The 62140-nt window shown below is 39.4% G+C and overlaps 1 protein-coding gene across 1 annotated transcript; it reads right to left on the bottom strand.

Moving 5' to 3' along the window:
* Window positions 1-8062: 8062 nt before the first annotated feature.
* MMP2 (matrix metallopeptidase 2) lies at window positions 8063-39499 on the bottom strand. Its single transcript, XM_027889861.1, has 13 exons — window positions 39166-39499; window positions 35550-35776; window positions 33988-34136; window positions 31666-31794; window positions 29923-30096; window positions 24712-24885; window positions 22792-22965; window positions 21570-21725; window positions 19727-19880; window positions 14583-14719; window positions 12648-12807; window positions 9786-9895; window positions 8063-9072 (listed from the first exon to the last, which is right to left on the bottom strand). The coding sequence occupies exons 1-13, from the start codon at window positions 39307-39309 to the stop codon at window positions 8969-8971; spliced, it is 1992 nt and encodes a 663-aa protein (XP_027745662.1). The 5' UTR covers window positions 39310-39499; the 3' UTR covers window positions 8063-8968.
* Window positions 39500-62140: the final 22641 nt, after the last annotated feature.

Raw genomic sequence — 62140 nt, 5'->3', positions numbered from 1 at the left:
GGAGCTCCGAGCACTGAGTCCCCTTCGCCCGCAGGGGCCGCTGCCGGCCCGGCCACGGCTCCGCTCCGGGGGAAACGCACCGAGGGGGAGGAACTCCAAAATAACTCCTCTTCTCAGGTGTTTGCCCGTGACAGCCTGTCTGCTGGCTCTGGAGCTAAAATCAACCTGCAAGCAATGCTGTGTCAACTGCAGTAACTCTGCCTTGGTTTGCTTTAAAACCCATCAATTACTGTAAAGCCACTTCTTGGCTCTGCAGAGGCTTTTCTCTCCTTGAACTTCAGGAACACTTCTGGTTCACACCCACAATTCATAAATGCCCTTCTGAATAAGCTGCCTGCCTTGGGGTTGTAGGTAGGGGTCTAGGGAGAATGCAGCCTAGTTCCAGACTTGAGGAGAAAGTAGGACTGTGTAAGGCTGAATTTTGGTTTTATTATTTCCACCATAATTTTTGCAGAGACTCCTTTGGCCTGTTCACAGTGTGCTGTGTGGTATCTCAGTTCATGACATAGTTATTCAGGTCATATTCCATTATTTAAGTATAATTATTAAGAATTTTAGCATTGTCAAGCAAGGAACCACATCTTATATGGAGATACAGGTATTAAAACAATAAAACAGTTTCTAGGAGCTTTCTCTGCAGCACTTAATTTTACTCATGTGTTTCCTCAACAAGAAAATGGAATAGAAATTCTGAATAGTTTGCTAATCATGACATTCCAGATACACCTGAAAACAACAGTACATTTCCCCTTGGTCCTTTTTGTGTGATTTTTCACTTTTGAAAAACTTGAACGAATTTCCACAAAGAGTATGGAATCCAAGAGGGCCTATTTTCTCATAAAATTTTCATTAGGAAATGTGGGAAGGTGCGTTCTCCTATGGGGCTGTATTATGTCAGTGAAGGCATGTGGAGTTGTGAGTCTGGATTTTTTCATGGTTTTGAGAGATCTTTGCACTTATGTAGCAAAATATAGTTAGGATTCATGGTAGACTTGCAGACAGTCATTATCTTTAATTTTTTTAAATAGAGAAACCAGGGCCAGTTCAACATATGAAGAAAGGCTGAAGTTAATTTCAAAAATGAGCAACTAAATGGATGTTATGTGTGTCTTTAAGCTCTTCAGGTTCCATAGAGCAGAGCCTTTGCCAGCAGTGATTAAAATACTAATGAGGAGGAATGAAATATTCTCAAGAGAGATGAGGAAGGTGAATTAGGCTTGTATGTTTACCTATAAAGTTTAAAAATGTGAGAAGGGATGTGTTCCCTTGACTCTAGGCCACTTCAACTTCATTAAAGAAAAATTACCCATAAATTCAGGGCCATCTGTGTATAATAACCTCTGAATAGACAGTTTTCTCATGAATACTTAAAGCTGTAGAAGTGTGCTGTAGAAGTAGAATATATGTTAGCAATATGTATTATGATGTTAGTCTTATTTTTAGAGACCACATTCAATTTTGCACAGCCAGAATTTCTGGAGCAGGACTCGTTGAGGACTAGAATTATTAAAAAAATTTTTCAATTTTCACACCCAGAGGCCCTGTGAGGTTTCAGAATCCACACAGCTTTCAATTTTAGTAGTACTCTTTCCCATGTTTTCAGGTACTTTTCACATTTGTGAATCAAGTTATGGGATTTTCCCCTGATTGAATCCAGGCTTAAGTTCAGGAGTCACGTGTTCCATCCATTAGTGTAGATAAGTTCTCTGAACTCAGTGGGTGCAAATAATTTTATTGTGTACTGTCTGTAGCACTGTATCTCCAGTGCATTTTGTCACACTTGGGTAAAGCATGTTGGGACACTTGTATTTTAAGCTTTCCAAGAAGATCACAGGAGAAAAGCTCTCCATTGGGAAAGATGATTGGGCAGTATCAGTCAGTTGTCTCACTTGGTGTTCCAGGTGCTTTCCTGAGGGTAGTCAAGCACAGAACTGATTATACTTTTTTTTTTTCTTTCAGTTGCCCATTGTGTGGTTCTTTCTCATCACTGTAGCTCTGTCCATAGTACAGAATTTGCATGCAAAAATGATGAATGTATATTGCAAAAATACTTAGAATGTTCTTGTTTCCTGGAGTAGTTTTGACCTGATCCTTTACAAGATGATTAACTCCTCTCTGCTGATTTCTATTGTTTTGGTCGAAGTGACTAGTTCTTTATATGTGAAATAAAGCTGAAAGAATGAGAGTAAAGAGGTGATGAAAATGGAGTGAAACCAAGACAAAATCTGTAAAGTCTACGAGTGCTTTCATAAGTTCTGCATTTCCTCAAGGCACTTGCCTGAAGAAAAAACCAAAGCAAAATCTGAAAACTGCAGATCTGTTAGGCAGGTGCTCTACCTTTTGGGTTGGATACTTACTCCCTTTTGGCTTCAGGATGCTCGTAGATTCAAAATTACTGCTGGAAAGTGTGAGGAACTGGAAGGTACCTATTTGAGCATAGAATCAAGCTGTGATTGTGCACATAACCAGTCATAAAATACAAGAAATTGAGGACTGAGACAGTGCTGTGCAGTGCTGCGTAGGAAGGCATCTAAATGTAAGAATGGATGAAAGGTATTATTCACAAAGTCCTACAGATGAGGGTTTTTGAAGCCTTTGACAAGATCAGAGAGAACAGAAAAAGGATTTCCATTGTAGGAAATCCTTCATACTTTTGAGCTGTTGAATGACAGAGTTTTCAGTGGCCTTGAAAAGTACATTTTCTTAATGGAAAACCATGAAAATGTAAGAATTTAATGAGCCTTGCCAAGTCTTCAACTAGTGAGAAACCACTCCCTCTCCTTAGAGGGCTGGGTTCAACAGTTAATACATTGACCAGAGAGAAAGCAGAGCACTTGTCTTCCTTTTGCATGCAAGACTTGCCTCTTGGTAAATTGCTTTGACTTGGTTTGCCTTATTCAGCAGACTGCTGCTGTCCTGGGGCAGTGAACTCTGCTGCCGTGGGGATCCCCTGAGTCAGAGAAAGGGAGTTGAAAGGGAGAGCAATGGGGGAGAGGCCGTGGCCAGAATTGCCTGTTGTAAGTGCAAGCAGAGAAGAAATAATGTCTCAAGGGCTTAACTAGCTGAATGATGTGACACTGGATGGGAAGACCTATGGTTGGATTTCCTAATTCCTTGGCTGGTGGTGATTAGTAACTTTGTGCAGTGGAGTTGCTGGGTCTGCGTCATTGCCTGGCATCCAATTGCAGAGTGTGAAGCTGCTTTCTAGTTTGAGCCCTTCTGGCAGGTGTATTATGCTGTAATAGGCATAGAGAAGGCAGAGTAAAGCTATGAAACATCCCAAGGTTGAAGCAGTGGTAAGGGCCCACTTGGAGGGCTTATAACTTAATATTGTGAATTCCTGCCTTTTAGAAAGGGGAGACCACCTCAAAATAATTCCAGGGACAGACTGCCAAGCTCCAGAGTAATCTAAATTAAAGCAATTATCCTCTTAGAATTTTAGTTTATTTTGGCAATGCTAGCAAATTCTTAACAGCAAAGCAAGTTATTCTAAGGAGCCCCAGAGGAAAGGACTGGGCTGTAACAGACAGCTGAAAGCTCAGCAGATTGTGTTTTGTCACCCTCTGGCTCATTTCATGGAGCATCTGCACCAGGGTTAGCAAGGGGAACGCAGACCTGTAGTGACATGAGAGCTTTTATTCTTGTGTCCTTTTTTCAGACTGGCTTGTTGGTTGTCTGGTAGAGTCTGAACATCTGCATGGTGAATCGGGCTGAAGTTGAACTTTAGAAGTGTATCAGGAGTTTGGGAGTCTGCAAAATGAGGTGAAAGAATGATCTATGGTATATAGATGGTATAGGATGGCAGTGTGGATACAGCTCTCCCAGCCTTGGTTAGGCTGACCTGACAACGTGGTAGTGGTGGCAGCAGCTTCTGTGACCTGTTGAATGGCCTCTTATTCAGCTATTGCAGCTGTGGAGAAATTGTTTAAGCAATAAACCAAATTAACTAGTCATTATTTTGAAATTCCTGACTGTTATCTCCAGTAGTGCTGCCAAGGAAGAACACACAGACTGAATAGTTATACCTTTATCTCACTGTGTTGTCCTTTGCTCAGACTGTGGAATATTTTATGGAGAAGGGGAAAAACTGGTGTGATGTGTTGATATCAGTTAGCATTCAGACAGCTGGACTAGATGATTGTTGTAGGTCACTTCAAACCCAAATATTCTATTTTAACGTCTTTATTAAATTCTTAATATCAGATAAGATATTGTAATATAGCCATGAGCTACTTCTTTGTGTGCATATTTGCATGTACACTTGCATGTACACATTTAATACATAATTAAAAAAAGCTATTATGTGTACTTGAAATGATATAAATTATTTTCATAGCTGAATGCAGGCCAAGACTGGAAGAGACCATTGGTCCACTTAATCCTTTCCCTACTTGGTCCAGGCCAGGAAGTTTTTTTTTCAAAGATGTTGTATTAACACCAGAAATAAAATGTCTGATGAAGGATATTCTACAAAAAGGCTTGGGTGTGAAGACATAGAAAAACCCCCAAACAGACAAACAAGCAAAACAAATGCCCTTCACTTCTTTTGGTAACCTGATACACAGGTTTATTGTTTTTACCACTGATAAACTGTGAATTTTTTCAGATTCTGTTATCTTCTAGGCTATGGCTCTTGCCTAGTCTTTCTCCCTTAGATTAAGTTCTGAGATACTAACAGGGTTTCTTAATACTTATCTTGATTTAAAAAAAAAACTAATTGGACATCTTATTAAAAAACACATTTAAACTATGAGAATGAATGAATGTAGTTGAATTATCTTTTTCACACTGAATATCATATCCCTGAAAGAGCTGACCTCATATTTTCTGCAGGTAAACACTTGCTGTTGCAGTTAGGATGGGGGAAGTCATGTTCCCACCTTCCTGGCAAGCTGTGTGTGGAATCACGGCTGTTTGTGTGCAAGTGTAAGTCTTGGAACCAGACAGGTTACCCTAAGATGTGATTCTTTGTTAAAAGACAATGCCAGAAGGAGTTGTATTTGAAGCAGCAGGACGTGCCTCTGACAGGCTGGGTATGCAGAAACCTTGCTGGCAGATTTTGAGATGCCTTTAGTTATGCTTGACTGTGCTATTTCTCAGACAAAGTCTCAGAATTGTCGGTTTTGTTGTTTTGGGGAGTTGTTTGGATTTTGTTTTTGTTCTTACTAGAGTTTCCAACCTGGAAATACCTTAATACTTTTGATTGTTTAACATAACCAGTCTGTAAAAAGTCAGTTTCCCCTTGCACGTACAAATGTCCGTGTATGCAGTGATCCCACAGACCCAGTGCCTGCTCTTTTGCTGGCTTCAGCTCTTTCAAAAGCAGAAGAATGTTTGTTCACCTAGCCTTTGCTGTTACAAACATGCATGTCTGACTCTATAAATAAAAATAATTTCTCCAAAATGGGCCCAAAGGACCTACTTCCTCCTGATTTAAAGAACAGCACAGTTACAGTCAAGAGCTTAAATTTATGGGCAAGTGCTGCTTAGTAAAATCATGGCAGAGTAGCAGGAAGAAAATGTATTTTTAACAAATACACAGTGTTATTGAGACACAAACTGTTAAGCATGATCCACAGTTCAGGCTGCTCTGTCTATGAAGTGTTTAAGCTGTGGCATTTCATTATAGCCTTGGCTGCTTTTTATGTATTGTGACAGAGGGGTTACTAAACCACTGCCCTTTGCTCTGTTGGCTGGAGCTGCCCTGCTGTGTGCCTACAGCCTGTCCTGCTCAGAACTGGTGGGAAATTTCCTTCAGCTCAAGGAGCAAGTGTAGCTGAGCTCTCTCCTTGTTGCCACAAGCCCCTGTGCAGCATCTGAGCGAACCTACTCTGACACCAAAAAGTCCTAAGTGAACCTGACTTCAATTTAACAAAACTCTAGAAGTAGAACAAGTTATATAAAGGTTTGATAGAGTTTCATGCTGGGTTTTATATGGCTTTGAGATAAACAGTTACAGTTTTGGCCTTTGTTTCTTCCTATGTAAAGGAGGTAGGTAAAAACCTTGCCTTAGTTCTAAAAATGTCTTGGGACAAGCAGGAGGGCAGGGAAGGCAAGGGCAGTGGCCTCAGTGACAAGGGCACAGTCTCAAAGTGCCCAAGAGAGGTGAAAAGAGAGGTCTGGAGAGGGTAATGAGGTTTAGCCAAGAGTCTAGGGATCAGAAAAGTCACAGTATTGGGGCAGATCCAAAGTTAAACAGGGAAGCAAGCCATGGGCATGGACAGGTACAGGCAGAGCTGCAGTGCTGCTCAGGCAAGGACTTTCCATCTCATGGTTAACTTATTACAAACAGAAAAGGGAGGGAGGTTTCAGAAGGGGCTATAAGTAAGTGAAATTAGACCCAAAGTGTTTTTCAGGACACATTTTGTGACTTAGTGTTTTAGAGGTCAGATGTGAAAGGTTAATGAGCAGGGTCAGTATACTCCTCTGGCTTGTTTGACATACGTAGGTGATAACCTGGCAAATGTTACAGCTGATGAACAGAAACAGATGTATTTACAAATGACTTGTGTTAATCTTAAAGTTGCCAGTCTGAAACTGAACCCAAAGAAATGTGCGTCAGTTTAAGGATAGGGAATTTATTTCTGGTTCTGTGCCAGTGATTTAGTCATTGGAGAATGGGTTTACATAAGCAAGAACAAAAGGAGAAGCTGAGCAGAATTCCTTAAACCCACCAGATGTGCAGAGTTTCGTAGGATTATGGTGTTACTGTTACAGAACGTAAGATGGTAGATTTGCCAATGTTGCAAAACGTGTAAGCTGTAGAGGAAAAGGAAACTATTTCAGTCATCAGTAGAAATGTGATTTAGCAAGTTTGGAACTGAAAGGCCCATTGCAAATGTTCCTCCACTATGTCTATGTTTCAAAACCCTTGCATATTAAATGCAGATGCTAGAGCATGCACTTTGGGGCAGTATGGACACAAGAACATCAAAATCTTTAAGGGATGGCTATTGAGGATTCTTAAGACAGAACTTAAATTATTGCAACACTCAAAAGGAACGTCTGGCAGTCATTAAAGCTCAAGAATATTTTCAACACTAGTGCAGGAAGATGTTTGTGGTCAGGACAGACCATACGTCCCTGAAATGTCTCAATAGATCCTGCAATCCTGAGAAGGCTGCCAGGTGTTTGTAAAAACTGCAACACTAACATTTTGCAATTTGTTTTGCGCCTTATTTTGTTGGCTCTGTTGCAGGACTAATTGGGAAGGTGATTAATGATATCTGAAGAGAATGAGGATTCTGAGAAGGAGATAAGTCATCTTTTCTTTTGGTGTAAGTAAAAATAGTCCTGGTTCATCCAGGTGAGGATTGTCTGTAGTAACCAACAGATTCCCAAAGGGGGAGTTATATCTGAAGGGAGTGCAATGGAAAGATTATTTGGCAAATGCAGCAACTTTAGAGATGTTACCTTTTCAGAGTGTCATAGTAAAAAAAGTCTGCTTAGAACAGGAAAGCACTGAGTGTAAACATGAAGTTGTAGAGGACATGAGAAGAAACAAATGGATCACTGGCTCAAGTGTTGTTGGTTATTAGGCACTTCTGTGAATTATGGACTCTATGGGAGAAGTGTTGAGAGGGGCCTGGGTTGACCACTTGCATGGTGCGGCCCATGGAGGCTCATGAAGTGTTTCACCTGCATGGAACTGGATAAGATCCTTGGCCAGATGGTGTCTGATCTCATGGGCAGGATTAAGGGTTTACATCTCTGTTTCCCAAGCTTACATCCCTCTAGGATACGTGTACCGCTGTGTCTGTGCTGTCTCCTCCTGCCTGGGCTGTGCTGAGGTAACCTGCTGATAAGGAAAAAGAGCATGGATACCAGACAGGCATCTGAACTGTTCGGAGAAGTCAGTGGCTTTGTGGAGACATGGGGCCATTTCATCTCCTTGGTGTAAATTGCTGCAGTTGCATCTTAGAAAACAGCCTAGGTTTCCAATAAACCCAGGAAACAGTTTTATACCGGGGTACACTTTCTTTCCTTTGACAGGTATTTCACTGTAATATGCTACTAAATTTCTAATTTCAAATGATACAAGGAAGCCTGGCCATGAGAAGTGTTGACAGTGTAATTTGATTTTATTTGTATTATTGGCACTTCATGTGTGGGACATTCTTTCCTGGTTTATTTTTTAAATGAGAAACATTCCATCAGATTGTGAAAAGAACATTTTGTTGCCCAATGCATAAGCAAAAAAGGTAACTGACCAAACCCCCAATATTATGAAGAACAGAAAAATAAAACAAGTTAAACAATAATACTTGACTTTTATGTATAACACATTGTCTTCAAAAATCTGAGTCGTTTCCATCCATATAAACAAGTTATATAGTAGTAACAAAGTGCATGAAGCAAATTGCTAAATTTAACTAAGGTATTAAAATAAAAAGTACTTTAAAACAATACTTTAACACAGTTTCTTGCCATGATTCCATCATGCATCAACACAAAGCAGATCCTGAGGCAACCTGTGCCTTTGACAGTCTTTCTGTATTATTATGTAAATAAATGGAAGTAATGATCAAACTCGCAAGAGGGTGAAAAACATCAAGACAAACCATCTATTTATAACAGAGTTGTATTTAAAAAAAAAAAAAATCAAAGTGCACTGCTGGTACATCTCATTTGGGCCTATCTGGTGTGTGTATAGCAGAGGGGTGTGATCCAGTCTCCAGAGGTTTCAACGCTTTGTTTAAGCACCAAGGGAACACAGAACGATGGCTGTTCTGTTACTAGCACTACTATGACTAGCATGACAAAAATTGTACCAGAATATATACGTAAACATCTTTTGTATACTGAGGAGGCAAACACTCTTAAATTATCTGATGTGTACAGTACTGGTACTTCATGTTTTGGTGCCAGTACCAGACTGGTCCAGTAATTAGCATTCAGATCTATTTCTAATTACAGATAAGGCATATAACAAAAAAGTAAATATTTGGTTATTAGTATCTCATACACCTCAGCAACCCAACCAGTCAGAACTTATCTTGCCAATTTTAACAATCTTCAAACTCTTGTCTTCCATTTGTAGATAGTACTGATCTTTGAAAAAGTAGGTGTATCCTGTGAAGATAAATAAAAAAGCATGATCAGATTATGGAGCACTTAATTCTTGATCAAAGCTTTTTTTGTCTATGTGATTTCATGAATCTCAATGAACTGGAAGACTTATTTCTGAAAATATTTTCATGTAGTTATATTTGTATGATTAAAAAAGAAATATTTTTAATCTACAATGAAGTTCCCATTCTGTAGAAGAGAGAGGTCTTGTTAAGTGGAGCTTCAGTCAAGTTACTATTTTGAGAGCCAGAATGTTCTTGGAGAAAATGTTTGCTGGCAAAATAAATGTTCAAAATGTGATTTAGTCAAGACTCATGTGATACCAGTGGTGCTTTCAGACGTTTATGCATATCTGTGCAAAATATAAGGCCCCTTAGAACCATGGGCCAGGCTCTCAGCTGCAGTTGATAGGAAGTTAAAAAAATGACAAAATAAAACCCAGTCATGCCTGTGACCAGGGAGATTATCATCCTGAGTTCTGGCTATGCTAGAGCAGGATGCTGCTGTGACTCTGTGCCGGTATGGAACTATCAAGGAATTGGGAAATTTCCAAGCCATAGGGAATGGCTTGGTTGTGCTTTCTGGTGTGAGGACATCCTGTGCATCAGGTTCAATCTGGCTTCTACTCATGGACCACAAGAAATTAATGTCTTCAGTAAGTTTCACAGCAGACGAATAAGAGATCTTCAGTGACTTAAATCCAAATTACAGCTTACCACTGTCACCAAGACCCAGGACAGCATCGAGGTTATCTGGAACACCATTCCATGAGTCAGCAATGAACTTAGGGGATGCAAGCTCCATTTTCTTCTTTTCTTCATTGTACCTGAGGGAAAGAATATCTCTACATTACAAATCTGTGTTTAATGTTAAAATGTAATAAAGTTTTTCAGGGAGTCCTCAGCAAATATGGCCCTATAAAACAATCAAACAGAAATATAACAACTGAGATTGTAACATTACTTCTTTTTATTTGTAATTATTCCTGGCTCCTTTAAAACCCTGTGAAATTTTACATCTTTGCTTTGAAAATACAGTTCTTGCATTTTCAAATGTAAAAAGCAATCCAGGATTTTCGTTTTCATACATAGGGAGTAAACGTCCCAGGTGTGCAAGGTCCTTGACAGGGAGGGTGGAAGGAGCAAGGCTGTCCCCTGGTTTCCCCATGGTTCTGGTTCTTAGGTGGGAGTCAGTGCTAAGCAGGAGTGGAGTTGTCCTGAGGAGCAGTGGCATGGGATGTAGTTTGGACCAGGCTTCCAGTGCATGTGAGGCCTCAGTCACTCCAGCAACACCTCTTGAGGAGCAGTGGACTTTAGAGAGCTCTTCTTTGACTAGTACTGGAGGGAGGGAAGCACTTATGTTCCCAATTTCTATTTATCCACGCCTGTGGGTATCTCAGGTTACCTTTCCCTCGTTGCTGTATGGAACTACTCGGATTATATCCAAAGTTACACCAGTATAACAGAGCAGTAGATGGCCAAAATCAATTTAAATTATTAATTTACATTCCTCACTATTTTATGCCTTGGATATTTAAAGAAAATCTAGTACCTTAATGGGTAGCTTTAAAACTTCAGCTGTGGAATCCGAGCCAGCTCCTCTTCCCCCCCTTCACAAAACTTTGCTATGCTTAACAGTCTTGTTATAATAACACTAAAACAGCTTGTGGCTGGAATGAGGGAGAGAGAAGGCTTCCAAAAAATCCATTTAAAGTAAGTGTGATAATGGCACAGGAAGGACTATGGTATGTAACTATTTTGATTCCATGTGACAGAGTCCTTGTATAAAATGTAACAGCCACATACTTAAGGGTTATAGCGTCTGTTGAACAGAGATGTGGATTTTTTCCTGAAATATTTGTCAACTGTTTGCTTTCTTCTTTACACAGATAGAAAGCTCACTTAAGCTTATTTTCATTCCTTTACAATAAATTATGCATTCTGCAACGACTGCAATGGATAAGGTACCAAGACAGAAATACTGTCTGTGATTAGAGTGATGAATTACTTGGAGTTCTTGCAGTACAGTTAATCAAAACAATAGCTGGTCCAGAGGAGACCAGCAGCTTTGCTAACTCATTAGTCCATAGGTTTTAGCAGGAACCTGAAGTGTTGCAAATGGCTGTATTAGAACTACTTGCAAGTGTTTAAATGATCTCTACAATACGACAATAAAAAATAAGTAATATTCTTTAGCTTTTAAGTTGGTTTTTTTCTCTTTAGATAATGGAGAAGATTACTGTCCTCAAAGTAATTGAAAGTTATGATCAAGTGGCAGTTGTGAAAGGGTATTTTATTTACTTACAGGAATCCACAGCCATTAGGATATAATAAAGACAGTAATTCAGTTTGATCATAACATGAAATTATTGTTCACATTAAGTGGACTCAATTATACTGAAACCTCCTCTGATATTTTAGATAGAGCATCTCTCAGAAGGAACTCTTATAGCTCGGAGAATCTTTTAGGTTTCTGGTTGTTGTTTCTGATGTTTAACTTGCTTCTCAAGTGTCAGTTAATGAGTGGGTCCACTTTCAGATTGTTGTGTAATGTCTGCATTCCTGAAGTGAAGTCCTGTTCCTGGAACAGGCCCCTGACAGTGACCGCAGGGTTAGTGTCTCTGTTTTGTTCTCATGCCATTTTGATAGTCAGCATAGAGGAAACTCACAGAGTTCCTCAGAGCACCAAAGTACCTCTGCTTTTTAAGATGATGTTTTGTGCCAGATCTCTCTGCCAGTTGTGATAATGAGATTCTATTAAATACAATTATACAATTAGTAGAGTCTCCAAGTGTAATGTGGGATATTTTTCTACCACAGTAATAGCCCCGAGACATTTTAAGAACATTCTTTCTTAATCTAATAAGATAAGATAAGAGTGTGGTAGCAGATCACCTGAGTTTCACAGGAAACATGACAAGGATTTAGAGACTGTCAAAATAAATTTAAGCTAAGATTTTTCTCAAAGTACTAACAGATACACTTGTGGTTTGTTCAGATTCCCCTTGTGCCAAATATATTAGTAGAGCAAAGGTGTGAGTGACTGGTAGATCAGCTGCTGAAAGGATTTACAGCCAGCCCCAGCATGCTTTGCTAGTCACATTGCTGTTTCTTTTCAATACAGTGCCTCCAAGCCTGCTGGCTTACTGAAAGAATTTCAAAGTCAGTCTGGTCAGTCTTTGGATTCAAGTGATTGGAGATCAGTGCATTTTTAAGAAATTCCTTTTAGTCTTCTCCCAGCATTTGTGAGCTGACAGGAAGGACAGTTTGCCCCTCTTGAGAGCCTGAGACCAGCATGGGGCAGTTCCTGATATGTGGGGGCAGAGGGATGGCTTGGTAGGGGTGAACAGCCTGACAGGCACTCCCAGATACCCTCTTCCATTGCAAGCTGTTTTCTCAGTTTCCTGCTGTGGTACTGAAACTCTTTCCTGCTGTCAGCACTGTTCTGGCAGCCCTCACTTTGTATTCTCAGAGGATGAACCCCTGTGTTTGGTCCCTGCCTCCTGACCCTCAGCATGCATTCAGCCCTGGAGACACAACTCTGCCACCAGCATCCCATCACCCCTCCCTGCATCTTACTTCCAGTATCTGTCTCCAGCGAAGATGTATGTCCTCTTGTTTCTGCCCCAGTTAAAAGCTGCATCGACACGTGTCACGTCAGGGGGCAGTCCCAGGCTGGTGAGTTTCTTTGGATAGCCCCTGTCCAGGTTGCTGGCTGAATAAACCCAGTACTCATTTCCTAAGTAGGGGAGAAAACAAAGCAAACAAACACTGTTTATTAGTCAGTAACAGAGGTGCAGTTGTTTTTTACTTTGCTCTGTGACTTTTTATTGCACTCACTGTCTTACTAGTCTTTCTAGTACTTTGCCATCTGTGAAGCTCTCGATCACAATGCAGGTGTACTGTGATTACAACTGGTTCTGCTACTAAAGTGTTGCTTGCCTGTCAGGAAAGGCATCACCTCAGTGTGCTCGTGCTTCCTCCCTTCTTAGCTGACTCATCTTCAAGGCAGACTCTGTCTTGGTACGTGGGGGTTATGCTAAAACAAATAGTTTCTACTGGTAACCTTTTGTATGATGAAGATGGACTGAAACCAGTTGGGGGCATCTGAGTTTCAGGTGCAGCACCTCATGTTCACCCTCTATTTGTTTTGTTGAGCAGTTCTATTGAGTGAATAACAGGAAGTTTTTGCTCAGAGTTCCTGTTGTCCTTTGTCATGCAACATTTTCTAATGTCTCTCCAAATATGTACTAGTGGAAGATGTGGTAGTGTTCTGTGTTCTTTACCTTGATTTACAATTTACTTGGTAAATACCCTCTCTGGATTCACTGAAAGCCACAGAAAGATTGATTCATGAAAGGACACTTCTTTGATTCAGTGCTAGTGGGAAATAATGTAAGTGAAGTATGAGAAGTGTAAAGAGTAGCATTTGAGATCCTCAGAAGTTATTATTTTACCATTCAGGAGCAAAGTGTACGTTTCCCTAGCATGTATTTTAGGATAGCTGCATTATTTTCAAACCCATCTTTGTTTTTTGATAGTTCTTATTTATTTTTTAAAGAACAGTTTAGTTATGTTTGCCTGGAATTCATAAAGAAAGGGAGAGGTTTAGATGGAATAAGGTTATACATAGTATATGCAATATTTAAAGTGTTTTGACTTGCCTGAAATAAGATTTTTTTAAGCTTTTGTTTTTTGTTTTTTTCTCCTACATGTAAACTAAAGCAAATGGTTTCTGAGACATGTGGAATAGATTATCATTAGTTTTTTTCTCTCCTGTACAGAAAATGTACAGCAGCTTTGGCCATATGGTTTTTACATGGTTGGAGATGTTTAGTCATGTTTTTAGTAGATACTGGAGCCCATTTTTTTGCTGGCTCAGTTTTTCATGTTGAAAACAGGCTCACAGCTCTGCTCATTTGGCCACTGCAGCTGAACCATATGTGTGACATGGAACAGAGCTGTGCTTCCTGTTCTCCTTCTCTCCCATGGAGGCAGCTCACAGGGCCACCTGTATCCTCTGCCTAATGAGCCACCAAGGAAGATGCTTGGAAGCCAGAGTGGAAGTCAGTCTTTGGCAAAAGAGATTGAGACAATAAAAGGCATGAGGGGAAAAAAAAGTGTAGTCTTCTCAAGCAACGTGTGTAGAGACAATAGATTAAAATGGAAGGAAAGGGCAGAAAAACAGAGCAGTGACTGATGAAACAGATCTCCTGTTATTGTTGTTGTTTTTCCTTTTAAATAATGACTCTTGTTTAGTCTTGCTTACTGTTGAGTGTCTCTTTCTAGGTGTTCCCCTTCTGTTGTACTGAAGGCTGAGTGTTCAGTCTTTCAGATTGAACCTTTTGTCCTAAATCCTCAGCATGAGAATATGGAGCTCTGTCGCCCATGCCTGATGGCTCTAATGGCTCTTTAACAGGCTGTTCCCTGGCCCAGTTACAACTCCGAGACAACTGAGCTCGGATGCAACAGTATGCAAATGGCTACTTACATTCTGAAACTTAAAGCCAGTACCTGAAAAAAATACAGCCTTCTCATCCTGAGGGGCCTCGTAGACAGCATCAATTTTCTCTGGCAAATCAGGCCAGAATGTAGCAACAAGAAGAGGACCTGTGGGTTTTCCTCGGGGGTTTACAGTCCTCCACATGAATCTGAGTAGAACAGAAAACTGTATGAGATTTACAATGAAGTAATTCACCAGCACATCTGTTTCTCATCACTTCTGGCAAAGGCCAATAAGCCTGTGTAGACACACGTGCACACACACGTTAACAGCAACACACACTTGTGACTTTTTTCCTACAGTGACTGAAAAGTCAACATGTTTATTTAGGAGGATGTTGCTTGAAGAGCTGCACCATAAGCTGTATGCTGGACTGCAGGGGAAATTGCTGCACTGATTGCCCTGATTTGCCTTGGGCTTCTTGTTGCTTTTTTGCATCAGGGCAAAATTTATCCTGCGCTTTGAGTATACAAATAAACTCATTTAACATGGCATTTAAACTGCTGGAGCTCTCCTGCTGCTGTGTTTGGAGCAGAGGGATTAATGTCTGACAAAAGCAGAGTTTTGTATTCCATGAATTGCTCTTGCATTTACTATTGTAGTGATTAAAAGTTCAAATCTAATAGCAGTATATCATACTGCTGGGAAGTGAGTTTGGCTGTAAAAGAAACTGCTGGCACTAAAAACGTTCATTAGAGAAATGCAAAGGGTAATTTATTGGCTATTTTATGTATAAGTAGGATCATCATTTGATTTAAGCATTAAAAAGCTCTAATTATCTCTAAATGGCAGAGCTTTTGTGCTGAGGACTTCTGGTATTAAAATGGCACTGCTATTTCCTCCTCCATGGAATGAACAGCATTTTCCCCCAAGAGAACAAAAGTTTTGACATGGTCATAAAATGAAAACTCAGCAGGCTGGTGGAATGGCTCTTGCACCAAGCTGTTAAATTCTGAGGTTAAACAGCTTTTTCCAGCAGTACATTTCTAAGCTCCAGGTGCTACTGGCATCTTATTTTTTGCAGTTTAAATTGTCATTACCCCTTCCTGCCTAGAATAATGGTACCTTTGAGAAACCCAAGATCTGAAACTGGATTTTAGTTTTACCTAGAATTTGGAGGAGCAGTCCTAAATTCATTTAATAAATTGCTGTATTTTTATCAACAAAAGTTTGATTGCAAACATAGCTAGCTAGGACAAATAAAACATTTTAAAATGCATTTGTAAGTGTGATCAGTTGCTGCACACTGAATTATAGCGTTTGATATGAGGAAGAGTACAACTGGCAAGTGCATGTTTTTTTTCTCCTAATTAAAATTATGTATTAATTTAACCTGAGGTATGGTACTAATAATTAAGATAGTAATATGTTAATGTACTCCCATTTTTGCATGCAGAGATGTATTTTTAACATGTGCAAAAATATCTCTGAGCATGACTCATTATAGTTTTCATTTACAAAAAAGAGGCAAAGAATAAGGCATTTGCTAATTACTCTTTCTCTTGATAGTGTTTAAAGACATGAAATGCTGTAAAATGTAATACCATTTGTGTCATGAATCTCTTTTTAGACAGAAAAGCAGATCCAATATGATATGGAATGGAAATTCATATAGAAAATCTTTCTAACATTGTATTTGTGAAAGTAGCTCCTTTAAAAATCCAGGTTACAGAATTCTCAGTCAAATTTGGCCCTGATTTATGGCTGAATCAGCTCTAATAATGGCTATCTGTATGAATTCCAAACTTTCCAGAGCCAATGGAGACTTGAACACCAGGTTTATAATAAACCACACATTTCAAGGGACTTGTTAAAATAGTGAGGTTTTCTTGTGGAAAGGGAAACTTCGTCAAAGCTAAATTTTATTTTGTTTTTGAATGAAGTAGGAGATATTTTTATTTCTACTCATCTTATTGAGGAAATGGTAAAATGAATTATTTGGCTTTCTCATTTTAATTTGAACATGATAAAATGTTTTAACTCCTCTTTATTAAATTTTAATACTACATTTATAGACAGATTTAATAATTTTGTCACATTAGGTGTTTTTCATCATACTTTTACATGACCAACTTCTGCCATTATTATTATTGCTGCATGCAGTTATCAAAAGGGCCCAAATCACTACATCTTTTTCAATGTCTTGGTAAACCTAAGAAGTTTTGGGTTTTTGTTCACTCTCAGAACAAAACCATTTGTGTAAATGCTGTTCTCCAGCACTTTGTGCCCAGTGGAAAAGCTCAACTCTTCTCCATGGCCAACAGCACCTTCAGTAATTCAGTAATTTTATTTCCTTCGTTTGAGGAGGGAGAGGAAATACTTTTTTTAAAAAAATTAATCATATCTGACCTCCTTTTTGCTGTTTGCTCTCTTTGCCTGTACCATGTGACAGTTGGATTCTATGCTTATTTTCATGAATCATAAAAGTCACACGACACATGATAGATATTTGTTTCTTGAATTCCAAAAGTGAGTCATAATGCAGTTTGCCTGATACTTGGAAAGCTGCAAGACTGACAGGCAAAGCCTTCCAGAGCAAAACAATTCAATAATTGTCTGCTTTCGCTGCATGTTAGATAAAGCCTGAGCCAGCCTGAACAGATTGTTTTGGTGTTTGCATAGTTCTTAGACCAACTGTATCTAAATGCAAAATACTTCTATTTTGTTGGGATTATTTAGAATGCTGGATCACTTTGCTGATTTAGGAATAGGTTTTACATTGTTCCTCTGCGTGACTACCCGTCTACAAAAGCAGGAGCAAGGTGGAGGTCTGGCAGAAAACCAAGGCCCACAAGTGAGGAGAAGAGTAGCAGTTCGCTGGGAATACTGTGGAACTTAAAAGGGGTTTTACTGCTGTGAGAATGTCTGTTCTTTGAAGGCACTGAGCTGAGGTGGTCTTGGATGGCTGTGTTGGCAAACAAGGGCACCAGTTTTGACAAACTTGTTGGGCTGAGGTCGTGGGGCTCTTGGTGGAAGGACCCAGTGCAGCTTTCAGTAGGGCTGATCTCTTGTACTCTGGGGCCATTTTGTGGCCAAGAAAGGGCTGTTTTTTGCCTATAGGGGTCACTGGAATCTTAGCCTTCCGCTGACAGGACCAAGAGGAAGAGTTTAGAAGGTATCAGAGATGTTCCCACAGCCAGACTGAATGAACCCTTTTTGCCCCGAGCAGTTGTAGTACAAATGGAAATATTATGTTCATCCAGTCAGAAGCTTTAAATCCCATTTCTGCTTTGCTAAAATACAAAGACTGTGAAAAAGATTAAGTCAAAGTTCAAACCCAAAGCTCCATTATTCTGGATATCACATAGATTGGGTCTAGAGGGAAAGGCACTGAAGGAATTACTGTATACCATAGCCTGTAATATTACCCAATTGACCATAATTTTTTTTTTTTACAAAATTCTGATGAATAGAGCTAAACCATTCAGCATACTAATAAATTTTTCATATCTTCTAGCTGAAAATATCAATCTGAAGTAGGTGAATGGACTTAGGTATATCACCAGCAGATAGAAATAACTATTAAATTGGTGTTTTGTGAGGCAGACTTGTTTGTTGGTTCTTGCTTCCTTTTAAATTTCCACTGACATCTGACAAGGAACAATGAAGAGGTGAGTTGATTTAGGCAAGCTCAGTGAATATGTGTGGGCCCAGATCTTCAGAGGTCTTGGGAGAGTGTTCAGGGTAACTGAGGATAAATGATTTCAAATTGGGCACTGATTTACGGCAGGGAAAAAGGAGCTTTAGTGTCTCTCACCATGATGCTGCCAAGTCCCATACTCCTTAGGAGATGCTCTTCATTGCTGAGCAGCTGGATAATACAGGCCCTGGCAAAGGCAATGGAGCTGCAGCTGTGCAGCCACCACATTTTATCAGGAACGTCTCTGCTTTTGCATCAAAAATGTCTTTGGTGTCTTCAGTCTTGGAGGTTTTGCACACATTGAGCCCGTCTCAATCACCAGCATCCTTGATATGTTATTACAGCAGCCATGAGTTGTTTAATGATTTTGGACTCAACCTGAATTAAAAACAACTCAGAAACAAGACTTTGCTCATGGATGTCTGTGATTTTTTCTTTAAGAACATGGAAAAGGAACAGATCCTTTTTGGACCAGTCTATCATAACGAAAGTTATGCTAAACCCCAAGATTTCCTAAAACAGTGTCTCCATTGTGAAAGAGGCATTTGAGAATATTGCCACTAGCTTTGGGTGAACTCCTTTTTTTTGGAGGAGTATTTTTAGAAGTTGAGATTGGAAATTTTTCTGTAATCAGATTTGAAACCTCTGTCCAGACTATATTAAATGAAACCAGGAATAATAATGCCTCCAGAGCTCTACTCCCCTGAAAAAGATAGGATTTCCATTGCTGAATTATAATTCGTTTTGAAGTTTGGATGTTTCTCTCAAGTACTTCACTGTCACTCATGTGACTTCACAGGGCAGCAGAGCTGACACCAAGGTTAATTTTTGCTCTCCAGTTTGTAAAATTGGGCAGAAAATGGGAGAATGGGCCTTCTTCCCCCCCCTTTTTTTTTTCTTTTTTTTTTTAATGTTTTTGCAGTTTCCTTGTCCTGATTTTAGCTAGAATTATCACCAGCCCAGTTGTCACAGCATTTTGATGTTCGCAATCCCAGTGTAGGACAGAAACCAGAAATTAGAAGTGTCGCAAAACTGCTGAAAATAATTACTGAAGTTGAACATTCCAGATTCTTAAGTAAGCTTGAGAGTATCTCTAAGAAAAGGTGAATTTATGACATAACTATCTCACCTATGAGGTGACAGGAACCTCATACAGATCAGCAACAGACAGTTCGAGGTCCCACACCTGGGAAGGAGCAACTCCAAACACCAGCACGCACTGGGGGCCAAAAGGCTGGAGAGCAGCTTTGTGAAAATGGACCTAGAAGTCCTGGTCAAAACCAAGTATGCCCTGAGCCAGCAGTGTACCCCTGTGGCAAAGAAGGTGAAATAATTTACCCATAAACCCAGAATTTGCCATCCACTTCCCTTAGGGGTTGGTTAGGACACTTTGCCGTCTCTGAACACACAAAACCAAGGGCAGATACCATATCTGATAATAAATTTCTAGATTTTGATGAATATGTCTCACAGATTCCCCCACTTGAGACCCTATTAGTAAGCAATTTATCTCACCTGTCTTTGAAGAAAAACGTTTCTCCTCTAATTTGTGCGACTCCATCAAATACGATGTCGTGCTTGCAGAGCTCTGGAGTGACAGGTCCGAGGGTTGGACGTGGACCTGGTCCTGGTCCTGGCCCTGGTCCGGGTTCAACATCAGGTGACACTTCTGTGGTGGTGAACACAGATACTCTGTTACACTGAGATAGTGCTGCTTGGGTTGCACCCAGAACACAAGCTGCCGTGATTTCTGGGAGGGGAATCACTTGGAGGCAGTGCTTGAAGGAGGAAAAACTTGAGAGTGGTTGAGTAGAGGTAAGGAAACCTTGGCTTTGTGCTTGTGTGTGACTATCTGTGCTGAGCTGCCTATTTAACCTGAGAGATATTCAGAATTCACTACACTGGGTTCAGAATTTAACACTGAAATACATTTCTCTTCCTTTTAGAAGCCAGCAAAATAAAAATTGTACAGTCCTTCTACTCAGAATTATCAGCAACTCTGCTGAGAGTTGTCAAAGAGGATTTTTCATTTTTAAAGAAGTGCCAATGTTTTCCTTGTTGCAAAGATGCATTTTGAGCCATTAGTGTGTATTTTTCAGAACATGAACTTTTCCATCCGGTTTATTTTGTTTTATTATTTGGCTTCTGCTGCGTTGCCATATGATGCGTATGTCTTTTCTCTTAGACATCGTGTTGGTTTATTGCAAAAAAAAAAGTACTGTAGCTGATTTGTGATAATACCAATAAGGGGAGAAAAAAGATTTTTTTTTTTTTTAAATACTTAGTTTATATAGAAAGCAGTTTGTAATGGGTTATATCAGTTATAAAGAGGAAAGACAGTTTTGTCTCAAGTTTTGAAGAATGCCTTGAGACAAGTGGGTTAAATTCTGAGCTCTTATCAAAGATACATGGTGTGAGCTTAGAAGACTCACTTAACCTTGGCCATATCTCAATTCCCATGCTTAATTAATGCAGCTAAGAACAGGGAAAAATGAAGATTCCAATCAGATTTTTGTCTCATGTGATAATAACTTATTAGTTATATTCTCTTATTAAAATTTCCAGAGTGTTGAATACTCTATAATCTAGTCCCAGTTAGGAAGATCTCTCAGTAGAAAAATGAAAAGCACAGAAAGAGAAATAGTATATAGCAATGACTGCTTAATTGACTGTAGTATACTTGTACCTCTCCACAGTGGAAAATATATACATGCAAGGAATTTTAATCATAATAATACTTATGCATTTTACTAACACTGTCTCTGGAGAAAATAAATTTTAAAGATGTAGCAACATAAAAATACTTGAATCCACTTTTCCCCCAGGAGCTTGAAAACTACATTTAAGCAGACGTTTCAGCTCCCACACACTTTCTGCACATTATTGTGATGGTACAGATTGAATTGTTGTGGGAAGACAACATGAACTGTTTCCAAGCTGGAACACAGGAAACAATGTCCTTGCCCTATTACAGGGAGTTGCTATCTCGGAAGCTCAGAGTGTTATAGAAAGTAACATCCAGCCCCACCCACATCAGGTGTTTCAAGCTAGAGACAAACATGGCATTTCATTGACCCAGTAAAAGCACTAGAAATTTTCATATAAAGGTTTGGTTATGAGGAATTTTGGAGCTCCTTCTAACTCACTAAATTTAGTGATCCCCCATCCTCCAATTGTGACATTTGATTGGAGTAGAAGCCCTGGTATTAATATGAAAAAAGCAGGGAGAAAGGAAAGAGGGCACTTTTGACATTGATGGGTTTGTGCAGTTTGTAATTTACTGCAAGTTCTGAGTCCCAAATTTCAGCCTGTGCTGCATGCTTTTCTAATGAGTTCTGCTGATGAGGGAGGGCTTTACCATATAGTTCCTGGATCCCTTTAATGTCATCCTGGGAAAGTCGGAAGTTCTTGGTGTAGGTGTAGATGGGGGCCATAAGAGCTCCAGGATCCTCAGAGTGCTCTAATCCCATGGCATGGCCAAATTCATGGGCAGCAACCAAGAAGAGACTGTATCCTGAATAACACAGTAAGATAGTGTTAGCTGTATTCATGTAAATAGAATTGTACCACACAGGTTATTCAGAGTCTTACAATTTTATTTTCCTGGCTGCCCATCAAAAAAATCTCTCAGTAGTAAGTATAATAATTAGTATTTACAGCCTGCAATGGTGAATGTCACCCATATTTCCAGTAATAACATTTCCTTGGAGAGATTTTAAAACCTCTTTTGTAGGTGATATTTGCTGCTGTTTCCCATGCAAGTGACACTGACCACTGTCTTACACTCCCTTTTTTTTACAGAAGTGTTAGCAAATAACATCAAACTTTTTTTTTTTAAGCATCAAAGAATTAAACTTGCCATCTAAATATGAAATATTCCTTTTAATCATGAAATGGCTTGTAAGTGATAAACAGATGTATAATTCTGAATCAGTACTGATGTACCAAGTATTGTTAGGTTAAAAATCATAGTGTTATCTTTTATTAATTATTCCCAAACAGTACCTGAAATTTGGCATTTTTTTCTTCTGAAAATAAAAACCTAAACCTAATATTTATTTCTAAATATGGAAAAAGCCTTTTGCCAAACTTAGTTTTACCCATGCTAGAAATAAGGACAATTACTAACCAAAATAATGTCACCATATAAACTTTATACTGTCTAATTTTTTAAACATGTTTTTCATCCTTGGTGATACCAGTCACAAATGTATTGACTTTTTAGATTTAGCATTTGTTCCTGTTTTGGCCAATATCAGTGTATAATTACTGCATACTAGTGAAATAGTATAGTACTTGTGGCTTTTAGCCTTGGAAGGAAAAATTGATGGGGAGAAAAATATCCATTTATTTATTTATTTATTTATTTGGTTGGTTTATATTTTGGAAAGAGACTTCATCATTATAACCTTGGAAAATCTGTTTATTTCACGTGGGTGAGCTCTGGGACTGGCTCTTTAGCTGCAGTCTCACGTTTAAATGCAGGGATTTGTCTGGGATTTTGGGCTGGGGAGGAGGGGTGATGCCACCACTGTGGTCGCTGCTCAGTTGCTGTTTGCTGCTCTGACAACCTGCATTACCTTGATCCGGACAAAAGCCCCACTTGCGGTCGTCGTCGTAGCTGCTGGTGGAAGCACACCACAGCTTGCCATCATTGCGCCCTGCACTCGTACAGGAATCGTATTTGTTCCCAAGGAAGATGAAGGGGAATACACAAGGAGCTCCCTCTGAATTGCCACCAACTGTTGACATGGCTGTGGAAAATGACAGGAAAACGCGGTGAGAAGGGAATCCCTTGTGTGTCTTCTCCTACACTACACACTAAAACCAGAAAGCAAGTAGAAAAATATTCTTCCTTTGAAGAATATGAAGAGTGAGATTAAAAGTACTATTTGAAAATTGTCTGACAGAGAATAAAAGTGTCTAAGCACTGGGGTTGCAATGAACTTGTCAGTAGTTTTGGTGGGAGTAAAAGCAAGCCCCAGACTCATGTTCACAGCTCTGAGACAGCAGCAGTTAACAGTGTTCTATGGAAGGTGATTGCCTGGCAAGTAACTTTTGATGGTCTTTCCTAGTGATATTTTAAAAGGTGTCTTAGAAAGGTGGAAGGTAGAATTAGTGTCACAAAGAGCTATGGAGTGGCCACCTGGCTAGTGGGCCTCTCACTAATGAATAAGCTCTCTATACCCTGACAGCAGAGTACATTTTAAAACCATATGATTTCAAACATTTTCTAAAGGAAAGGATCTATTAAATGTGGATAACGTTTTTTTAACCAGAATTTTTGCAAAAACAACTTGAAAATTTTCCCCATAACTGTGTTCTCATCTATGTAGCATATGTCAGTAAGAGATAAGAAATAACATTTTTACATGGATGTGCAAGTTTTGTAGAGAGAAGAGGGTGTAACTGTCTGTAAAATAACAGTTTAAACTGGGTATCATAAAGAGGATATGAAAAGAATATAAAACTCCTTTAAATTCATTTACACCCCTACCTGGCAATTACAGTTTTTTTCAAATTATGGTCTATCTTCTGGGAAGGTTCGTGCGAGCAATAGGAAGCTGGTTGTCACCCTAATTATTTAATACTATTTATTTATCTTTCATTATGACTTATTAGTAAGCTGTAAAGTAAAAAAAAAAAAAAAATCACAGCTACCTCAAGCAATAGCCTTTTGTGCTGAAAAAAAAAAAAAAAAAATGGAAAATTGAAGTGCTACACCTGGTTATCAAAGGTAACAGGAAGCCAAAAACCAGTGTATCAAATCTCTCCTGCAAATGTTTAGGCCATTTTCAAAAGACTCCAAAAAATCAAAAAGCGGGATGCATATGGGTTGGAATGTAGCTTCAGGGGACTACAGGGTGACTGCAGCTTCCTCTTGGCACTGTTAAAAACTGGAGACTTTAGAACTGCCATAGCTAACTTAGACAGTCTCAATGCTTATGGCTCTAATCTGTATCCTAAAATTGAATACCTGCCAAACATTACAAGGCTATAAATTAATTTTTGTTCCTTTATGTGGTAAAACTCAAGTTAAAAAGTACAAGAAATTGTGAAGAAAGCTGAAATCTATTTTCGTGGCTAAACCATTTCACTTAGTTCTTTTGAATTGCTGAAAAGATCTACTAACGCAAGCTTAACATACTAAATAGGATTTATTTTTTCAAGTCTAAATGTATTAAGCTAAAATATTACTCATACTTTCTTCTGTCACATGAGACTTCTCTTCCAGGACCGTTAACAAACTGTAATCTGCTTGTAATTATCCTGCAGTGGTAGCCAGGTAGCCAGTTCAATGACATTTGTGTATCCCTGATAAACCTGGTGTGCTATGACATACAGATTGCTCCTGTTCCAGTGACTTCCTTGGCCACTTCTGTTGAAATTGGGTCTAACTCATCAACTTTTGCGTGCTCTGTTGAAGGTGTACAAAAGGAGACTTGTTACTTAAAACAATGACAAGTTAGAGAGCGTTATGCAGGCAACATTCCTCATACCGGTCTCTGGACAGAATCCGTACTTCTTATCCCTGTCATAGTCTTCAGTGGTTCCACACCATCGATATCCATCTGTCCTGCCTTCTGTTGTGCACTGGTCATAGGACTGGCCTTGAAACTTAAAGGGAAATTTGCACGGCTGCCCGTCACCGTTGCCGCCCATCGTAAACAGCGCTGGAGGGAGAGGGAGAGAGGAAAATGTCAACACAAGGCTCAGCATCAACAGGGAATCACAGTGTGCCAATGGCAATGTGGGAAGGTCCAAATAGAGATTAGATAGCCGTCATCTGTGGTGCAGTTCATGCTTAGAACCTCTGTTTTACAGCAATACTGAAGTGCAAGATAGATCAGGGATGTTATGGTATCACAGGTGTATAGAAAAGAATGATTGAGTGATCTCTGTAAGTGAATTGGGAATGAAGAAAATTCGACCAAGCTGTTTGAATGTGGTTTTGTGTGTATCCTTTGTAGTCTGCCGCATAACACAAAATTGATATTTACCATTTAGAAAGAGGATTCTGAGAAAACCACTCATGTTCCTTAATCCCCTGCTGACTCATTTAGCTTGTGTCAAAGATGTTAGCTAGAATGGGAGACTTTGGACAGAGTTTCTCTAAAATGCTGGCATACAGTGAAGTTGGATAGTAACCTGTAGGCTCATCCTCGAAGTTTGCATCTCGTTTCTGAGAATCCCCCCAGCTGGGCTTAAGCACTCAATAGATAAGCAAGAGAGGACAAATAAGCTGCTGCAACAAAGCTGAACACTGGAGGCTCCTGCTGTCTTTTGCTTGGTCAGTGTTCCTGAAGGTTGTGTATTAGTCCTATATTGCCTGTCCATATGCACAAACCAGGACCCATGGCTCAACTCTGAGAAGCAGAAATCTCTTATTGATGAAGGATACAGATAAAATTGACTCGAGGGTTCTGGAATCTCTTTTAGGATTTTAGTAGATTTTAGATTTCTGGAATATCTAGAGGAAGACAGATATAATTTCACATGCTGATATTAAAAAAAAAAAGTATGCCCAAATTGAATTCCATGAAAATGCAGGAGGCTTGGAGCATCTGAGATCTTGTGAATCTGCCTGTGTCTTCTCCTGATTGCTTTATCTGTGGGAATTCTCAATAGCAGGACAGTGAGTGCCATGTGCTGGTGTGGAGAAATTGTGAAGGCAGCAAACTGCTCTAGGCCTTGCACTGAACAGAGACAAAAAATGCTTCATGCAGCCATGTGCTAATTCCCCTTGAGATTTAAGAATGTTTGAATTCCCAGTGTAAAACATGCACAATGTGGCCTTTTTTGAGGTGCCCAAGGGCGCTTTTATCCCTCTCTCTCACCCAGTTCAAAGCTACAAATATGGATGTGGGAAGGCTTACAGGTTATTTTAACTTTGTCATTTTTGATGACCAGCCATTACAGCCTCAGTGTCTTTGTGTAGGATTTGAGGGAGTTTACCTTTGCTTAGTCAGATATGTCAGTGGGAAGTGACATTACTTATGGGTGTGCTTCACTTCTTGGAGTAGCAGTAACTAAAAAATCCAGACCTTTTCTGCCCTAAGGGTGACTGTGAAGGGTTCTAACAATGGGATATTGTGACACAGATGGCTCATTTTGCCTTTTCCACTTAAACTCATAATTAGCCACAGCATCAGGGACACAAAACAGTAAGTTACTGAAGGAAGTTCCAGTCCCACTAATGAGAGGGCTTGGAGTTTTGCAGTCCTGGCTCACAAGTATGAGCTCACTGAATTTCTGATCTGCCTGAGAGAGTGCTTCTGTCCTTCTGCATCCTGGGCGTAGAAACAGCCACATAGAGGTCCTGTCTCCAGGCAAAGGGAACTGCAACACACCCTGTGCCTCCCCAAAAGAGCAAGCAGCAAATGCTTGTTTTTGTCTCAGATGCTGTGCTAAGTTCAGAAAGGTGCATTAACTAGGACTGTGGTTATTGTGATTGGAGAAAGACTTTATTTTGTTTTAATAAAGAAATTATAGAATTGGAGGGAAAAATTAAACTGAGTTGTTTGGATGACTCATTTACCACATGAGCTGCTTCCAGCTCTAGGTCTGGCAAACTCTGCATTTTAATAGCCTTTTTTTATGTCGGTTTACATGTGGCTAAGTTGCAAAAACCATATGGAAAGCCAGTGTCTTACGGCTTTGCATGCAGCCTTTCTGAGTCACAGTCAATATGCAGCTTTTCATTTTGCTTGAGGCAACATCATGGGACAGTAACAACAATGGTTTATTAAGTTTTCAATCCCCCTGCCCTCCTGCCTTAATTATAAAATTGCTATAATGTAAATGGAAGTTAAAGACAGAGACAGTTTCCTCAAAACAAAAGCCCAACTTATGTGTAAGGGGATCTTTAAGGGCCTGGCTCTTGTTTTGCCTCATAGCAAGCTCAGCAATTTAGAACTTGAGGATACATTGGTGTGAGAGCAGATTCAGACTGGGCGTTACTAATCTGTGAGCTTCACTGTTAGTTCTTCCTAGAAAAATCCACCAGTTGTGATGTCAGGAAACCTCAGTCTGGAAGGCTGCTAAAACCCCTGTGGCACAGGTCCAGGGTGGAGGCAGTGCAGCTTCATGAGGATTCTGCCTGGGAGAGCAGGAGCTTGTGAGAACTCTGACTGATGGGAGGGGGGTACAGGCAGAGAACAGATTTCAGCAGTGTTATATATTGGAGAACCCAAGCTGGGAGCCTAAACTGCTTTTGGTGTCAGCAGAGTTGAGTAAAGAGAGAGATGCAAGATCCCTTGATGCCATGTGGCAAAGGGGAGGTTCAGCACCTCTGCAAAGGATTTGTGTGGTAACTTTCTGCTCTACTTTCTTCTGCTTTGACAAATGATATTTGAATCAATTTACAAAATTAGGGTACTGATCTGGGATCAACTTTAGAAAAGGCTGGTGCAGTGCCATAGCTTTAAAAATGTTTCCATGCACCATGGCTCTATAATGAGAAGAACTGAAACTAACTTCAGTGAGTTAAACATGACAGGAACAAAGACCAACAATTAGGAATGCTGCCCCCAACAACAGACTCTGATGTAAATCCTCCTCTATCTGAATTTATTAGCTGTGGTTTAGCAAATGGTAACTTGGAGTAATGAGTGAACAATGCCACTCTGGATCTAATAAGAACCATCTGTGAATAACTGTTCATGGATCTTGCAAAACAATTACATCAGAAACAAAAGGCTGTTCCTTCTGTTCTGTTTCAGAAACCTTGACACAAGCATATCCAGGAGCTTCACTTTCAGAACCAACTCTCCCTGGCAGTGCTTCACTGCTTATGTGTTCAGCCTTGTATGACTTTAGGATTTTACAAATGTATCATTTAGGGTGCGTGGATCTCCATTTGTCCAGTTACCAGTAATCTGGGCTTTGCTCTGACTGTATCTGAGTAATTGGAGTATTTTAAAGAAATAAGCCAAATTTTTCTCTTTTATGGCTGAAAGGATTAATCTGAGGGAGATAAGATTTGGGGAAAGTGGGAAATGGAGATAGCAAACCCTCAGGACAAAAAGATTGTGAAGGTATGTGCATACGCATACATATAGTCTGCTGAAGTAAATCTTAGGCTAAAGAAGCTACTTCTGAAAGTCATGCAACTAAATGGTAACTTTCTATTTTCATTAACTGAAGTCTGTTAAAGTTCACACTCCTGCTTATTCATCCTCTGAAGTTGTATAAATAGCTGTCATCATGGTAGATCCCAGCTCTAGATGTGATCTATAACAGACAATTAGGAGTTTGGAAACTGAAGAATAATTTTTTTACCACATCAGGGCTAGAAGACTGACATGTTCTACAACAGATTATCTTAGGAAACCACTAGCATCTTGATGCAGAAAATCTGTAATCTTATACTGGAAACTATATGGTCTTGCAAATGAGCTTGGAAAAGCCCCAAAATCTGTCAAGCAGGAATCCATTTAGTGTTTGGCTGCAATAGGATACAGGAGGAGTTTGGGAGACAAGGCACCTGAACTACTTCTACCTACACGTACCTCTCACTTTTGGACGTTCTTAGCAGATACACACTAACACATGTACAGGTGTTATATTATTTGTGAGGCTTGCTGAGACATGTTGGGCTGTGCTTGTGCATTCTTGGGCTCACAAACCCCTGAAGATGTTTTATTGGCTTTGCATCTTAAACATCACTAATTTTCTTCCAGCAATCTCCGTTCTCTTTCCTTGTACAAATTGCTTGTAGCCATAACATTATAGGAAAGTTTGGTACTATTGTTTCAAGTAGGATCAGCAAAAGTCTGAAAAAATGAGTGTTTCCAAATATGAAATCGTTTGCTTGTGAAACAGAGGATTCTGTTCACATTCCAAAAAGTTAGAAATTAAGTACAGTTGTAGCTTTCCTAGACTCTCTTAACAGTTTTGTATGGATACTGATACAGTGTTATGGTTTCTGAAAGACATTAATTCCCATATCTAAAGTGGGCTGTTGGCCCTGCTTCATGAGGAGGAGTCCTAAGAACTGCATTAAAAATAAAACCCTTAAATCTAAAAATGTGAGTGCTCTTCTGGCTAGTAATTTGCAAGGTACCAACATGTAAATAAATTTGTACTGGCATAGATGTTAGCCTGAAAGTCAGTAATTTTCATTTTGAAAAGCAGTGTGAGATCATTTAAAGGGTGATTTGTGACAATAACAGAGTCTAGTTGCTCTACAAGGGCTCTTATGTAACCTGGGCCATCAGTTGGTAAAATTGGTAAGCAAAGTCATGGAGGTTTGACTTAATGGGTTTCATCCTTAATGACTCATTTCTTTCAGCTACTCCTCTTGCAGTAGATGCAGTTTCAATTGTTTGTGGAATGGCCTGCAATTTAGGGAGACATTTCTGTAATTTAGCGTGCTCCATTTCCAAATTTGGCTCAATCCAAAAAGGTCTTTCCTTGACTGTAAAACTCAGCCTGGAGTGTCTTTGTATATATGGGGTTGGCATTGCTTCAGGCACACCTTCAATATGTTTGTGTGTTTAGAGAAAGACCTTGGCTTGGTTCTTCATCAGTTACAAACTCTTCTACACCAAGGGAAAGTGTGATGAGTTTTGTCTGCTTAGAGATAACCATGAGCCGTAAATGTAAATCTGCCAGAAAGGAAGTGGGAAAAGTACAAGGAGAAGTGGATGAACAAATAAGAAGGGGAAAGTCTACCAGGAAAAGAACAGTAGAAACATTGATTTACTTACACTCATGGGGACAAAAGCCATATTTGCCATCTGCGTCAAAGTCTTTGGTTGTGGAACACCAGAGGAATCCATCACTGCGTCCTGCATCAGTGCAGCTGTTGTATTCCTTGCCATTGAACCAGAAGGGAAATTTGCAGTATTCACCATCTGCATTTCCATACTTCACTCTAACCACTATAAAGAGAACAAATGCAGTGGTGAAATTAGCCACCAACCAACACAAAAAATACAGTTTCTGGACATCTTCTTTTCCTGGAAGATAGTGATATAGAAATGCAGTCTGAATTTCCACTTTGAAATTCAGTATGCTGCTGGTCTCTCTATTGGCATGATGATCATAGCTGAAATAATAACTGGCAATTTTAAAAGAATTACACGGATATTACTCATGGTGAAGTGCTAGAATCAGCCCAGAAAAATATATATGTTGTTACCATGGCAAGGGAAAGTTATAAACATGCTGTTAATACATTTAGTAATTTAGTTTCATTGGTAATATGGTCTGAAATGTTCAGTATAGTTTCAAAGGTTCCAGGCAGCAGCTGAACATGAGCTGAAAGTGCCTTGTGCCTCATAAACCACTTGGGTATTTCCAGCGTGACTTGAATGAGATCTGCTGTGGCACAGGGGGACAGGGTGGAAACACACCCAGACCCTGGGGTTTATTACAGTTTATCACATGTGGTCTTATGGCTACAGTGTTGGTGCTGTAATATATATATTAATGCATAGATAATTCATTTATCCATAGCATTTCTTTTAATGACACTAACTGATTGCTTGTGTTGTATTTTCACTTATATTGAAAACAGTTTCCTTTTGTCTCTGAGGCAGGGATCCAGTCCAGGTAGTACAGTTACTTGTCAGTGGTTCTGCTAAAGGTAAAAGAAAACCCAAGAGAAGGAAGATGACAGTTTTGTTATTAAAGTTCAATTATTTTTTTCATGGGAGAACAGATGAGAAAACTAGAATTTGAAATGGAAGACAAACATGAGTTTCCATTCTTATTCTAAATGTTCCAAATTATTTTACACTACAAGAATTATAATTAGTACTATATGGTTGGGGGAAGGTTCAGCCAGAAAAAAAAGATTCAAACTACTGCTGCTTAGTCTTGTTTGTCTAGATCAGGTGATATAATCTGGACTTCTTCTCAAAAGTGTGTGAACTGCCAGGTTAAGTTTCTTGGAGGTGTTCTTAATCCACTGTTTGATGTCAATTTTGTTTCAGTCATCATTATTGGTGATTTATATTCCAGTTGTTTCTAAGATACCATAAGTATGTAAAAACTTGCTCAGGTGGATGGTTCTAATTTCAACAACTGGAACCACAGCTTAAATACTATTAAAAGGGTTTTTCAGCATAAAAACATTGACCAGTCTGCCTCTTACAAATGAAGTAAAAGGTGGTGTAGTCTGAATGCCTGAGAACTGAAACATTCAAAAATATAGTCATGGCTTTGTACTTTTACCACAGTTTGTGAAGGTTATGCAGCATCAGGCCAGTTGTTAATTCACTTTTTCATGAGGCAGCAGTAGAAGAACAGAAAGGGAAATCCTACATGATGTTTATTAAGGAATTACATAGAATTGTCATAGAGAACAATTTAAATCATATAAATGAATTTTCATCTCCTAATATTTACTGACAGTCAATGAAAATATTTAGTGCAGTGCCCTGAAACAGCATTAAAATACAGCAGCCAGCAGGCCATATGTTCTGAAACATTAAAATGTCTGGTACCTTGTCCCTCTCCAAGAGTCCACAGTTCATCATCATCAAAATGGGAGTCTCCTCCGATTCCTGGCCCTGGTGCAAAGGCATGAGCCAGGAGACCATCTTTACCATCAAAGGGATAGCCATCACCATGTTCTGCAGGAGGAAGCAGGCAAAATAAAGCAGTTGTTAATGACCTCAGCTCTGTCAAACTCTCTGTGTGAATGATGATTATCATGTGCACTTCCCCATTCTAGACAGCAGCAGAATACTCTAGTGAGGGAGTTTATTGGTTTGGGTTGTGCTGGCAAGACTAAACCAGAAGAGAAGCAGCCAGTTCTTACAAAGAACGTTAAGTGTCAGTACTGCAGTTGTCACAGCATGTTATTTTAAATCTCATAAGTATTGTGTAAAGGAATCAAAGACTGTGAAGAACAGTGAAATGTTGTACATTAGATGTATGATTTCTCACTGGAGACTGATAGGGAGCTGTAAAATAATTATTTTAGATGAGAGACATTTTCAGGTAAATGTATCAGTCTCCAACACAGAGATTGGAAAGTAAAGGCAGATATTATTTTGCAGGCTACTCTTCTCTTTGTGCAGGATACTCACTCCTTCAAGCAGGGAAGCAAAGCTGACTGTGTCAGCAGTGAGCCCGCTGGAAAACTTGATCTTACTTGCTGCTCTGAGTGCAGAAGGAGCCTATTCCTCCTCCACATCAGCCAGCCTGAGGCTCAGGCAGCTCGCAGGGCAGCAGCAGGTTAAGCAGCTCTCCTGTTATTACACTGTAGGCTTTTCTTGGAAGTACACCCCATGTGGGTAAGGCAGGCTGGCACGGGCATAGCCCTGGTATTCATAGCCTTCCCACCACACTGACCTGTGCATCAAAGCTGGCTGCCAGCAACTCTAGTTGCATCATTTCTGGCCTTTTGGTCTGCTGTCTTGCCATTTAGCAGAAGCCCTAACTACACAGGCCTGATTCTCTTCTCTGTTACACTGATTTCAGGCTGGTGTCACTCTCTTAGTGCTAGTTCAGTTCATTCATTTCAGGAGTCTAGTGTCAGTTGTCAAGGAGAAGATTTTAACACAGTGAGATGCTTTACTCCCATTTATTTCAAAGTAGATTCTTTGCTTAAGAGAAAGGTTAAAAATCAAACTTGTGGATGTCTCAGCTCCTGTGGACGTGACATGCAGTAATGTGATAGGAATGACTGAATGTGGAAGGAGCTCTTTGCCCAGAGTATCTGAGCTGACTATAACCAGTAACCAGTTCTAAAAACAGTAGAAACACTTATGCCTTTATAAGACTTTTTTTTTTTTTTTTTTTTTTTTTTTTTTTTTTTTTTTTTTTTTTTTTTTTTTTTTTTTTTTTTTTTTTTTTTTTTTTTTTTTTTTTTTTTTTTTTTTTTTTTTTTTTTTTTTTTTTTTTTTTTTTTTTTTTAACTGAGCTGGCCTGGATGAGGATCTGAAGTTCTGAGTGTACAGAATCTCTGAAGCTTTTGAGGTCAACTCATCAGCAGCTAAAGCAAAGAAAACCAGCTTGAAATGAAAGCTTGTACAAAGAGCTCAGTTATTCTTTGAACTGTTCACTTCACTTCTAAAGTCTACCTCCCAAGTGATTGGCTGTACAAGTATCTTCATTAGTATTAAAAATTCTGTGACTGTCCAGAAGAAATTAAAATTCTGTGTTTACTTGGAAAAGCTATAAACGGTCTTTCAGAGGAAACCAAAATTAATTGAGAAGGCATGTACAACGAAAATGAATCAAGTCACCTATAATCAGCTGGACTCAAACCATAATTCAGCTTATGATCCATGTTTTTAAATTCCTCAAGACCAAAGAACACATTGAAAGCCTTCATTCTGCTATCCTAAAGAATGGAAATTAGCTATAGAGTCAAAATTGAAACCCACAAATCCATTTTTAAGCCTCAATAGCCTTCACCACTATCAATGGAAAACAGCATACAGAGCTATAAATAAATGGTATGATGGCATTCCATTCTCTTCCGTGGCAGGAAGCCAGCTCACATCATCAGATCATCTGTACCAATATTTCTCAGTTGCATTTCTGATTTGTAAATTTAAAGTGTTGCCTTAGCAATTCTCCTTGGGAAAGTTAAATATAGTATACGGATATCGTATAAATACTTCTCTCTCACGTATAAGAAAGAAAAAAAAAATCTTAGTGAAATTAGGTCTTAGTTTGTATAAGTCAAGTGCAAACAAGGACAAGTTTTGCCAGAAGGGCTCAAGGGTGCTACCCTTTGAGGGTAGATCATTCCAATACTGAGGATTAATGAAAGGAATAAACCCAAAAACATATGTAAAAATAGAAAAATATACCCCATCGGCCGAAATTAATCATAATGTCTGCTTCTCCATCGTGTATTCGGTTAAATCTCAGCGGTGTGACATCACTCCAGACTTGAAAGGCTCGAGCAAAGGCATCATCTACTGTCTCAGGATCCAAATCTGGGGTATAGCCTATAATCCTTAGAGGTAAAATTAAGAGTTAATTAACACACAATCCTACTCCCTGTGTTAGTTGTTTACGAGCTGAGTAGATTTAGAGGTGAACCAGTTAAGAGGTAACTCTGCTGCACATGAGATCTAAGCACCTTTCTTTGGATTAGAGAGGTGTTTAGATGTGGGTCTTATTATTTATTTTATTTTGGAATTAATACAGCAGCAAGAAGAAAATTATATATCCAGAGGCTGTAAAGCCTGCTTTGCAGCAAACCTTGCACAAAACATTCTGGGTTTTGCATCAGTACTGAGACTAGAAAAGGAGTTTAATAACATTCTGAAAGTTTCAAGTGTGGGTGGTTTTGCTCAGGAAAGCAGCCCTTCTCCCTCCTCTTTGTGCTAACTGTGTGTTGTTTCATCCCTGTTGAAGGCTGATCCCTTACCAGTGTGTGGGTTCCACTGGCAATGGGGTGCATGGGGAAGTAGAAGGGAAAAGCACATAAGAGAGAGACACAGGCCTGACGTGAGACAGGGGCAAACTCTTAAGTGTGTTGCTTTTTTCTTCATATGTTTTAACTGAACTTCCTTGTGCCTTATTTCATAGCCCGCTGGTCTATACAAAGACCAGTTTCCAGTTCATTTCTGCTGGGGCTGTGCACAGTGAGGGAAACTACTTTGTGCCTAAGGAGAATGAGGAAGAAGCAGAGGAAGCACATAAGCAAGTGGGAGCTGCGAGGGCTACCACAGGGTTTTTTCTGTGTTTATTAGGTTAGTCACAGCCTGAGGGATGCTTTGGGTCAAAACTTATGAGGGAGCAGCAGACTAAGACAAATCCACTGTTTGTTCTCACTGGTGCTAAAAGTTTCTTCTTGGACTACCTTAAGGTGATGACTTTTTTACTACTGACTGCAACTAAAGATGTATTGGTCCCTCACTCTCTAGCTGAAGATGAAGAAATTAAAATGTGCCAAACTTATTGCAGCAGGCTTGCTTTAACTCATGTCTCTATATATCAAACAATATGATTGTTTGGTTTTAAAACTTATTTGAAAATCTCCACTTTTAGGACTGCTGAATGCAGATGAATTTGGCCTTTGCAGTCAATAAGTACTGTGGTCCTCCTGGGGCATATGGGCAGGTGAGATACTCCTGCTACAGCTCCCTTAGGATACTTGCTGCAGAGCAAAGAGTAAACCCCAATTCTCTTCAGTTGCAATCAGAATCATAGAGTTGATCTTGAGATGAGTATTTCTGAAAAATTACAGTGGTGGAGGTATTTGTTAAAGCAACTCATAGATATCCAAACAGAAGGGGATTCTTATTCAAGGAATCTCATTTAGGCCTCTAAGCACCTACTCCAGTGCTAAGTGTCTTGTCTGATTGGTTCTTGAAAGCACTGTGGTTGTTTGTGAGCAGAACCCACCATCACCAGTCAGTACCTGTATGTTATATGATTCTTTTCCCATTTTGGCTTCCTTGGAAAGAAATTGTAATTGGCTACATCAGGGTTACCACAGCGGGGTTTCTTCATTGTCTCAATGGTATTCTGGTCCAAATCTCCTGTTTCAGGCAGCCCAAAAAATTTCTGCATTTTCTTCAGAGTATCTTTCAGGACAAATAAATTGCAATTGTCTTTCGGGCACCCATAGTATTTATTCAGGTATTGCTTGGAAAAAAAAAAGCACAGAACAAAGACTTAAACATTTATAAAAGAAATAGTTAATCATTACAAAAAAAATTCTGTAATTTGATGTTATCTTTCCATCTGTAATTTGCAAGTTTTCTTTTCAAAATTACTATTATTAGTAATTGAGGCATCAGCAGAATCTCCTTAACTGACACAGAGCATCCTTGATCACACAACATTGCTAATTAAGCAATCGTTTCCATTATTAGCTATCACCTTTACTTAATGAATTGCTTAAACTTGCTTACAGTTTTAGATTCTGTGTAATGTTTTCTTGCAAGAATCTGAATTATTGAGAAACTTGTCAAGGTATCAAAGCAACCCCACAAATGAGACCATATTATTTACAAGTGAAAAACCCCATTGTTTATTCCGACTGGACAGAGCTGTTTGAATGTTGTGTGTATTTGCTTTTGAGTCAAACATTGCAAAGACGTGAGGAAGAAGGTCTTTGGTAACATCTCAGTTGCTTGGACGCTGCAGCCAATCAGTATCTGCATACATAAAACTCTGTTGAATGCTCCAGCTCATTGTGGCCAGACTGAGGTTTCTGATAAAACCATGGTGGCAGTTCACAAAATTATCTCTCATTAAAAAACCAGTTGTCATAAGAGGCCAAAAAGATGGGACAAATCCCATTATTTTCTTCTCTTCCCTAAAATGATACCCACCCAAGTCTCCTCGCTTTTTCTTAAGTATGAGTTCATGATATTTTATGATATTTGATGCTTAGCTGTCAAAGAGGAGCTACAGCCATGTCACAGGGCAGGTGTTCCCAAACTGCTGTGCAGGCCACCCAAATCGGAGCTTAGCACAAAGCTGAGAGACGCCCTTGCCCATGGTGCTGTTAGACAAGAAGATTGCAAGTTACTGATCTTTCTGGTAGAAATGGTCTGCAGCAGAGGAAGAAACATCCTTCAGGTACTGTATCCAGAATATTAACTACAAGTAGGAAAACAACGAAATAAGGTAAAGCTGCCAAAAATATATCAGAAGTATCAGAGAGAACTTTTTCAAACTGAGGATTACAAGAAGCCTGACAAAATGACTGATCGTTTCAGTTCTTGTGCCAGAGAGTATTCCCAAGGGAAAGCTTGTTTTATGTGTCTAATTAATTGCTGAAGTTCACCCAGGAGACTGGGAATAAGACCACAACATCAGCAAAATAAAGCAGAGGGTGTTTGATGACTGTAGTTGGTCAAGCCTGAATTTCACCACCCTCCTCACAAAGTCCAGGCGAACCTCATCTGCCCTGCATAGGAAATGGTTCAGGGCTTACTCAGAAAGCGATTTAATCAGAATGTTACACCATTTCCTTCAGAATATTCTCCATCCACAATGATTAAGCACAGAGGAGGCCTAGTTTTTGTGATTTCTGTAACTTATGTGGTATTTCTCCAGCTGAGACTGTGGTACTGGCAAGTAAAGGACACAGAGTGGTTTCACCTTTGCTTCTACTTAGCTGCTGTCTACACATAGTTAATGGGACCTGGTGGAAACTATGTGAAATGCATTACGAACATAATCAAACAAGCCAGTTTGGAGGCTCTGTTCTTACCCCAATTTTCACTTTGGTGTAGTTTGATAGATTTTCTTATGCTTCTGCTTGCATCTCTCCATGAGGTACCATGATATCATAAAGACTGTACATCAGAACTGAAGTTTAGTGAAGAACCAGGCCTCTGCTCTTGCCAGTTTAGGTTTGGGAGCAAGATATACAACCAAAAATAAATTGAGGCATGGTAAAGAATTTTACTTCCTAGGATTCTAAATAAAAAGCTAACCCATTTGAATATTTTCTGAAATGGGAATTTTACTGAAGATGAGAAAGAAACATGACCAGCTGTTCTATTAGAACAGAATCTTGAAGCAAATGTAATGTCTATGTAAACCACATCTTGGCCTAGGCTGCATTTTCCCCAGAGTCAGCAGGGAGCTGTGGTGATCTGGAATTTTGATCCAGCCCATTAATGAAACAGGGTCCAGCTGCAGCACAGCAATTTGTGTTCTGATGCTGAGTGTTGGGGCTGTTCTGATGGAGGGTGTGAGGAAAGGCAGCCACTTGGCATTACCCAAGAATACTCCAAGAAAGACAAAGAAGAACTGCAGAGTTAAACCAGCTTGTAATTTTCCTCTGAGTACACATAATAAATAGGTTGTTGGAAAGAAACAGATGAGGGGAGATGTGGATTGCTGTTATTGAATAAAAGCCTGGCTGTGTCTAAGAAAAGGGTTTATCTAAGAGTGATTAAATTACTTAGACATGTGGGACCCCACTCTCCTCTCCAAATGCACTGCCCCCCTCCACCCCCCCCCCCACCCCCCATCCCCTGGCTGCTGTGCTGCTAAGGCAAAACCTTGGGTGAATTTGTTTTGTTAAAGACTGAGGAGTGCCCTTTCTGGGTCAGTTTGTCTGTTTTTCCTAAACTTTTCCAACACAGCTGCCATCTGGAAATTCTCTCTCTACCCTCCCCCAGACCTTCTTTAACCTGGCAAGCTTTCCCAAGATGTACCCAAACTCCTAGACAAAAGTGACCAACTTTAAAATTCTGTGCCCTAAAATAGGAATAATTTATCTCAATCTTCCTTAAAATGGATTTACTGCTGAAGAAGAGAAATGTCTATAATTTACATGCTAAAATAAGGATAATCCATCTCAATCTCCCTCTAAATGGACTTCCCCGTAATGTCATTTTTATGAAGGTCCACAGGGCTAAAATAAGGTTAGAATAAAATGCTGTAGAGTTATAGCTATAGTTTGCTAGTATCACAGAAATCCAAACTCTTTTTCTGTTCCAGATAGGATTTGGGAAAAAAAATATTTCTTTAAACCCCTGATGAGATTTTTTTTCCAAGTCAAAACTAGTCACAATGGCTTCTGAAATTCGAGCCAGCTTTCAATTGTAGTGTCCCTTAAAGCTGTGTTTATCCAACACACGGTAAACACTCTGGAAAATACACTTCTGAAAGCTGTGCTACATGCATTAAGGGAGTCTCAACAGCCCTCACTTCTACTTGATTTAAGTAAAAAAATTAGATGTCTCTTATTTATCCTTCTCCCCTCTTACCATTGCAATCTTTTGATCATTGATGATTTAATGAAAATATTTTGTATGTTCAGACTTAAGGAAAAAGAAAACAAAACAAATCACTTTCTTTGCTGGCTTTAAAAATTTTAAGAGAGGAAACATTACTTGGCTCCAGTTGTAACTTTTGAAAGCTGATACCTTTGCTAGCTAGCTAGCAGTTCCAGAGACTCCAGGGAGAGAATGCTACAGTCATTCCTTAACCTCAGCTGAAACAAGAAAGAAACATCTGCTTATGAAACAACAATATAAATCTGAAGCAAAGATGAAACCAGCACTTACCACTGCTAGTTCTTTGTCTGTTTTGGGAGTGCTGTCTCCAGGAAACTTGATGATTGGTGACGGTGCAGCTATAGTTTTGTTAAAAAGATATACTTGGATGAACAGTACTTGAAAAACGAAGCCACAGCCAATGTGAGTCTTCATTCTGCCTAAACTTGTGCTCTCCTCTTTGGAAAAAGCTTTTCCCCACCGTCTCTCTGTTACTTCAGCTGCACGGTGCACCAGTTGCTTATCTGCACATCTTAAGTCTCGGCACCGTTTTCCCTTTTGCTTGCTCCAGCAATTCCTTTGTATGTTTAAAACATCCAGATGCGCAGTCTCAAGCTACCACAAGAGGAAGTCTGAAAACTAGTGGAAACATGAGAAAAGGGCAGTTACCAGATGTGATTGCTGTGATTTTAAGGTAGCAACAGGCAGATACTTATTATTGCTGAAAGAGGCCACATTTTCTCCCCATTTGCATTCATGAAAGTGTTTACTTTTGCCAGAGTGCAGGAAAAAAATAAAATCTGGCTTAATCTTGAAGGTAGAGTCCCAAATATATTTTAAATGAAAAAAAAAAATTAAAAGAAAAAAAAAGAGAAAGAAATTGCTAAACATTATTTTCCTGGCTAAGAATTTTTGTTTTTATTTTTTAGCTTATTTTTTATGTCACAGACACAATGATATGCTTTAGTCGAGTGCGGTCACACTCTCACACGGTGCCTTACAGCAAACATTTTGATTATGGATTTTGGGCAGACCCTGCTGAGGCCAGTGCAGCCGAGGGAGGCTCCTTGTCCCACTCCTGCTGAGGCTACACAGGCTGTGTACACAGGGCTCACCCTGCTCTGTGCAAAACGTGCAGAGCTCTGAACAAGATTCTTGTGGCTTATTAGGTTTAGAACCAGCTGGAGCCTTTGCCACCAACAGGCACAGTGTATTACCTTAATCTATGGGCTAAGAAATAATTAGGCAGATTCAGCAATAGAAATTACCTTCAATAACTGATGTCAGGAGACTTGAAGAAAATTCAGGGTTTGCTTATAATGGGGGTTAGATCCACTGGTGCAGCTGCCTTAGTCTGAAATTTTCATGTAGATATGGCCATTGTCATGGACAGTCTATTTATTGTGTCATTCGTAATATTGCCACCTTTGAGATGTTATAACAAGTGGAATATTTTTTTTAGCTGAATAACCCTAATCTAGGGGTATGGTTAATGACTCTTCAAGATGGGACGTAATTTTCAAAATTCAGACAGTTCTGCGTGAATGCAGACTGTTCTGGCCAGCCAAGTGTTTACAGTTTCTACTGAACAAAAGTCCAGCCGTGACAGTTCCTCTGGGTTGTATGTCAACATAAAGGTTGTCTCAGCTTTCCACTGAATGTTAAGTGAAAGTTTTCCAGATATGACTCCTATTAACATAGGGCTATTAATGAAAAGGAAATACTTGTCTGTTATTTTGTGTTTACTGGTAATATTTGATTGTAAATAGTTAATATTGACAGTTCTTTGATTTGTGTTAATATCAAGCTACTTTGCCAACTGCACCCCATCATCCATGAACTGAACAGTCTTACATAAAGGCGATGGTTTCAAAGGGTGGGCTGAGGGGCTCAGGGAGAAAGCATTTGCAGGAGCTTTTGTTGCCCATACAGTTCCACTGACAACCCAACACAGCAGCTGTATGCATGGCTGTGGGGTGAATCGGCCATGGGAAATGACACTTAACACTGAGAGAGAAAAGGGAGTTACGGGAACTTTGTGCATGAATGAGGCTTTCTTTGTAAGCAAGTAGCTTTGTGTTTATACCCGCTCATCCTTCCAGGAGTGAAGCCAGTGTGGCTTGACTTACAGTCAACAACTTTCCCCTAATGGCTCAGCTTTGAAATTACACCTTCTTTTTCAGCTTTTCCCACCAGCAAAGCCCCATGGTCATTTAAAGAGTTGCCTTAATAAACAGCAGTTCTGAAAATATGGTCCAGTTTTACCAGAGCCTGGTACGTATTTGTGGAGAATGACTCTTCTGCTTTGTTTGTGATGACAGCTCATATTTGTCTCTGGCCATGTGACACTGTAAGAGAACAAAGGCTAAGAAAGCCTTCACTAGATGTGCCAAGCTGCTCTTGACTCTCCTTAATTAAGCAAGTAAAAGTATTATGTATCACGCTGCAAGATTCTGCAGTTATCTCTATGCTCTGTGTTAGGTCAAGAGCTGCCATGAATCTTAAAGTGTAAGAACCATGCCATTTTCATAAGAATTTTAATGTAATTTATGATAGCTTAGTAGCTTTGATTTAGAACAGTACTGCAGTGAAGCCATCTAAAGCCAAATGTGTCCTGGCACATTCCTGTTGCACTCATAAGCCTCACTGAGAACTAATGAATGCTCTGTTCTCAGTGTGTCCTAATGAACATCGGATCAGAAATGGATGAAGAAACTTTTGAATGGACTGTGAGGTCTTTACAGTTTGAAAATCTCACTGGATTTTGTTTATTGTCCTTGCTCACAGTGAGAGTAGGTTGAGGTCACCTTCTAAATGCACTTCCTAAAAGGAATTGTCAAAACAATAAAAACCATGCAGTGAAGCATTGTTTCTCACCTTTGTTTGCATTTTGCTGGTAAATTGTTTTGTTGGTACTACTTCAGTGAGGGAACAATTAAGCAACTTATGTTCAATTAGGAAACATAATGGAATACTGAATTGACAGGTAGTGGGTGAACCAATGGACTGAGTTTCTGAGCAGGCAGTAAAAGGCACTCTATTCCATTAGCACCTGAGATCAATAGCAGCTTATGAGGTCCGGGCTGAGCTGCCCTCTTTCAGATAGGCAAAGCAAAATAAATGGTGGTGACAGTTCTTTGTGAGAGTACAAGTCCTATTTTACTGCGAATGAATTTGGAGTGAAATGTTTCTTATCCCCTTATATTTATCCTTAAGATCTATGGGATGATCCTGTTCCTAGTGTGCTACAGAGGTGCTGCTTTTACAGGTTGGGAGTGCAGTGGTGCTAAATCCTGGAAGTAGGGACACTGCTGCTGCTGGCTGTGCTTTGAACCAGAGGTTGGGTTGAATGACTTCCTGAGGTCTGTTCCAGCCTGAATTACTCCATCACCCTACCACTCTTGCTGAATTTGAAAAAACATGGTATGATGTGTTTTCTCTTCTCTGACTAGATAAGGTTAAAATAAGGGAGACAGACTCTGAAGCATTTGAACTGATGCTTTTTGACATTGACAGGTTGACAGTTTAAGTGTTGTTAGTGTTTAGTGAATAAACATTCCTCGGCACTCCATACTCTGAAGAGATTGCCTCTGACATTAATTAGTAACTTCTGTATGGATTCCCTGGAAGTTAAAAATTAAGGAAAGAAGGAATACAAAACAAAAGGGAAAGAAGAAGAAGCCCCCTGAGGAGAAAACATGAGGCCATCTACCAAGTTCATGGAAGAACTGAAACACTAACCTATATCTCCTTCTCTTACCTTAATACTTTATAAGATATTTTGTTTGCATACACAGACACTACCTCTGGGTCAGCTACAGAAAAAGGAACACAGTTATAACTCCTTCTACAGCCTTGATGTATTTGTGCAAAAAAAATATTTCCATGTTGTATAGAGTTTCTATATTTGATATTTATTTGATGTATGCATTGGTTCATCTCTCCTGAGTCATAAAAAGCTCCATGCTGAAAATTTTAAACCATCTACTTCATAAGTAAGATGACAGATTTACTTTTAAATGCCTACTTTCATGCATTAATAGTTACTGTATGGCAGAAACCACACAGTTTGAGATGGCAAATGTCTCTTTTGAGGACATACTTCAGTAATAACAGTAAAATGGCAATCATGATATCTTTTGAGCTGTAAGCTACATATCTCAGATCTGACTGTGATAAGAGTGTGCATTAACATGCTGCTTTCATCAAAGGATTTTTCTGTTTCAGAAAATTATTTTTGAAATTATTCAGGAGCATTCGGCAGTTTCAGGATTAGATGTCAAATGGTGTTCTGGGCAACTTGCTGACAGAGTAGTCATCCTTCCAGAAATGCACTGTAGCAATTTCCACTGTCACTAATTCCAAAATTTTATCAAAAGCTGATGATTTCCTGGTGGTTCCAGAGGAGTATGTTAGGCAGAGCATCAGTGAGCACAGGCCATGGGAGGATGATGGATTTATTCTTAGGGGAGTTTCATGTTTTAATTTGAAACCTGTTGCTAGGCTGAAGAAATAAATAATCATCAGAACAATTAAGATCTTAAGAAAGCAGCTGATCCTCTGATTACCGACTCAGCTGGCTGGAACTGGGTGCAGTGGGATGTGTGTCCGCAAGTAAACTGTTGTGGTACATGTAATATAACCTCTTCTGGTGTTTCTTACTTCTAGGTTATGTGCTGTGAGTTCATAGCTTCTAATTTAGGAAGCAAACCAGAATCTTGATTAATGTAGATGGACTTCCATTGATTATAGCAGGATTCATGAAAAAAAAGAAATGACCGATTAAAACTGTCCGAGCCAATGTCATATTCTCAGAGTGTTTCAATTAGAACTTCTTAAGAACTGGAAAACCTGAAACTCAGATGATGGAAAAGTTTGCTTGAGCTCCAGGAAAGGTGCCAATGCAACTAACCCAAGGTCCACTTTATCCAGGCCTTTGGCTCCTTCTTGGTTTTCCAGGATTGCCTTGTGACTCATTCTCTTTGCAGAGATCCCGTTCTGTAATTTCTCCTGGATCATCATTCCAGAGCCTTCTTTCTTCCTGCCTGAGGAAGAGAAGTTTCTAAGTACGAAGAAACCATACAGCTTACAGAAGAAAGCATAGGACTGGACTATGCTAAAGGCGGAATTTTGATGTCTTTTTCAACATCTGACTTGTAGGGCACTGTGGTGGAAAGGCAACCAGGGTGGTGCCCCTCTGAAACTGAGCTGCATAGGAGTCATTTATCTACTCACTGCTTGCCTAGTGCTGAAGATGGACCATCTCTATAAGTAACAGTATTGATACACTAAGGGACTTAGCACAGACTTTCTGTTTGGCACTGGCAATTCACTAAGTTGCTGTTCAGTGCCTGTAGCAGAAATAGAGGGTGTCTCCTGCCGTTGACTGGTGGAGAGGTGTCCCTGTAGGAACAGAGGAAGGCATGATATTAGCAGTTTATCTGTTTTAGTAATGTTGTCTCCAGGAAGCAGTGGTTAGTCAGAGAAGTCCCCACTGGAGTTTAAAAGGATTAATAACTGCAGTGAGAACTCATTTATGTTGCAGGCAAGTGAGATCATCTAAGCCCTGTATGTTGAAGGGTTGATCCCAACAGAACATAAGCTTCAAACATCCCCATCATGTATTGTCTGGGTATGCTCTCTGCCTGCTCAGCATCTGGCTCAGACTCCAGTGATCTAATTCGCCGTATCTGACCACCACATGAGGGAGTCTTTAAACTGCTGGAAATCAGTGTGTGTGCATGAGGGGGTGAGAGCAGGACAATGTTGTTGAGAAAGGGTCAACAGTTGGTACCAGATGTGATTTCCAGAATTTAAGGTAGCAATTGTATTTCAGCTTTTGTTTCTCTCATCCTTTCTGTTTTGGGAAGTTAAGTCCTGAGGATGTGAAGTTCCGTCGACATATGGATTTAATTTGTCAGCTTGCTACTAAATTAGAAATGAATTTTAAGTAAATCTGTTACTCTCAACAAAGCATTTTCCATTGCACTTTTTCATTATACTTCTGCCTGAACCAGAAATTCCTGCTCGTGTCTTCAGCTGGTGTTAATTGGTATTGCAAAGCTTCAGTTGGGCAAATTAGTTCAGTGGAAATACACTGAACTACTCAGGGCACAACCCCGGGCCAAGTCTACATGTGCCACCAGGACAAACTTCTTTGAGCCTTCTTAGTGCTGCCAGGTAGTCTAGAGAAGATTTAAAATTCAGACTCTTTTTATATATTTGTCTCTTCTCCCTACACATCTTCCCAGTCTCTTTTTGACCTGTTTTAACTATTTTGATTTCAAGTACCTGGAAGGATAAAGTGACACCTGATCACTTGCTGTGACTTGAATTTGTTGTGTTCTAATTGCTCATTTCTTGTGAGCATTCTGCTAGAGAGTTAGTTCAGAAATAATAAAGCCATTGTGAATTTAGTTAGAAACTAATTTCAAGCTCTTTTCTTTGAAGTTGGTCATGGTCTGCTTGTCATCTCTAAGTTTCATACCTAAAAAAATGGGTATTTTAGCTATGTCCATTTTGAGACTTATTATAGTACATAATATATGCCTGACCTGCTAACTGTTAATCTTACTAATTGGAATGGGTCTTCAGTGAAAATCATGCCAGTGAAGTATCAAATCTAATGCTTTCTGTAAAAATGACATAGTTTAATACTGCAAGGGATGGGAATGGGGAAATATTCCTAAATGGGCATAAACGGAGCACAATATAAGGCAATTCCTTATGGTGGAACTGTGAAAATAGAGAAAGAGTTTCTGTACAAGGTCAATAAATTAAAAATAGGGGTCACAAATTGGACAAGTAGTATAGAATACTGTGAAAGTGTGTGTTGAGAATGTTTTTCAAAATGAGTTTGAAGAACTCCCTTCTAGCTTATGGAGCAGTTGAATTTAAAGGAAATCAGCACGGTCTATTGGTCAAGAATCTGCTTGAAGAAAGAAAAACTCGAGATAGCTCTGACTTCCTCAAGGGCCTCAGTTGCTGGCTCCAGGGGCACTGGCTGCCTACACACCAGAGGTCTGGGCAGAGAAAACAGAGTTCAAGATGCTCCTCAGCATTGAGAGAAGAAAAAGCTGCAGAGGAGTAAGAGGAAACCTTTATTCTGGAAAATGAGTTGAGCTGATTTCATGTAAGGATCTTTCAGATTTGAGTTATCAATATTCTGTGAAGACCATACATCTGTAAAGGGCACAGAAAACCTGAGTTGTTTCAGATGTAAACCTGAGCACCCAGCTTAAAACTTTAAATCCATTAGTTTGTATTATTTAAAGAAGAATGTCAAGACTATTAGTATCTGATATGATATTTCTTCCTTTTTCTCCATTTTCACATATCGACTCTTTCTCTTATTTTCAAGCATCCAATTCCATGACAATTTGCAAATTCCACTTACCATGGGGTTTGCCCAGCTGGTTGCAATGTCTGAAACCCACTGAGCTGTTTTGTGTTCCTTCATACTGCATTTGTAAGGTGTCTAAAAAGAAACCCAAGGGGTGCTACTTGTAGGGAAGGGAGGGATGTCTGGTCAATGGTTTATGTATTTGAAAAAGAGTTGGACCTTGTATATACAAGATGCCAAACTAATTTGTCTTTAAAGGAAATTCCAGCTCCTAAGCCTGACAGTACAGAGCTATGGTGTTTGTGCTTTTCAAATTTCAGAGACAAACCCCAAGGAATACTGCACCGAGCGACCCATTTCCCGAAGTCTAGGAAGAGGCACATGACTTACAAACAGAGTTACTCCAAAGATTGACTATTCCCCACTGCTGTTCTGTTTGTATTCATGGGAGATGTCTTTGCTCTAACAATCAGCAAGTGCAATCCTGAACTTGTCAGAATAATAGTTCTGCTTGCTTTGCTGCTGCTGCCGGGCAGCTGCTTGTTGATAGGCACGGTACATCTCACTTGTCAGGGTGGTGTTGGTATTCAGACATCGAGGGGCCTTAATTAATGACTTTGAAGATATGGTCTTTTATAATTCATGGCAGAACTTTAATTAAAATCAAATATATAGCAGTTGAATTAGCAAAGGATTTAAAGTGCACAATCTTTGACGAAGACAGTGATTCCCCCTGACCACTGGTGATGGATGCTGAATGCAAATTGCATTTCATCACAGCAGACTCAGAGAACAGAATGTTTGGGTTTTGTTGATTTTTTTTTTTTTTTTTTTAAACAGAGAGGTCCCTGTAATGGTAAGGTCAAGGGGCCTGCAGTCATTTGATTCCCCCTCCTACTCCCATAACCTTCTTTAAAATGCTCATGTATTTTAAATGTCTGTCTTGGTAGGGGAAAAAAAACCATGTTTTTGTATGATGTTTATACACTAATTTATTATTGGTAGAGATGATGTGGAAAGATGCTGTTTACGGTTCAGATACTCCCTCCAGGACTCTTGTCAAGGCAGTAAGAAAATTTCACATAAAGAGAAACTGAGGCAGTGCTTTCACTTGGACAACTTAGGAGAAATTCATGGAATATTGAAGAGTTCAGCCTGCTGCACTGATCAAGTGCATGTCCTTCTGGCCTGTGTTAGGAGACCTGGACTTAAGCAAATATGTAGAAAAATTTATTGCTGTAGATTAAATCTGCTGTACCAGAGAGTATGGTTTTCTTAAGACAGTTGATTTTATTTCAGTTTATTTTATCTTATATCTTGATTCACCTAAATTTCTTATAAAATATGTTTTTTTATCTAGGGGACTTATACTGCTACCCCACTAATGAAGTGACTTCCATAAAGCTTATGGAATGGACTTCATGGTCTTGCTGGTTATTCTGCCTACTAAGGGTAAAGATTTAGAGGATATTTGTGGGTTTGATTTTACAATTGTGGGTTGTATTTTAAGTTTTATCATCTCATCTGGCCTGCTAAGGGATAGGTCTTCCTTTCTGTGGGACTAGCTGATTGTTTGGGATTGCCAAATTTCCCTGTTGTGTGTATAGAGCCCAATCTATGATCTTACCATCATAAAAAAACAAACAAACAAAACTAACCAACAAGAATAACTACTTGGTACACATAGAAAAGCTAATGAATTAAACAAAATTTACAATGTAATATAGCTAAGGGAAATTGGTCAATAAGTCACATCAAGATCTTTCAAAAAAATTGCCTTGAGAGGGAGATGAATAATGGAAAAAATTGCATTTGAATAAATTAGTCACTGCAAGCCGGCAAAAATTCAGAAATGTCTTATTTAGCAGCTACAGAAATGGTTTAACAGCAAGAAAATACGATTCACAATTTTTCAGCAGTTTCTGAAAAATGTCTTTGGTAAATATTGAACATCATTCAGCCATCTGTATTAACCATCTTTACCTTTACGGTGGCAACAATGTTTTAGTTATAAAAAAATACAAATATATCTTATAAATATAGAATAGTTTCCCTAGAAAGGAGACATTACTTAATTTCTTCAGTGGTTGCTCTTGGTAATATTGCAAAAAGTTCAACAGTTTTATATTGCTAGCTTTTCACGCAGTACTTCAACCAAGTGCTAAAACTGTGCTTTTTAACTGTTAATATGGAATTCCTGGGCACAGTCATGGAGGATTTTTATCTGGTCTTTTTTTCTTTTGTTTTTATTGTCAATTTGCTGCAGCAAAGTGTTACTCACATTTGATTATTTAAGGCTGTTTGGCTGGCAGGTGTATTTGTATAGGAGTCTTAATAGCACTGGGCTGTTTCTGCAGGCCCAACCATTGCTAGGGCAGCTGGGGCTGGCCTTTCAGAAAGGAAATGTCATCTGGCTGCAGGCTCTCCTCTGGCTGAGCAGTAATTCATGGCATCGTACTAGAAAAGCTTTGGCTTATTCTCAGGCTCCAGTATGTTATCTCAGGGTCTACACCAAGCCTGTTCAGACAAGTCCTGGCTCTACACGTGGGGCAGGAGCTGTTTGAGGAGCTGCCCAGGAAACCAGCTCGTGAGTTCCTTGCTGGTTTAATTGGGGATCAGGGTCAGCTTCTCTTCTTTAACAAGTCATACCAGGCGTCGATTCATCATGGAAATCTTAAGAACAGAATCACAGCCTCAAAGATGCCAAAAAGAAGAAAAATCGAAGGGCACCATGGGAATCCCAAGGGGGAGAAGTGAGGAAAGCCTGCCGAGGCCGTCATGCTTTGGTGGGAGGTATCGAGTTCAAAGGGAAACCTCCATTAGTGTGGAGACCTGAAGGAGCGGCACCCCTTGCCTGTCCTTCAGAGGGCTGTGCTGGCTTTTAATGGGAAGGGCTGGATAAAGGCAGCGTTTTAATGGGCAGGGGGAATGTTTCCGTACAGGGATTAAATTCCAACTTTTTTGTCTTTCAACGTTTTTATTGCTCTTCCTATGCTTTTTATGAGCCGTTAATTTCTTTCATACTCGACCATTATTAATACAGGGCAAATAAATGGCTAAACTGCTTCCAGAGGCAGCTTGATTGACTGTACTGTGTGTCTACATTTTCCTGTCAGGAAGACTGATCCTAGGGCCATTTGCATGAGTTCACACTGGGTTGTGTTCCTGATTTTAAGATGATGTTAAACAATATGACTACTGCTGCTCCCAAAGTCCAGGTCATGTATTTTTTTTCTCTGTCTCAAAGAATAAAGTGCTTAAAGCTTTACTCTGAAATTGAAGTGAATTTTTACTTTGGTTTCATTTCTATATTTCCTATCCTCCCCCACCTCCCCAGTCTGCTGTAATGTAATAGATTTAGATTGGCAATTATGATCATAAGCAAATCAATGAATGTTTACTGTTGACAGTAAAATAAGCAGTGGGAACTTCTGTGTATGGTGATGAATTAACAGGCATTTCTGAAAACATGCCATTTTCTATGGTGCAGGCAGCACCTGTAGCACCTGTACAGTATTACTAAGTTTCTCCTTTTTTTTTTTTTTTTTTTTTTTTTTTTTTTTTTTTTTTTTTTTTTTTTTTTTTTTTTTTTTTTTTTTTTTTTTTTTTTTTTTTTTTTTTTTTTTTTTTTTTTTTTTTTTTTTTTTTTTTTTTTTTCCTTTTAGCATTACAATCTATGATGGCATCATCTTCCTGTTGCAGGAAGGTATATACTTTAAAATGCATTGAGTAGTCTTGCTTTCAGCTGTTCATATTGAGTATATTTGCAACCTCAACAGTTGTAGCTGATTATTTTTTTTTTATTTGATCTCCTGAGTAGCTTTGGGAATGGCAGTCCCCATGTCATCTGAGATGAGACATGATGCTTTACCCAGAACAGTGATTTCATTCAGGATGCTGCTTTACTGAGCCTTTGTTCACTTCTCTGGTGCTTGTACCTGCAGTCTACAAATCTCTCTCAGGTGATTCACTGAGCAGAAATCTGTAACCTTAAAAAACCTGACTTTCTGAGTTCCCAAGGGGGAGGTAGGACATTAAGGCTTCTTTGAGGAATGAAATAAGTGATTTGCTATTTATTTTAGTGCACTGAGAGCTCATAAATTAAGACAAGAAGCTTTTCCACACTCTTGGTCCAAGGTCCAGTCCTACCTCTCCAGAATCCCTTTCTGAGCAAAATGAAACTCAACATTTGCTGCTGCCAATTTTAAGTCAATCTTAACCGTGTTTCTGCAAGAACTGATCAAATACCTTTCCTGATGACAGAATTTAACTTTTGCTTACCTTAATAATACCTAAGTTTGAGGGAAGGAGGACTCTTCAAGTGTCCCAGCTTTATTAGGTTTTGTATTGCGTGTCCATTGGAGATTTTTACACATTAGCTCTTCCAGTTCTCTGCCTAGACTGGCCTCTCAGAATTCACCATTTCAAAAACTGTTTGCAAGTATATTGCTCATTAATTCAGTCCTGCTATGTGCCAGGCTCTTTTGTAGGTACATAAACTCATATGAACAGAAACTTCCATTTTCATTTCACTGAAGTTCATCAGATCTGTCTTTTCAATAAAGCTGATGAGCTCATTCCAAGAATCTCCCCAGTACTGTATGCAAGAGGGAAGATAATCTTCTGCCTCTGAAGTCAGGTGAAATCCTAATAATCTGTAATGTTTCAGGTTACAAACTGATTGTCACAGTGAGATTGTGACCTAATACAACATCTCAAGAAAACTGATGTGAGCTCTGTTTACATTACCCTCTGGTTTATTGCAGATAGGCATGAGAACTGATTCATAGCAGTCACTTGTTATTAATGTGAACATACAGATTGGAATCAATGAAATATCTGTGGATATGCATGTTCTCTGGAGGAATTCATGAGTTATAGCCCAGAGGCTGCACACATCTCCTTACACCCTGGATCAATGGTTTGACTGTGTAAGGAACATAACTACTACTGATGTGAAAAACAGGGAGACAGCAGAAATGGTCAGAGGCATTGAGGGTATATTAGATTCTTGTGGTTGTAGGAAAGGTACCACACCTGATAACAGCACAAAAGAAAACCCGGTCCCTATGAGGATGGTGAAGGGAAGAATCTTCCTCTTCCCTCAGACTTCCTGGACTTGTAATTAGTGTTGCTTTCCCCTCCAGAGTTAGAACAAGATGTAAAAGGGAATAATGCAGTTCTAGAGGAATGATCAAAACTATGATGGGAAGTTATTTTTTGATCTTATTTGGTTTTTTTTAACCTGTGTGTATAGATGCTACACCTCATAAATTTTGGTGAAACTATTGATAGTTTCTCCAAGATTCAGAAAAGAACTTTTTTCAAATTAAAGGGTTCACCTGCCAATTGCTGCTCATTCTTGAAAAAACTCTTATGTCCTCAATTTGACAGAGCACTTGAGCACTTGTTCTTACTCCATAGTCATGTGAAACAAAAGAGATTAGTCTTATGCCTAGATGCTGGATTGGAATGTATTTGCTTGAAGAAAATTAAATGCATTTATCATTGCAAAGAATGTAAATTCTATATTGTCAAATTCTAATAGGCTGAAGTTCAGTCAAAAGAATAGCGCTACTCATATGCAGTATAAAGAGGAAAGCAGGCATAACAGCAAGAAAAATATTTAATACTTCCAAAGCACCTTTCACCCAGTGAGTTCACATTGCTGTGTGCATAAAAATGATCAACATTTCAACACCTCTGTGAACTAAGCTGAATATCTCTTTTCTCAGATGGGAAACTCAAAGCACAAAGACTTTGAATGATTTATCTGCATGAATTGGTAGCAGAGCTAAGAATCAAATCTTGGCTTGCCTCAGTCTGCCATGGTATTATTGCTCATACCAACTATTCAGTCATTCATACTACACAGAAGTGACAAGCTCTGTCATTCAACTGGATAAAAATAATTTAAAAATATGATTTCAGTACAGCTCTTATTTGCCATTATCCAAGATCCTTTTATAAGAAGTTTGTCTTTTTGTCTGCCATGACACCAGTCCTTGGATTTAAAGTTTACTACATTCATTCTGCTTTTCACTTCCACTGAACAAAAAGTTTGGGCTGACCAAGTCACCTTGCCAATTGTTAGGACACTGCTATAATCAAAGTAGGAAAAGGCAAGGCTCTGTTGAAAAGTCATTTCCCTCTTACTGGCATATCATACCATGTTCCTTGTGTCTCACTGGGAGAGCTTTGCAGCAATGTGTATTTAGAAGATGTGTAAGGCGCTCTCCTTTAGCATGGGCAGAATCTTTTCTCATACAATCCAGTGATACTTCTCTCTCTCCCAGCCCCTGGGGGCCAAAGTTACTCCCCCTCCTCTCACCCAGTTGTGAGCCATGAAATGGGTCATTTACAGTCCCTTTTGTGTTGAATGTAATGCTAAAAATAATTATGTTCCAATTATGTAGCAAATTAGAATTTCTAGATCCAGAGGAAAATTGCCTAAGAACCTTAACATTATGAGTCCTTTACAATCTATGTGTTTTGACCAAGAACTTTTCAAGTGCAGTGAAACAAATTGCTCATGCTTTACTCCTGGAAGCTTTAATGGTGGATTCTTCCTCTTGTAGACCTTGGAATGTTGGTCATGTTCTTCCCTGGGGAACAGGACAGAGTTCCTTACTTTAAAGACCTCTAATTGCTGTAAGGTTTAAGATTTCTATTGTATAGAAGCCAGATGCTTTTCTTAGTTCATCTGTCTCTCACACAATGCCCACACGCATGTCTTCTAGTTTACATGCTGCAAAAAACTTTTTCCTAAATGCCATTACAATGAGGGAAATGACTATAAAACAATGGCACTTGCCCCCTAGACCTGCTCCCCATATGTCTGACATATCTTCTTACTTAACTGAACTGAGCTTTTGCTATTGCCAGCAATTAAGAGACAGTGTATTTGTGGGAAAGTGAGCTGGTTTCTGCTCTGTCTGGCACATCAACAGCATCACTCTCAGGTAAATTTGGTTACTGGATTTTTATTGTTGGTGATGATATCTGAGCCATTACCATCAGACTTCTCATTCCAGGTTGCATTTGCAGAGCTGGAGGCATGGGGAAAAAAAAAGAAAAAGGGAGAAAAGAAAATCCCTTGTCTCATAAATGGAGTAGACTTAGCCTGGAAGATATTGAGAGACACTAATGGTTCATTAAAGCACATTTTCCTTATTCTTACCTTGAAAAAAAGTTGGGGGGGTGGGGCAAAGAGAGTTGTTAACAGTTCTTATAGAAAAAAATATGTCAAGGCATTGAGATATTGTGGTTGATTGTGGGTCTTTCTTTTTAAAAGGTGTTACATGGTGTGACTCTGTTGCCTGTTTTATGATGTGTTTCTCTTCCAAGGCTTCAGCTTCATCCCACCATCTGGCTGCACACACAGGCTCTTCTTTCTGCCCCTCCAGCACACTCCCCAGAGGCACAACTCGCTCGTATCAAACTCCCTGCAATGGCATCTCTGAGCACCAGCTGCCTCCACTTCTGGTTACTTCACTTCAAGGGAATTCTGTGACTAGCACTTTTTAAATTTTTTTTTTTTTTGTTATTGTTGATGAGGTTCATAGTACAAAATAATTCAGACATTAATTAGTTGTTTCTGCATAATTAGTTATTTCTGAAAATTTGGTCTGAACTTCTTTAGCACCAGCTGTAATAATGAAATCAAAGCTGTTGTGGTCTAACTGCTGGGTTGTTGGTGATTTGAGTCAAAACCACTTGTTAATGGTTGTTAATGTGAGTCAGGGTTTAGCCACATCCCAGACTTTCATTTCTCCACTAGGGAGTACCTGTGATACTGGAAGCATGTAGGTTTGCTCATTAGTGTGTTCAGTTCCTTTGCAATGGACAGTGTTACGAGCAAAACATGAACTCTTAGTGTCTTCTCACTAATCCATGTTATTCAGGAAAAAATAGAGAACTCTGTTAGTCAGCCTGGTGTCTGTAGCAGCTTCGGGTATAAAGCAGTTGACGAAAGGTCACTTGATACAATAACAGATGATTTCCTGTGGACTTCCAACTCTTTGCTAAGTATCAAAGTTCTTTCTTTAATGAGACATGAGATTACTGACTGTATGACTTGGTTTGTTATCAGAATTAGAATACCATCATGCTTCATTTATGAGTATTTGCATAAATCAACACATCTCCTTCTTTAATAGGATGTACAATGCTAAGATCTTAACTTAGGCTAGAGTTGCTTCTTTCCTCATGTTTTATGGAGTACATGGACTTGATTTTTAAATTTTTAATTCTAACACATTTTATTAAACGTGCAGGCATAGAGAAGCATCACCAGTCAAAGACATCATTATTATATGCATGGAGGGTTATCTTCTGCTTTTCTACCCTCATCATTCATTAATGATGCACAGAGGCTTGTCATTTGTCTTCTCAATTCTTTGACTTTATTTTATTGCTCATATTTTATGACACATGGAGAACTCTGTAGCAAGAATTCATCATCAGCCTTACGTGTCTATGGAAATATCATCTCTGTTAGGCCAGGAAAAAGTACCTTTTGTTCTCTTTGTATTTTCCTTATGAACTTATCTAACATCACTTTCTTATTGATGCTGTTTCTTGAAGTCTTAAATTTTCTAAAACTACTAACACAGCTGTGCTGTATGCTGAAAAAGCAGCTAACCCATACAGCCTCGTCTTTATCTAATTTCATAGCTGCTCCTATGAAACCCCACTCACATCAGGTACATCCTTTGGAACCTCAGTTGTTACTCCAGTTTGCCATTCAGATAGTGACCTTAGATGTGATTAAGATGCTGCTTAGTCTTTGTAAAACTGCCAGATAGGAATCTCTCCTGCCAACTATGTTGGGTGTGTGTCTTTGCAAGGCAAGCTGTGGTCCACTGGGAGCAGTGAGGAGACTGTTAAAGCAGTTCTGACTTCTACATGTCGCTTTGGTAAGCCCCCCAAGATACTCTGATCAGTCTTTGGAGTGTTTTAAGTTTTTCAAGTTCAGTTTAAAGAGCCTAATCAAACTTTCTGACACAACTGGCACACATTAACATTTTTCAGCTGTAAACACACAAACCCAGGAATTTCTAATTGCCAGTAATTAAAGTGTGTGGTTGGTTTTGAAATGCTTTCCTATTTTGAAGAAGTCTGAAGTGGTACAGCTCCCCAGTGACGTTCCCAAGCAGACAGAGGCCTGCCTGAGGCTGCCTTGCTGCCTCTCAAAAGGTAATAGGGAAAAAAATGGGCTGTGTACTTGTCTTGCATAAACATTTGAGCTGGGGCTACTCTTGTGTGTTCATAGAAAAAAAATTTAGTTGGATAACTCCTTTTTATTAAGAAATTAATTAGTTCACTATGCCAAATAGCACTTACTGCCTGATATGACATTTAAAAGGATTCTGGTGTACATCAGTTTTTTGCTGAAGTGGTTCAAGAGCTCAGAAACACAAACCCATACTGTCCCAGCAGGATGTGGGTGGCTTCCATTGCTTTATTAAAAACATTTACGAATGAAATGTTCTTTGGACTAGAGCTAACCCTGAGTAACTCTGAAAAGATCCAGAGACCCACCAGTTAGGGGCCAAGTTACATGCATTTCCTTGGAACTCTGTGGAGCACAGAGAGAGGCAGTCCTGCCCTGATGCTTCAGTGCTTTGTCCAAACACTGAAATGAGAAATAGGGGTGAGGGGGGAAAGTCTCCTGGGGAATATGATATAGTAGAACTGTCTCAGCCTCCTCTGGAGCATCTGGGGCTAATGACTGCTAAGAGGAATTTGATAGGAGGCATAGCCTAATCTAATATGGTAATTCCTAGATTTTCATGATAGCTTGATGCTTGACAAAAGCCACTGCTGGTTTTTCTTTCCTTGTGCTCAGAGAAGATTCTTGCATAATCTATCTTAAAAAAAAAAGAGCAGAGCTGCTGAGCCAAGGCTTGGCAGTCTATTCTCTAGGGATGCACTTTTCCAGTATTTTTGCTTCTCAGAGTGGTATTTCTGGTGGCCACATCACAATTTAGTTTTCAAGTGCTTGTCTTTTATTATCTCTCACAGGGTTTCTTGATCTTCCTGTCTCTTCTAGTCAGTTCAAAAATATGGTAAGAGTAGCTTTTATTGTGGTGTTCTGGCCCTTCTGTTTTCAGTTTTAGCTGTAGTGAGGAAGCCCAGAAGAAAAAAGGCCTTTTTTTTTTTTTTTTTTTTTTTTTTTTTTTTTTTTTTTTTTTTTTTTTTTTTTTTTTTTTTTTTTTTTTTTTTTTTTTTCCCTGTGGAGGATGATTAACCATTTGAAGCCTGAACTGGTTGAGCAAGTGCAGAATGGGGTGATGCTGAGGATGCTGAAGCTTCAAATTGAAGAAAAAATTAGAGATCATCTAAGCTTTCTGCATTCAAAGCAAAGTGAAATGAATTAAAACGATTTAATATGTAGGTCATTCCAGTATGTTCCACTGGAGTGCCAACAACCCAGTAACAGGAGCAGTAACACTTCTTTTACAGCTTGACCTGTCAATAAGTGCACCCTCCTTTGGGTTGCTGTCCTGCTCATGTGGAGAATGGGTGAGACCATGACAAAATGTTAGGCAAGGGGCATTATGGAGCCATCTGAATTTGATTCCTTATCTGCTATCTTTTATCTCTGCTTCTGCTCTGGGCCAAAGGGTTTTGATACAGCAGAAGTGCTATAGTTAACATGTACTAGGACTATGATTGCTTCTACTGTTATATTCCATATGCCTTTTTTCCTATAGATATATATATATGTGCCAATGAAATGAGTAAATACATTAAAAACTAATCTGACATCCTGAAAATGGAAGACAGAGTAGTTTGCTGAGAAGATTAGGTTTATAGCTAAGTACTCGGAGGGAAAGTGTGTTGGAAGATTAGACCTGTTAAATTTGAGTCACTTAATAATCCTAAGTCATTCCATAAGTGTGTGTTCTCCAGAGTGCCCTTCTCTACACAGTCACCTTATCAACAGGAAAGACAAGCTGAGCATGTTTCCACAGAACATGAATTGGGAAAGAACAAGAACCAGAAGCTTAACAAAGAAGAAGAACGATGCACAACTTTTTTTTTTATTGATTTGTATTTTATTTTACATTCTTCAGACAAGGGAACAGGAGTTGGGAGGTTTTTGACAAAACAGGATCAGCTCTAAGGAGCTAGCAGAGGACATGGATTCTGCAGTACTTGGGGTCTGGTGATAAAATGACTCAGGTGTTAGCAATTCTTGCTACTTCCTCTAGAAGATGGTTTCACAGCTGAATAAACATCACCAGAGGAGTTCTTCCTGCTGTGATTTCATTCAGAGAAGAAGTGAAAAGGATTGTGGTCCCCCTTATTCAGTAGGGCAGAAACATACTGGATTCTTTGGGAAACAACATGAAGGTGTTTGGAGGGGAAAAGGAGAAAGCCTAAATGTGTGGGAGAGAAAATGTGTGCTGAGGATTTATGTTTCTAAAACAAAAGCAGGAGAATAAAAGTAAAATGTCAATTCTCATGAAGGCAGCTGCAGAATATCAGACAGATTGGCAATTATGGGATGGTGATGTTTTCATTTACACTTCAATTTCCAGGCCCCATTGCGTGGCAACACCAAATACTCAGCTTGTAGTCAAGTAGATTGCTTTTTAAACAAGGAAATCTTGGAAGACCAGAACTCTAAATGTCCTGCTTAGAGCCTTTCCATAGCATTTTTCAAATTCCAACTCTGACACTTGGAAGTCCAGACCACCTGCCTGCAGAAATCCATGGAGTGATTTTACAGGGATTTACTTAGGAAGTGGCCATGCATCTGCCTCAGCTCTGCATGGAAAGGTTGTAGCTTCAGGGATAGAGGGAAGTCCCTCAAAGTCTGAGCAAATTACTAGAAATGCAGGATTACATGGTCTTTATAAAAGTAGCTTGCAACCAGGATGCAGGGGGTGTCTGTCCTGCTTTCTCTTATATCCCAGTGTAATGAAAATTTTCCACTCAAAGTATTTTAATGAGGATAATTGCACACACTTGCTGTATTTAGTTTGTAATGCTCTGACTTCTCAACTCATGTTTGCAAAGCCACAAATCAGAATGCTATTTTTAGATGGAGACAGTGTCTTGGATTCGTGCTGAATATAAATATTTATAAGAATAAGGAACCCAAATAATTCAATTCATCTAAATAGTTCCAACACATGGGTGAAATGAGTTGGCAAGAAAAAAAGGTTATCTGTTATCTTACAACTGAATTTGCTGAAGTTACAGTTAATATCTATTTTCTAGGCTTGTATTTACTCCAAGATCACTTAAACTAATGGCAGAAAAAGTGACATTAAAAGACTTAGCATTATAATCTCTTTTGGGTCTTCTGTGTCAATCAGTGCCTGACAGTTCACTCTCTGCAGGCAACAAGTGATAATGAAGGCATCAAAATTGTCTGAAGGGATACTGATATCTATCAAAGTTTGTTACAGCCAGTGAGTGACTTTCAGGCACCTGAGCAGTGCACATCCCCTGGAACCCTGTGTAACTGAGTAGCATGAATGCCTCCACTCTGGAGGTATCTGTGTCAGCCTTTCTTCTGAGAAGTTGCCTTGCTGAAGAGTCAGGAGAAAGGAACCGTGCCAAGTGTAAGACCCAGTAAGTGTGCATGGGACTGTGACACAATGAAATAGGGTGAAAGAAGGAAATTGCAATTTCTTCCCCTTGTTCCAAACTTAAAATTAATCCAAGACAAATAAGACCTTTACTCCACTTAAGCTGACAGCAGAAGTACTTGTGGGAGTCCATACAGAAGTGAAGGGAACACATCCCGCCACTGCTGCTGTCCATCAGTTTTGCAACCCAGATTTGCACACAAGTTTGTGACCCAAATGCTACGCTGGTAACTCTGTGCTTCCTCTGGCTGTGCATGGTGAGTGTGCCAAATGCCCCATCACTGAGCCACTTCACGAAGGTCTGAGAATGATGCCAAGTCCGCTCTGTTTTCTCAGGTGCTTGAGTTGCTCATTAATGGCATATGTGGTGATGAAAACTCTTATGCCACAGGTCTGTGAACTCTTAGGAGCAAGAAAGATTATGAACCACCTCAAATAACAATGCCAAGGTGAGCTGGATAAATATATATCATTCACTTGAATTAAGCAGAATACAAGCTCTGCAGCTGTTGTTCACAGCCACAGATGAGGTAAGAAATGTTAATGTCAATTGATGTACATATTGTACATAATATACATATTGTACATATTATATGTATGTACATATGTACATACATAGTCATGTTGAATAATGCCAGATCTGATCATAACTCTAGTACTAAGCTTATTGAATTCATACTGATCTTATCGGGTTCAGAGATCAACCCACTGCTGTCAAAGTGGTCTAAAGGCGTCCTCCAGCTCTGGAGCCACTGACTCTTAGAAGCTTGTAAAGTTTATACAAGTTAAAATCATGCTATGGGCTCTTATGTTCTTCCCTAGACATGTTCTCCTGACCCCAGGGACAGCCCTAATAGTGCTAGATGGGACATTTTCTTTGAACTATTATGGCTTTTCTTATGTTCTTAAGCTAAAGGCACCCACTAATCTTAACTTTTGGTCCAAGAAGGATTAAAAATACCAGGGTTGAGAAACAGGAAATACCTCTTGGCATGAACTTAGGAACTTTTTTTATGTGTGTCACAGAGAATGTAATTGGGAGTGACACCACTTTGGAGAGGGATTCAGTTTCTCAGACTTAGCAGAAACCCACCACACAAGTCTTTGCAGATGAAGACCATTTGCTGCTGTACCAATCAGTAAATTGGAAGCAGACCTGACAGGATAGGTATCCTGTACTATATTGGAGCATGAGAAGCATTCTGCACTAACCAGACCCTTCAGGCTGGTTTACAGGACCAGCCTTACAGAGGGCTCTCGGAGATTTCCAGTCTGTGTGGCTTCCTCAGGCACCCTGTGGGAGGGTGTAGTTGTGCTGCATCCATATCCAGCTCTGCTGCATTCACTACCTCAGGTCAGAGGGGCAACAGAAGAGATCAGCTCTTAGTTTTTGGACATACTAACAGTTGTTAAGAAGGATCTTTTTGTTTCAGGGAAACGTGAAAGACAGTCCAATATCGTCCTGAACAGTTGCCCAAAATCTAATGTTTGGATTGTGAGCTCCTCAAAGCATGCAGTTTGTGTCTGTATTTATCTGAAAAATGCCTCCCAGCACCCTATTAAAAAATGCAAACATTTATAACCTCCAGCCATTCCATTTGTGCTTGTCTGACTGTGACCAAAACATTCCTTCCTCATTCTCATCCTTATCCTAACTTCTCATTCAGACATGAAGGAGTGGTGGACTTTTCAAACGTTCTGTGGTAAGAAATGCTCTTTCTGACTCTTCTGTTGTGCTGTATAAGATCGGCAAAATTAATGGACAGCATGGATAAGAAATGAGTAAAACAAAGGCTTGTCTTGCTGCTTGTGAGAGAAAAGCAAGCAGATGAACTCTAGGTAAGCAGCAGAATGATGATCCCACCAGGTATTCTGCTGTCGGGTACTACTTGGGATGCAACATCAAAGAGAAAAGGAGCAGTCACCACAAACAGACGATTATAAAGTTGTTTTATAAATGCCTAGCATAGCTTTTAGCAAATTAGTGAAGATACTTGTCTTTAATGCTTGGTGACACATGCACAAAACCCCCAGCACATCTCATTTCTAAGGCTTCAAATGACGGCATGTGTTTCTCTGCCATCCAGAATATAAACAAATATGAAAATACCTCTTTATCTAATACTGATTATGGTCTCAGTTCTGAGCAATATGGAGGAGATTAAAGCCTGATGCTTCTGTGTACAGCCTAAGGCACTCTCGCAGTGGGAGGATGGCGGTCCCCTTGTTCAGTGTACTGTTCCAAATTCCGTAAATGTCTCTGTCGCTGCTGTCACCTGCTACCATGTAAGATCAGCCTAGTTCTCCATGTCAACTTTGTTAAGTGCTTGTTCTTATTAGCCTGAACAGTGACAATTTGTTATTGCGGGCTGCTCTGGGACGTTTCCCTCTCCAGTAGTAGATTGTTTGCCAAATCTACATGTTATTGCATTTGTCTGTGCAGTGCAGACTGCCTGGGAGGATAAAGCTAGATTTTTCAACTTGAACACTTTGTAGCTGTGGGCCAAATTCTGTTCTCAGTTACATCTGATCAGATCAAGGCTAGCATTTGGTCACGTCATGCAAATACCCCCACTCCTTCATTTACATCAGGATAACTGCAGGCAAAATGGATCGCTCAGTCTTGGACGTCCTTTGTTTATTGAACCGTAACAAAATATCTTTTGTGTTGGTTTTATTTGTAGAGTTTCGTATAAATATTTAAACTATCTAGGTGTTTTGAACATCATTAAAGAAAACATTCATTAAGAAAACAAGAAAGTTAATTTCCAGGTAAGGGATAGCAGGGGCATTGGATGGAGCACACACTTCTAGAGTCACTTCTATCAGAGGAAGCCTAGGGCAGCTGCATTCCTAGCAAAAAATTTTGGCAAGGTGCATGAAACCAGACCAGGAAAGCTCCCAGAGGCAAACAGAGGCTTTGTATCTCCTAGAACACTCTGTTGTGGTGTCTGTGATGCATCCTTAGCATTCAGTGGGGAGGGAGATGTACTTAAAATTTCCATCCCTTCTTTTCCTACCTAGTTCTCTGGAGAAATTGAACAATTCTCTTACAAGGCAGCAAAGCACTGATTTTTAAGCAAGCAAGCCATTTGCAAAGCAAATGTGAGCAGGAACTGAACTGCACAGATTACTTTGTTGCTGGCCAACCCTATGGTCGCTGATAGGCCTCTGACTTACAGCTGTGCATCCTCCCAGCCAGGCCCATCCTTCACTAAATGATTTGCTGCATTAGGTTTCCATAAGTAAATAATACATCTACAGGACTGTCCTCAGCTGGTGTAACTCAAAATGAGCTCCATAAAGTCAGAGGGGA

This window comes from Empidonax traillii, unplaced genomic scaffold (genome assembly GCF_003031625.1).
Source record: "Empidonax traillii isolate 1590-97213 ecotype Southwest subspecies unplaced genomic scaffold, ASM303162v1 scaffold273:size739602, whole genome shotgun sequence".
Lineage (NCBI taxonomy): Eukaryota > Metazoa > Chordata > Aves > Passeriformes > Tyrannidae > Empidonax > Empidonax traillii.
Note: the sequence above shows the minus strand (reverse complement) of the source record. Positions and strands in the feature narration are given on the sequence as shown.

Excerpts from the sequence above, each read along its gene's own strand:
- MMP2 (XM_027889861.1), bottom strand. The coding sequence starts at position 39,309 with ATGAAGACTCACATTGGCTGTGGCTTCGTTTTTCAAGTACTGTTCATC. Across the intron at positions 34,137-35,549 it reads AAGAATCATATAACATACAG|GATTATAGGCTATACCCCAG; the intron begins GTACTGACTGGT and ends TTTACCTCTAAG. Across the intron at positions 9,896-12,647 it reads GCTGGAGACAGATACTGGAA|GTACAATGAAGAAAAGAAGA; the intron begins GTAAGATGCAGG and ends TCTTTCCCTCAG.